This window comes from Arachis ipaensis, chromosome B7 (assembly GCF_059453495.1).
Source record: "Arachis ipaensis isolate K30076 ecotype BB chromosome B7, ASM5945349v1, whole genome shotgun sequence".
Lineage (NCBI taxonomy): Eukaryota > Viridiplantae > Streptophyta > Magnoliopsida > Fabales > Fabaceae > Arachis > Arachis ipaensis.
The window spans coordinates 20380631-20452719 of record NC_142442.1 but is presented as its reverse complement, the minus strand read 5'-3'; the positions used below and the strand labels follow the sequence as shown (position 1 = coordinate 20452719).

Here is a 72089-nt window from a genome sequence, read left to right as displayed (position 1 = left end):
ATACTCATTCTAGCTTAATTCATGTAGAACAGAAGTGTTTGTCAGGCACGCGTTCATAAGGGGGAAGGATGATGAGCGTCACACATAATCATCACCTTCATCACGTTCTTGGGTGCGAATGGATATCTTAGAAGAGAAATAAGAAGAATTGAATAGAAAACAGTAGTACTTTGCATTAATCTTTGAGGAACAGCAGAGCTCCACACCTTAATCTATGGAGTGTAGAAACTCTACCGTTAAAAATACATAAGTGAAAGGTCCAGGCATGGCCGAGAGGCCAGCCCCTCTGATCTAAGAACCAGGCGTCCAAAGATGTCTAATACAATAGTAAGAGGTCCTATTTATAATAAACTAGTCACTAGGGTTTACATGCGTAAGTAATTGATGCATAAATCCACTTCCTGGGCCCACTTGGTGTGTGTTTGGGCTGAGCCTGAGTGTTGCACGTGCAGAGGCCATTTGTGGAGTTGAACGCCAGTTTCTGTGCCAGTTTGGGCGTTCAACTCTGGTTTTGGATCCTTTTCTGGCGCTGGACGCCAGATTTGGGTAGAAAGCTGGCGTTGAACGCCAGTTTACGTCGTCAATTCTTGGCCAAAGTATGGACTATTATATATTGCTGGAAAGCCCTGGATGTCTACTTTCCAACGCAATTGGAAGCGCGCCATTTCGAGTTCTGTAGCTCCAGAAAATCCACTTTGAGTGCAGGGAGGTCAGAATCCAACAGCATCAGCAGTCCTTTTTCAACCTCTGAATCTGATTTCTGCTCAAGTCCCTCAATTTCAGCCAGAAAATACCTGAAATCACAGAAAAATACACAAACTCATAGTAAAGTCCAGAAATGTGAATTTAACACAAAATCTATTAAAAACATCCCTAAAAGTAACTAGATCCTACTAAAAACATACTAAAAACAATGCCAAAAAGCGTATAAATTATCCGCTCATCAGTTACTAACCCTGTAAATCTGCAAAACGTAAATTTGTGTGAACAGATCCATAGTCTAACCCTAAGCCTGCACGATTAGGAGCTGGAGTACATACAATGCATGCGGTAGCAGATGGCTGTCTACTATGAGTAGATGCATGCAGGGCCAATGATGTTGGAGGCGACTCCTCCTCATCTGCAATTGTACCAGTCTAGACACCAGCATCCACAACGTCGCTGCATCAAAACCAGCATCGAGACTATTAGAAGGAGGAGGACGACGACGACGACGATTATAACTTATAAGGACTCATAGGGTTTAGTGGTTTCTTTTGTAGTTTCATATTATCATCCGTTATTTGATTGACGATATTACTTTATTCTGTTTTTAGCATTTGTTATTTTGGATTATATTATTTTTTTATCACAGATTTCGTGGAGTTTAGGGATATCTAGGGATGACAATGGATTCTTTTGGGGGCGTAGACCCCTCTTCCAACCCCGTTCTCATTTAGTAAAATGTCCCCTATCCCTGACCCATACCCATTTCCGTCACGGGTCTCTGTTCATTTCTTCTTGTGGGGAGGCAAAAATCCGTAGCTATCTATGAATATTAAGTTTTAATTTTTTTTCAAAAGAATTAAGAGCCATAATAAGATCTAAAAATTTAACATAATAACAGCGCATAAATTTTTAACATATAAATTTAAATAAAATAAATTAGAGTTAGTTACATAACTTATATATATAAAGACATTTAAGTAAATTTTTTTCGGGTCTTTGTGGGGCGGATACTTCAATCTCCATCACCTTCTTCGTTTATTTGCAGGAGAGAGTTTCCATTGCTATGAAATTTTGAGAGTTTTCGTTAGCCTTTTCGTCGTAAATAATTTCCACAAAGTGACAATAATGAAAAAAAAAATGCCACAAGAGATTCCCGCAGATAACGAAAAAGTCATTAATTAACTTTTACTTATTGTATCCTCCATTTAATATAGAAAAAGAAACTTAGAAGAGTAAAAAATTAATTGAGAGAGTTTCTAGATATATTTTTGTCATTTTATTGTTTATACTTTTAATAATATTTAATAATTGTCCCAATACTTATACAAAATTAAAGAGACACTTAAAATTTTAAAATAATTATTTCTTGTTCCCCAATCCCTTATCAAATTTATTATCGATTTAATTATTTTGCTAGTTCTTATAATTTTATTGAATTTTTAATTAAGTATTTATACTTTTTTTTTCTTTTCAGTTGAATCTCTATGTGATATTAGATTTTATAATTAAATTTCTATTAATAGTAAACATTAAAAAATGTCTATGTAATGTAAAATAACTGATTTACCCATATCCTCTTCCAATAAAAAGCAAAAAAACCATGGTACTCTCTTCTTAGATAGGGTTCACTTCCCCTACAACCCCCTCCACTTTCTCTACCAACAAGCTCTCTTTTTGCTATAGTAAATTTTTTTCATAATCAACATAATTTCATATACAAATTTTTTAATCGTAGCATAATCAATTAATTACAAACAAAAAACACATAATTATAACTCATCATCGTAATATGTTAGCACAAATTTTTTTTTTGCATAATCAGTGAGCAAAAGCAGAACTAATTCAAAAGCAGAAGTAAAAACAAAATGAATCAAAATAAGAAACAAAAGGAAGCAGAATCAAAAGCACCATGATGAGCGAAAAATTAATGTGCTCGAATATTGGCAAATGCACCAAATCTTTCAAGTATACCACGGTGAGTGAATATCATTTCCACGAGGATTAATGGATTGAGATAAGCAACGTCTAATTGAATCTCAATTTAAATCAATCAAACATTGGCAAAAGGATTGTGGATTTTGCAGAAAAGAAAGAACACATAAGAAGAGAATTGGGAGAAGGCTTAGAGAATTAAGAAGTAATCAATGAATAAGAATGTTGAAGGCTTTGAAGATATTTGATTCTTAGAAAGAATAGTGCTTGTATTTCTTACTTTAACTCATACAAAAATCTTTTCACAGCAAATCATTTATAATCAAATTTCAATCCCTTAATAATTTAATTTTTCTTAACTTAATTAATTACCAATCCCTTGGTCAACTAATTAGGAGAAGAGATGAATAACTGTTTCGATTTTAAACCACACAATATTCAAAAACTATCCCTAGTTGAATTATATGTCACGTATTCAAGAGTAGTTCTAAATAATTAAAGATTATGAGATGAGTTTCAAACTAAAACCGAAATTAAATTTTCCTAAAAAATAACAAAATCTAAGTCAGAATTAGAATATTTTCTAATACTTCTAACCATTAATGATGAAAAATAAAACTCAATCTTAAAAAAGTAAAAAAATATGAATTAAAATAAAGAAAACACTCACATTATAAATCCATAAACCAAACAAAACTCCTAACCTTCAACAATGGTGGTTTAGTTACTCATGATAATGAAGAAAACTAACGAGAAGAGAAAAAGATATACGTATGGTGATTCTAGATCCCTCCGGATGCCTCTCTCTTGTGAACCTTGTTCACTTATTTATATCCTAAGTTCTATCTAAAATTCAAATTCAAAAACTAAATCTTATCTTATCTTATCTTTAGGAGAAATAAGATAACTACCTACTCAAATTCAAATCAAATCTTAACAATAACTAAAATCAAATTTAGAATTAAATCCTAACAACCAAATCTTTATCTTTCTAGAAGGAATTAATGCCAACTAATCTCTTGAATCTTGAATTTTTCGAATGAGATTAAGGCTTCCCATGATTGCATATTGAAATTGGACCTTGGCAAGTGTTGCATCCTGGGAGTTTGGAGCTTTGGAGCGCTGAAGGTGCTTCTTCAAGTTTGGGCATTGGCCCATTTGTGCCTCCAGGGCCAAGGAATGTTGGGCGTTGGTGAAGGGCTATCGGGCATTGGTGAGTGGGTGTTGGGCGCCGGTGGTTGGACGCTGGACGCCCGTTGTGATGTTTTGGATGCTCAATTTTATTGTTTTGGGTCTGATTGGGACACCTTTGGAGTGTATTTGTATTTTTTTGTTGAAAAAGCTTTAATTCTTGATTACTTTGAGAACAAAAACTCCTAAAAACTCAATAATACTGAAACAACCCCAAATACTTGAATAGTTTTGAAATTCTACTAGAAAAAAATAAGAATTTTGATTAAAATCTAAGAAAACTAATGAAAAGAAAACTAAAAACTACTAAAGATGCCTAGGCATCATACCATAAGCAAGGAGAACCAGTTTAGAACCCAGAGTCAGCTAGCACCGACGATCGAATTTGAGATGGTGAGCAACAAAAGGTGAATCGGAGACGACGGACAACAAACGGGAGGGAGAAGCTTGTTGGCGACCTCCTCCAACGATGATGGCAGCACCGACGTCAGTGCATCACCCTCCACTGCTTCCCTCTTTTGCAACCTCCATTTCTCTCCTTCTCCTTCGCAACATGATTTCTTTTTTGCGGTCTCTCTCATTCTGTCTTTCTCTCTTCCATCATTCTGAATCTCTCTCTCTCCCCTTCCTCTCCCTCCCTCCGTGTCAGTGACAGGAACGAAGAACAACTACTGGTGACTATGACAGTGGCATCCTTTTCCTCTCTTCTTGCTTCTCCTTTCCACCGATGCCACCTTCTCTTCCTACTTTTTCTTCTTCCTCTCTTATTCCTTCTCTTCTCATCCCCTCTCTGTGAGTGTGAGAGAATATTGAGGGTACTTTTATAATTTAGGCTTTTTTGCTTTATGTGTGGTATATCGTTTTGTTTAACAGATATTCTATTAATTCTAATATTTTTGTCACGATAGAAATTTAATTACAAAATTTAATATAGTGGATAAATTCAATTTTAAAAAGTTATTTAAAACCTAATTAAAAATTCGTTGTAATAATACAGACCGACGAAATAATTAAACCTTTATTCTTCAATCTCTTTGTCTCTTCACTTCGACCACCTTAATTACAGGAGCTTTGCATAAAAATGTAGTGTCAACCAAAGTTAACTCTTCAATATCTAGACTCTATATTGATGGTCGTTACATAATATTATCGTCGTAAAAGATATTTATTACATTGGGAATTAAAACCTAAAATTTTATAAAAATATTTTTTGTTATAATTAGTTTTAGATTTTGCTATTATGTGTTTTAAAATAATAGGTTAAGCATATCATACAAAAAATATTTTAATGTTATTTATTATAAAAAATAAGTTTTTAATGTTTTCAATGCATAAAAATAATAAATAATATTAAAATATTTTTTTATTATATGTTTAACTTATGTTCTTAAAACATACGATAATAAAAACTTTTTTTTTTTTTGGGATATTGCAAATAGCTGACAGGACAGCGAAGATCTAGTCCTTGCATGTTGAACTAAAGTTTCCCAAGTAAACAAAACACCCACTCCAAATATAATTGATTTTTTAGTTTGCTATGGTGAGTGATCAATGTTGTGAATTTTATTATATGCAGACACTTTTGAAAGATGTGAATCTAAATTGGATCATGGACGAAACACAAGAAATTATTCCGTGCATTTGTGAAAGGTTCCAACAACAGTGATCAGAGTTGTGGGAAGTGAGAGACTAGATATGAAGCAATAGAAGGCCTAATAATGAAGGAAGAATGATAGTGAAAATTGAAAAATACTTTTCAGATTTAAAACATCTGTCCAAAAATAAAAATGGGGTTGTTATTTTAAAGTAATAAATCTCCATTATTTTTAATTTAATGATGATGATTGAATAGAAATTAGTTATATATATATAACGATATACAATTCTAAATATTACTAAATTTTATTTATTACTACCTTTTAATATTTATTATTTTGAAACGGAAAAATATAGAAAAATTAAAAATATATATATAAGAGTGGCAATTCCAATGATGAGTTGTAGAACATTTTGGAAGATTAATTAAATGAAAAGTAATAAAAGAGAAATCCAAAATGGAGATGTAAGTTGGTTCACCTACCACCAAAGAAATGGACAAATGATAAATGGCACACCTAACTCGAAGCCCAAAATCAAAGCCTTCACACATCCACGCCAACTCCCCCAACTCCAACACTAATTCAACCACACATATTCTAGCGCCCCATATTCAACTACGTCATGCCACATTTCAATTCTACCACATATCGGAAAACAATTTATAATATATATTTTTATGATGGTAATTGGTAAGCGATGGGAATGAATATTTTTTATTTTTTTTAATTAAAAATATAAAGTATCATTGTTAATCTTTTAACATTTTGTTTCTTATAATTTTTTTTCTTGGTCCTCCTCCTACTTATAAATATATGATGAAAAATTATATTTTAATTTTCAAAAGAAAAAAATTTGAGAAGATTTCGTATTTATTTAGATTGATTTTTGTCAAACTGAAATTTAACAAAAATAATTTTATAGAATTGATTTTAGGTATAAGTGAGTTTATGTTAATATGATTTATGTTTGATAATTTTATACCAAAATTGATTTTGATAAAATAAATATTATTTAAATAATATTAGTTAAAATTATTTTTACATAAATAATTATTAAAAAAAATATGATATTAAATTATAATATTATTTTTCTAAGCATATTTAATTTTTTTAATACTTTGTTTGGTGAATCTTTTATATAATATTTTTTAGTATTCTTTTTTAGTGTGTTATTATTATTATTATTATTATTATTATTATTATTATTATTATTATTATTATTATTATTATTATTATTATTTATGGTTAATTTTTTTGTTTAATTTATTCTATTTAATGAGATTAATAAATTATATTATAAAAAAATAAATTAATATACAAGAACCTCAATTATAAAAATATACAATGTTAAACTAAAAAAATTAACAAAAAATAAAAATAATAAATAAAAAAACATATAAAAAATTTATAAATAAAATAATAATATATATAAAAGATAGGATTAGTAGAAGGAAAATAAAAATTTAAAGTTAATTATTGAACAATAATTAATAAACACAAATTAAATTTTGTTGCTTTTTATAAACTTGAATTTAAATATAAAATCACATCTGTGTTTACCAAAAAAAAAAATACCAAACTAAAAATTACAACGTTCAAAAATTTAAACGTAATTTTTATCTTTCAAATACCAAAATAAACACACCCTGAAAGTAACTCATAACTTCCTTTTCCTTCTTTTTTATCAATAAGGATCTTGATATTAATAAAGCACTTTTATTTTTCAGTGTCCACATTAATAAAACACTTATTAAGCTAAATTTTTATTTTTCCTGTCCAATAATTACAATTGTAAGGACAAAAACTAAAAGCAGCAAAAAAGACAAAAAGCATAAGGGTAGCTATATATCAACATTATAATAAAAACTATAGATAATCATGAAAAGATAGTTATTCATTCAAGTGTTTAAATTAAAGGCAATCCAAATTTAAGGTCCGGCTTCTGCAATACTTGTTTAATAGCTTATTCCGTTCAGACCGTGATAGAGTGGCTCTAGAAATACTGTCGAGATGCTGTGATCAGTGCAAAGGCAAACTTTTCAAGTCTGGAGTAGCGTGTTTTGACGTTTTGAAAGACCTTACTTATAAAGTATATTGAAATTTGTATCTTTTGCTTGTCTTCTCGCATTGTCACTAGCGCTTCCTTTATTATGGATAAATAGAGATAAAATGTCTCTTTTGTTTTTAGTTTTGAGAGTATGGGGGATCCGTTAACACTCTTTTTAAAGTGTTAGAAAACTTCTGGCATTCGAGTTCCATTTAAAGTTTATACTCTTTTTTAAGAGTTTGAAAAAAGGGATAGCTTTCTGAGTCGAGACTTCGAGGAAGCATAAAAGGGTGGCGAGTTACCCGATCAATCTTTAGACATCATTGAGACTTGAGGGGCTGCTTATCTCGAGAATGGCCTTACACTTTTTCAGGTTTGCTTCTATTCTCCGTTGGGTAATTACGAGATCTAGGAACTTTCTGACTTCTATTCTAAAGGCGCACTTCGTCGGGTTAAAGGGCATCTGGTGCTTCTTCAAGGTGTCTAGTATGAGTTTGAGATCGTCAATCAGCTCTTCACTTGTTTGTCTCTTGGCTAGCATGTCATTAATATAGACCTCGAGTTTGGACCCAGAGAGGTCCTTAAAGATTTTGGTGACGAGACTTTGGTAGGTGGTCCCTGATAAACTCCAATTTTGTGGTCTATCTTGCGCTTAATTTAGGAGATTTTATCAACATTTTCCCACATTTATTCAATGAAATAGCATGGTTTTATAATTCTCCCTGATTTCGTGCTTAAGAGTGAAAACATGCTTTTTAGGCCTTTAAATTGCTAATTTTGATTCACCTTAATTCCATTCGATGCCTTGATGTATTTGTTGAGTGATCTTAGGTTCATAAAGCAAGTATTGGATAGAAGGAGTGAAGAGAAAAGCATACAACGTGGAGAATGCATGAAGAAATGAGCATTTGGAGAATTAAGGGCCACGCGCACGCGTACGCGTGAGAAGGAGATTTGCAAGCCACGCGCACGCGTCACCCACGCGTACGCATGAGAAGGGATTTTGGCCATCGACGCGCACGCGTGACGTCAGGCACGTGACCCGCTTAAAGTGAATTCGCTGGGGGTGATTTCTGAACTTCCTAGACCCAAATCCAACTCGTTTCTGAGGCTATTTCATGCAAAATTGAGGATTGAGCAAAGGAGGGAGCAATTAGATGTAGAATAGCATCATGTAGTTTAGTTTATAGAGAGAGAAGCTCCCTCTTCTCTCTAGAATTAGGGTTCTTAGGGATATTTACATCTAGATCTAGGTTTTGATCCTTGCTTTCATCTAGTTTTTCTTTATGATTCCTTATTCCTACATCTTAATTCTCTTAGTTTGCAATGTTAATTTCTCTTTTATGCCTCCTTTTATGTTTATGAATGCTCATGTTGGATTTGGATCTCCTTTAATGCAATTTGATGTTGATGTTCTTTTATTGTTGATTTGAGTTATTTTTGTTGTTTCTTTGCAATTAGTAGTTGGTAGATTTACTATTCTTGCACTTTTACTATGTTTTCCTTTTATACCCACCAAGTGTTTGACAAAATACTTGGTTGGGCTTTAGAGTAGATTTTTTAGCATTCTTGGCTTGGAAAGAGAGATTAGGTGATCTTGAGTCATGAATACCCAACTTATGTTGGCGATCTAGAGTTGTTAGGTCTTATTTGATGTTCTCTCGTTGGAAGTTAATATATACCTCTTCCTAGTTTGAGTTGACTAAATAAGATAAGCTCTTGTTTACTATTGTGATATGATTAACTAGTCTTATTTGACGTTCTCTCGTGGGAAGTGATGGTTATACCTCTTCTTAGTTTGAGTTGACAAAATAAGATGAATTAATCATTGCATGACTAGGATAGAAAGCCTATATTCTCAATCCTTGCCATGAATGTCTCTCTTTATTAATTGTTTGCTTTATTATCCTTGCCATTTATTTTCTTGTCCCTTTCACCAAATCAAACCCCCCTTTGTTCACTCATAGCCAATAATTGAGCACTTCATTGCAATTCCTTGTTAGATGACCCGAGGTTTAAATACTTCGATTAAAATTTTATTGGGGTTTGTACTTATGACAACCAATCTTTTAAATTTGATTTGAGGATTGTTAGTTAGTTTGGAGCTATACTTACAACGAAGAAATCCTTTTCTATAAGAAGAATTCTAGACCGACAATAATTCTTGTCTATCAAATTTATGACGCCGTTGCTGGGGAGTTGCAATGTATTATGTTATTGGCTATTGTAAATATTGTGAGTATGCGTGTCTTTTGATTCTGTTAGTTTTTGTTAGTTTAGGACTTTGCTTTCTTTGTTTCTTATTAGTATTTATTTTTATTTTCTCTTGTCACTATGAATTCTCATCCTTTTGGCTATGAGTTTGGTTACAATCATGTTGTAGGGAATGAAAGCTTCAATGAGGAACCACATTATGGGAATAGACATCAAATTAGGGAGGAGCCACATGCGTATGGTCAATCTTCATGGCAACAACATCCTCCAATCTCTCATGGCTACAATCCACCCTATGATGTACCCAATTATGATCCAAACCCTCAACATCGTTATCAACCTCACTCACAAGCCCCCTACCACCATTCACCTCCATATGATCCTAGCTCATACATACCATACCAACCACCATATGAACCATACCTAGAACCACCACATTCCCAACACCAATACTCCCATGAACCACAAATTTCGTACACACCACCTCAAGACTTTCACCAATATAAACCACCTTTCAACTACAATACCATTTCCTCAAAAAATGAACCCTCTCTTCCCAAACCACCTCTCAACCATGCCTTCATGCTAGAACAAAGAGATCTTGAATCTCGTATCCTAAAGCAACAAGAGGAGGATGACAAGAAGCTCAAGGAGCTACAAGCCGTGATTGCTACCTTGGCAGAAGTTGTTAGCAACATGGTATCCTCCCACTTAAGCCTACACGATCAAAGCACTCCCATTGTTGAATATGGAGAAGCAACCAAAGAGCTTAGTGAGGGAGTGAACTTGAAGCTCCAAGGTGAAGAAGAGGAGTTGAAGCAAGAAGTGCAACAAGAGGAGGAGGTAGAGATTATCGGACAAGAGGAAGTAGTGGTTGAAGATTTAGGAGATGTTGAGTGCAAAGAGGAATCAAAAATTGAAGAGGGGCAGGCACCAAGTTCCCCTATCTATGATGAGTCCGCATCAACATATGATCCTTTTGAATTTGAGGAATCCTTCCCCATTGGACTTGGAATTGATGAGGGGGTAGACTTCACCAAACCTCCTATTTATGATTTGAGTGATGGGAAAGAGCTAGAAGACATTGGTGAAGAAGGATGTGAACTTGAGGAAACTTGGCAAGAGGAGGAGCATAAAGAACCTTGCCAAGTGGCGGAAGCCTCTAGAAGAGGATGGACGGGAGTGGAACGTGCCTTGTCAAGTTCATTGGGAACTCCTCCACCTAGGTTGGCATCTAATCCTTCATTTGAGTGGGTAAAGCTCATTACTCTTACCTTTATTTTCCCACTTGAATTTGGTTTGCTTGAGACAGATGGCCAACTTAGGGCGCTTTGTGGAATTAAGCGTAAGAGGAGGATGTTTAGTGGTTGACACCCCACCATGCTAACATCTTTTCATTTTTCTCTTTTGTACATATTGGTAAATTAGTTTAATTTCATGCTTTGTTTAGTTAGTTGAGTTTATTTGGGAGTTTAGTAGGTTAAATAAGGTTTTATAGTGTTTTGGTAGCTATTTGGAGGTTTGGAATGCTTGGTTTGGTGCAAGAACTTGGAAAAAATTTGAAAAGCAGAGCACCATGCCACGCGTACGCCTCACCCACGCGTACACGTGGATCCCAAATTCTCACCTCCCATACAAAAACCCGAGAGTTGTGCAGAGTTTTGGGCTGGATTTGCGCCTTTAGCACAAAACCCACCCACGCGTACGCGTGACCTACGCGTACGCGTCGCCTCTCTGAATAACCCACCACGCGTAATCGTGACCTACGCGTATGTGTCGTGCCCACCTTCTTTTCCTCTCTTCTTTCCATTTCTTTCCTTCTTCTCTCTTCTCTTCTTTCTTTCCCTCCTTTAACCATCATCCAACACTAACATACACTATCAACCATTAGTTAGTTTGTTAGTTATTTAGTTAGTTTAATTTTTGTTTAATTTTTTGTTTCTCATTACAAGTGTTGGATCATTAATTTTGTTTACTGTTTATTGCTGCTTAGATTAACTGATGCTATTTTAGCATAATTGTTTTGATTGTCATTGTTAGAGTCCCTTGTTGAGGTTATATTTAGTTACTTGGTTTTGAATTTTCATGTTGAACCTTTTTGAATACCAAGTACATGTTACATTGCCTTCAAGCTTCTAAATCTTTTGAACTGCATGTTTTGGCCACCATGCATTCATTATCCATTGTTAGGAAATAGTATATTATCAATGCATTTTTTTAGGTGGTGCTTGTTGATAATTGATCTTTAATTACATCATCTATTTCATGCATTGAGATTTGTGGGATTGTGAAATTGGATCGAAAGCTTACCTAGTGACATATTTTTGAGCTTTGTAAAAGCTTTGTGGACCATGCTTGCTATGTGATTGATCTTCACTTCTATCCTCTTTTCCCTAAGTTCCATAGCACCCATGTGTTCCACTCCTATGTCGCTAAGGTGTTGCAACAACTTCATTATGTGTCACTGATTGATGTATAAGTTCATATTCCATTTTGTTCATTAAGGTTACTTACACATCAACCAATGTCCATGCATTATCCAATTTCACAATGGCCTGATTAAATGCTTGAGTGCTTTTATGCTTCTCCACTACTTCTTTGGTTATCTTAACCTACAAGTCTTCTAGAGTATCTCAAGCACACTAGAATGAGTGAAGTGCACACCTCTTCTGTATAACTGTGGCATAGCTTTTAATTACCAGGGTGTGAATTCTAAACCGTATGCAATTTAGGACCCACACACCAATTTTCCTTAATGTCACACTAATTCACTCACTTAATTCTAGTGATCATTACCTCACTCCAACAATCTATGCTTCCTTGCTTGTTCATTCACTTGTCTTCTTATATCCTGTTTCCTATTTTCAGGATGATCTGTCATAAGCAAAAATGGAAGCAGAAAAAGAACACACAGCACCGGTTGACCTACCAGCTGAAGGTAGCAACTCAGAAAGTCGCCGTACCCCCTTACTCATCTTTGGATGCACTGAAGACGGTGCAAAATTTTAAGTATGGGGAGGTCGTCCGACCGATCGGCGTTTTGGGTGACAAATTTTTAATCCTAACACTTTTGCATTTCATTTTTAGGTATTTTTAGTTACATTTTCTTAACTTGCATATGTATATATTAAGCTTAGCCAAAATCATGATATTTTCTAAGGATTTTATCTATAGGGCATCCCAATTTATTGAAAAGAAAAAAATTTGAAAACTTGCTTGAATTACATATATTGTGGAACAGGATTTTTGAGCTAAGAACACAAGCAAGTGAGTTTTGAGCCTAATTGCGTGGTTACATCATATAACCACTCATTTTCCTTCTTGTGTGATTATTCTCTTTCTATGATTGTAATCTTTGATTTGTTTGATTCTATATGTCCATTATTTTGTGTATACATGCATTTTATGATTGAGACCATTGTTTCAAATAGCTCACTTACCCAAATAGCCTTACCTTTTTGTCAACCAATTTTGAGCTTATGCTTAACCCATTTGTTCTTAATTTTAGCACATTACAAGCCATAAAGCGAAAAACAATAAATGTCCCTTGTTTGGATCTTTGATTAGCTTAGGCTAGTGAGTGTGTTTATCATTCAAGATTGAGAGAATTGGGAACATTGACTGGGATAAAAGAATGCTTTTGTACTTTTGTCAAAATTTTGGGAATTGGGTACATACTCATGCATTAAATGTATAAACCATGTGCGTTGATGTTATTATATTATTTCAGTTTGAAAAAAAATGAGAAAAACAAGAAAAAGAAAAAAATATAGAAAAAGAAAAGAAAGAAAAAGAATGGCAATAAAAACGGGACAAAATGCCCCAAAGTGAAGTTCAATAAAAATTAATGCATATGGAATGTGAATTAAAGAGAATGCATGAGTGTGTAAAAAAGTGAAGAATGGGTAGTTAGGTTAGCTTTAAATTGTATAGGTTGTCATAGGTTAGGTGAGAAGTTTAGGTTGATCAAAGATTCAAATTTAAATCTCACTTAACCAAATACAACTCTACTTTGACCCTAACCCCATTACAACCTATGGGAAGTCCTCATGATATTTGTATGTATGCATAAAATAATTGTTGATTGTTAGATGAAAAACAAATCTTGAAAAGCATGATTAGGGGAGAATTGAGTGAATCAACGCTAAACACTTGAGTGACTAGAGCGGATACACATCCGGTGAGGGTTCGATTGCTCAATTACATGTTTTTACCCATGATCATCTTTCTTGCAAGTTTATAAAATCTTCCTAATAAGTTAATTCAATTGTGGGTTTCATGTGGTTGTTAATACCACTAGCCCTTGTACTTATACATGTATTCTTGAGAATTGATTTGTTTTGACTAAGTAGTTGCATTCATGTAGGTAGTTGTCTATAGGTAGTTTACATTGAATAAATGTGGATACCCTTTGTTTCTTTCTTCATTAAGTATGAGGACATGCTTGGTTTAAGTGTGGGGAGGTCTGATAAACCCCAATTTTGTGGTTTATCTTGTGCTTAATTTAGGGGATTTTATCACCCTTTTTCAACATTTATTCAATGAAATAGCATGGTTTTATAATTCTACCTGATTTTGTGCTTAAGAGTGAAAACATATTTTTTAGGCCTTTAAATTGCTAATTTTGATTCACCTTAAATCCATTCGATGCCTTGATGTGTTTGTTGAGTGATCTCAGGTTCATAAGGCAAGTATTGGATGGAAGGAGTGAAGAGAAAAGCATACAAAGTGGAGAATGCATGAAGAAATGAGCATTTGGAGAATTAAGGGCCACGCACACGCGTCATCCACGCATACGCGTGAGAAGGAGATTTGCAAGCCACGCGTACATGTGACGTCAGGCACGTGACCCACTTAAAGTGAATTCGTTGGGGGCAATTTCTGAGCTTCTCAGGCCCAAATCCAACTCGTTTCTGAGGATATTTCATGCAAAATTGAGGATTGAGCAAAGGGGGGGGGGAGCAATTAGTTGTATGATAGCATCATATAATTTAGTTTCTAGAGAGAGAAGCTCCCTCTTCTCTCTAGAATTAGGGTTCTTAGGGATATTTGCATCTAGATCTAGGTTTTGATCCTTGCTTTCATCTAGTTTTTCTTTATGATTCCTTGTTCCTACATCTTAATTCTCTTAGTTTGCATTGTTAATTTCTCTTTTATGCCTCCTTTTATGTTTATGAATGCTCATGTTGGATTTGGATCTCCTTTAATGCAATTTGATGTTGATGTTCTTTTATTGTTGATTTGAGTTGTTTTTGTTGTTTCTTTGCAATTAGTAGTTGGTAGATTTACTATTCTTGCACTTTTACTATGTTTTCCTTTTATACCCACCAAGTGTTTGACAAAATTCTTGGTTGGGCTTTAGAGTAGATTTTTTAGCATTCTTGGCTTGGAAAGAGAAATTAGGTGATCTTGAGTCATGAATACCCAACTTATGTTGGCGATCTAGAGTTGTTAAGTCTTATTTGACATTCTCTCGTTGGAAGTTAATATATACCTCTTCCTAGTTTGAGTTGACTAAATAAGATAAGCTCTTGTTTATTATTGTGATATGATTAACTAGTCTTATTTGACGTTCTCTCGTGGGAAGTGATGGTTATACCTCTTCTTAGTTTGAGTTGACAAAATAAGATGAATTAATCATTGCATGACTAGGATAGAAAGTCTATATTCTCAATCCTTGCCATGAATGTCTCTCTTTATTAATTTTTTGCTTTATTATCCTTGCTATTTATTTTCTTGTCCCTTTCACCAAATCAACCCCCCCTTTGTTCACTCATAGCCAATAATTGAGCACTTCATTGCATTTCCTTGTGAGACGACCCGAGGTTTAAATACTTTGGTTAAAATTTCATTGGGGTTTGTACTTGTGACAACCAATCTTTTAAATTTGATTTGAGGATTGTTAATTGGTTTGGAGCTATACTTACAACGAAGAAATCCTTTTCTATAAGAGAAATTCTAGACTGACAATAATTCTTGCCTATCAGTCCCGGCGTTCTTTAACCCGAAGGGCATGACTGTGTAGAAGTACGTACCGTCGAGGGTTACAAACACGGTTTTCTGCTTGTCTGATTAGTGCATGGGTATCTAGTTGTACCTAGAATAGGTGTCCATGAAGTTGAGGTATTGGTGTCCTGAGGCAGTGTCTACTAGTCTATCAATGTTTGGCAGGGATAGGCGTCCTTTGGACAAGCTTGTTTAAGTCTGTGTAATCGACGCACATTCTCCATTTAACCTTTGCTTTTTATACTAGCACAACGTTGTCCAACTAGGTTGTGTAGGGGAGTTTCCGAATGAAGCCTGCTTCGAGTAGGTTTTTGACTTGCCTTTCTGACTTTGACTGTTCAGTCGACAGAAATTTTTCTTCTCCTCTTTGCTACCGGATTGGATTTGGGATCTACGGCCAAACGGTGAGACATTAAGTTAGGGCCTATGTCCGGCATGTCAGCCAGAGTGAATGCGAACAGGTCCTTATTTTACTTCAGGAGTTCGACAAGGTCGCTTTTTAGATTAAAGGGTAGATTTTTGTTGACGAATGTGAAGTCGTCTTTGGTCTGCCCTATCTGCAGTTTTTCCATGTCCTTCTCTGGTTATGGTCTGGGATGATCGTCCTGTCATGCATCCAGATCGGCAAGGAAGATCCCTGCCGTGTCTCTATACCTTTTTCGGAGGGTTAGGTTGGTGTTGTCGCATTTAAGTGCGACTTTCCGGTTCCCGTGTATCGTTCCTATGGTACCATTGTCGGCTTAGAACTTCATGATTAGAAACTTGGTGAATATGATGGTGGATACGTCATTAATCATTTTCCTTCCGAGAAGGATGTTATAGGTTGTGGGGTCTTTTAGGACCACAAACATGGAGAGTACGGTTTTTCTTTGGCACCCAGCTCCAATGGTGACCAGTAGGACGATGGATCTGTCTGGTTTGAGAAAGTTATCTCCGATCCCAGTTACTCCGTTGCGGTGACTTTGCAGATTCTTGTTTCAGAGGCCTAGCTTGTCGAAGGCACCTCTAAAAAGGATGTTGGAGTCGGCCCCCGTGTCTACTAGTATCCGTTTTACCGCTCCAGTTTCGACTCTTTCTGAGATGACAAATGGGGCGTCCTTCACTGAGGTGCCGTGTTGGTAGTCATCGAGGGAGAATGTGATTGCTGCTGGGAGCAAAGAGGTTAGTGTTTCGTTTTTCACGGCTAGCACCCTGAGGTCCTTTTTCAGTGCCGATTTGGATTTTTCTGGCACGTCTTTCCCTGTGATCACATTTACTATTATGCTTGGGCCGGTTTTTGGGCTTTCCTGGTGTACTTGCCTCACCATCCTAAGATTGTGGCCTTTCCGTTCCGGTGATCTTTCTATTTCGGCTTTTCTGGATTCTTGGATAATTTCGGTAATCATAGGGAGCTTGCCATTTCGGATGACTTGTTGAAGGGCGTATTTTAGATCAAAGCAGTCCTAAATCTTATGTTTGTATCCTCTATAATAGTCATAGTACAAGCTTTTGTTACCGCCTGTTCATTCCTTCAGCTATCGCGCCTTTGGGAGAATCCCGCACTCCACTATTTGGGAGAATCCCATGCATGAGTGTGTGGAAAAAAAAAGTGAATAATGGGTAGTTGGGTTTGCATTAGAATTCTATAGGTTGTTATATGATTAGGTAAGAGTTTAAGTTAATTAAATATTCAAATTCTAGCTCACTTAACCATATACATCCTTACCTTGACTCTAGCCCCATTATAACCCTTGAAATGTCCTCATGATACTTGTATGTATACGTTGAATAATTGTTGATTGTTAGATGAGAAACAAGTCTTAGAAAGCAAGATTAGAAGAGAATTGAGTGAATCAACCCTATACACTTGAGTGATTAGAGAGCATCACATCTAGTGAGGGGTTCGATTGCTCAATTTTATGTTTTCACCTGTTATTATCTCTTATCTTGCAAGTTATTATGCTCCTTTAAGAACTCAAATTGATTCATGGGAATTGAATTGAATGATATCTTGGTTAAGCCCTTGATTGTTTATATGTTTTCTTGGAAATTGATTTGTTTTGACCAAGTAGATAGATACATATAGGTAGATAGATAGAATAGATATAGATAGTTTTCTTTCAATAAATTTTGAACACCCTTTGATCTTATCTTTCTTGATGTTTAGCATAAGAACCTGCTATTTTTAAAGTGTGGGGAGGTTGATAAATTCATATTTTATGGTATTTATCTGCTTTAAATTAGTAGAATTCGTTGACTTTTTTCACGTTTATTCATGGAAATAGAATAGTTTTGTGAATTTCTCCTAATTGTGCTTAATGATTAAAAACATAATTTTTAGGCTTTTAAATTGCTAAATTTAATTTACTTTAATTCCATTTGATACCTTGATGTATTTGTTAAGTGATTTCAGGTTTAGAAGGCAATGATGGCTTGAAGAAGTGAAGAAAAAGCATGCAAAAATAGAGAATCCATGAAGAAATGAAGATTGGAGTTCCTTATGGCCATGTGTACGCATGAATTTCAACTTACGCGTACGCATGAATCTCAAGTTGCGCATATGCATGGTAGATGCGTACACATGACTATCAGCACATGATTTACTTAAGTAAACATGTGGGTCACGATTTCAGAACTTTCTTGGGCCTAATCCAACTCATTTCTGAAGTATTTGATATTGAATTCAAAAAGGATCAAGGGGAGAGAAGTTAGAATAGTTTAGAGCATGTTTTAGGTTAGATTTCTAGAGAGATAAGCTCCCTCTTCTCTCTAGAATTTAAGGTTCTTAGGTTAATTTCTCTTTAGATTTAGGTTTTAATTCTTGTTTTAGTTTAATTCTGTTTATAGTTTCTTGTTCTAGTATCTTAATTTTTCTAGTTTCTCTTGTTAATTTCTCTATTTTGCTACTTTTTAGTTTATGAACAATTGTCATTTTCCAATTTCTTTTAATGCAATTGATGTTTTATTTTTTCTTGATGCTTGTTTGAGTTATTGTTATTAGTTTCTCGAATTTGGTAGCTTTAGATTTTATTATTATTGCAATTTAATATGCTTTTCTTTTTTTCCTTCCAAGTGTTTGATAAAATAATTGGTTTAACTTTAGAGTAGATTTTTGCATTCTTGGCTTGTAATTGAGAAATTAGGTGATCTTCAGTCATTTTATGTCCAATTTGGATTGGTAATCTAGAGTAGTTAGTTAATCTTGTCTCCATTGACTCTAATCGTTTGCTAATTCAATTATTAAATTGATGAGGACTTATGGATTAGGGTTAACTATGCCTATTTGACCTTCTCTCGATGTTAGAGATGACCAAGTAGAATTACTCTTGATAATTGTTATATTATGATTAATGACAAGGATAGAAAATCTTGATTTTCAATCCTAGCCAAGATGTCTTTTTAGCATTTATTAGCTTTACCTTCTTATCATTTAATTTCTTGCCTTTTTGCTTTCAAACCCCTTATTCTTATAACTGATAATACACACACCTTACTGCAACTCCTTTGAGAGATGACCTAAGATCTAATACTCTCGATTTTTATTGGTTTACATTTGTGACAAACAAAAATTAAACTCTGATAAGGATCATTTGTTGGTTTGGAACTATGCTTGTAACGAGATTTGAGTTTTATAACTTGTGAAAATTCCGAACTGGTGATTGGTCCATGTCAAGTTTTTGGTGCCATTACTGGAGAGTTGCAATGTGTGCTTGTTATTGGTTATTATTCATATGTGAATATTGTGAATAGATCGTTTTTTATTGTTTGCTTGCTTTTGCTAGTTTTAGCAATTTGTTTTTCTTTGTTTCTTATTAGCTTTTGTTTTTATTTTCTCTTTTCATTATGAATTCTCACCATTTTGGCTATGAGTTTGGTTGTAATTATGTTGCAGAAAATAGGTGCTTCAATGATAGATCGCATTATGGATCGGGAAATCAATTGAGAGAGGAGTCACATACTTATAGACAATCTTCATGGCAACAACCTCAGCTCCATTATGAATGCAATCTGCCCTGTAATGCATACCAATCCAATGGATACGGTGGATCATCTTGTGGTTATCAACCTCAACCACCATATACCTATAAACTACCTCCTTAACATTATTCTTAACCACCTTACTCACAAGTCACATCTTATCACCAAACACCGCCATATGATCCTAATCTATATCCACCACCATATCACCAACCATATGCACCTCAAGAACAACCATATGAGCCATACAACCCATATTTAGAATCACCACCATTTCAACACCAATACTTTTAAGAACCACCAATTTCATATACACTACCTCAATACCTTTACTAATATGAACTACCTTCCAAATGTGACACCTTTCTCCCAAACAATGAACCCTCTTTTTCACCTCAATACGAAGTTCTCCAACCCTTGATTCAAGAACAACAAGAGCTTTGAGCTTTTCTCCAAGAGCAAGAAGAATTCCAAAAGATGAAAGAAAAATTCGTGGATACCTTAGCTGAAGTAGTGAACCGCTTAGTCCTACTACACTCATGCAATCAAGGCATTACCGTTGATGAATATGGAGAATCAATTGAAGAATATAGTGAGAAGGAGAGCTTGGAACCTCAAGGGAAAGAAGAGGAGTTGAAGCATGAATCACAACAAGAGGAAGGAGTTGAGATAATTGAACCAAAAGAATTGGTTGAAGAGATAAGAGAAGTTGAGCAAAAGACAAGTTCCATTGTTGAAGATGATCTCACACCAGCTAACAGTTTCATGGAGTTCTTTGAACCTTCTTCCGTTGAATTTGAAATGGATGTTAGCGTGGATCTTACGCAACCGTCGAGATATGACTTGAGTGATAAGGAAGAGTTAGAAGAAGTTGGTGAGGAAGAAGCTGAACATGAGGAATCTTGTCAAGAGAAATTGCTTTGTCTAGACCATTGGAGACCTCTCTTTCTAGGTCACTATCCATTCATTTATTTTAAGTGGGTAAAACTCTTATCCTTAAGCTTTACTATCCTACTTGAATATGGTTTGCTTGAAACGGATGGTCAGCTTAGAGCTCTTTGTGAATTCAAGAGAAAAAGAGAGATGGTTAGTGGTTTGAAACATCATTCTTGGTTCATTAAGGTTAAATCTTCGAAGCTTGGTTTCCATGGTTGGTGTAATGCTCAATCGAGTGGATTTTGGGGGATGTTTGGGTGCTTAAGCGAGAGTTCTGAGTGCTTGACACCCAGTTAGAATCAAGAGAATTAACTAAAAAACAGGTGTAAGAACAAGGTTTAGGATCTCGGCATACAACGTGATCATCAATTTTGGGAGCTCTTGACTTGTGTAGAACTTCATCAAGGTTTGATGCACTTGATTGAAAATTCTAGCAATCACTTGAAGACCAAGCATTAGTGGAAGTTTTAGGATGAGTTCAAGTATAAGCCAACATGAAAAGAGCTCACCAAAATGTCCAACTGAAGGACTTTAACTAAAAGTATTAGGTGGGAGACACCCCACCATGGTAAATTCTTTCCATTATCTCTTTTGTATATATTGGAGAATAAGTTGAATTTCCATTTTTAGTTAGGTTTGTTTAGTTTAATTGGTAGTTTAGCTTGTTTAATAAGATTTGATATTGCTTTGACATCTTAGTTGGGTATTTGAGATGCTTGGTCTGGTAAAAAAGTGAAAAAAGTTTTGAAAAAATAAGCCCGTGCGTATGCATGCCTAACGCGTATGTGCAGACACCAAATTTTTGACAAAGTCATGTGCACAACGATTTCTCGCATACACGACATAAGGGGGCAGTGGCAATGGCCCGCGTTGCGTATATCTTCTCGCGAACGCACCATTATCAAGTCATGCATACACATGATACATGCGTACGCACAACCTTCATTTTGCCCTAGTCATGCGTAGGCATAGGAGATGCGTACGCATGAATTCAAAATGCCACCCCTTTTGTGCGAGTTCCCAATTCGCACACGCATAACATAACCCTCTTCCATCTTCTTCTTTGTCTTCCCAATTCTCTCCCAACCACCATACCACCATCACCCAACCTCCATTTCCGACCAGCACCGCCGGCAACCAATAGTGCACACCGCCGTCACCACCTTTCTCTCCCTTTCTTCCATCTCTCTTTCTTCTTCTTCTATGTGAACAAGCCAAGCCCCCTATTTCCATATCTTCTAGCAAGCTCATTGCCACCAGCATCGCCTCCATTGGTCAGCCACCATTGTTGCTGCACCACCCAAATTTTTTTTTTCCCTTTCCTTTGTTCAGTTTTCTGCATTTTCAGGTTTTTACCATTACCTTTTTAAATTCTGTTAGTTTAATTGTTAGTTAGTTTTGTTAGATTAGAATTAGTTAGATTGTATGTTTTAGTGGATTTCTAGGTTGTTAGGTAGGTTGAACGTAGTATGTAGTGGATTTATGTCTGTTTATTTTGTTACTATGATTGTGTTTGGTTTGGAATTTTTTTTGCTATTTGCTTGAATGATTGATGGTTTCATCGTTCCTTTGCTGATTATGTTGAACTTTGTGCTTTACTCAATTTCATATAATTGTTTGAATTCCCATGAATTAAGTATGGAATTGCTAAATTCATTTGGAAAATGGTTGATTGAGTAAAATGCTATGTTAAATTGTTGAACCATATGGGTTACTTGTTGATTTTGGTTGATTTATGCTGCTGAATTGGCTTATGTCTTTCATGGTTCATTTTTCGTAATTAATGTCAATTGAGCTGATGTATTATGTTGAAATTGTTTGACATCATGTTGAACATTTTCATGAAAATGTGCTAAACTCAATTGACCAATTACTAAGCTCATTTGATTCCTATTCTGCTGTTATGCTGCCTGAATGTTGTTGCGCATGTTACATTGCCGAATTTGGTACAATAAGGTTTTTATTGACGGTTTTCTGTATCAAGAAGACCTTGCATACCATGTGGTTTTAAAAAAATTACCTCAAAGAGCTTTTCACTGAACAATTTTAGTCCACACCTTGACTTCAATGCTTGTTTCCATTTTGATTTACTTTTATGTATTGAAAGAGAGTCGAATTGGTTTTTAATTGACCAAAAATTGGTTGAAGTTTCCCTTACCAAATTTTGCAAGTTTGATAGATCCATGTCTTATGTAACTCAACCACTTTATTTTCTTTATGCATTTACTTGGTTTGAGTTATCTTAGGCATGAAATTCACCCTTTTGACACCAAGCTTATGAATTTAGTATTGGAAAGCATTTTGGTGTTTAAATATCTATACTTGCTTTGTTCAACATTATTTTTGCTTATTTCATCACCAACTGCTTAAGCTTATGCCTAATGAGATGTGAACCTTATTTGTTGAATATATGCACACACATACCTTTAAACCAGTCATTTTAGAATAAAGCATATTCTGTGAAGTTGAATGTGAGCTTGCCTGTTTTGCATTTTTTGAAAATATTTCCGAGTTTAGGACCATGTTTGCTATGTACGTAACCGCTAACTTTTCTTTTCAACTAATTCTTTTCTTTCTCTAAATGCATAGCAACAATGTTTTCTTACTTTCTTTTTGTTAAATAGACAAGTTAACAAAATTTAATTGACTTTGATTGATTGGAGAGTGATTTCTACTTGATTTTACTTTGTAATTTCACTTCCACTTTCAATCAATTCTGTTTTCTCCTTTTACTTCACATCTGCTTGATTATTGACATCATTTTTTGTCTTATTCTTGCTTGCTCATATAATTCTGCTTAGTATGCCTTTAGAATACATTTTATATACCTATTTTCTCTGCTCTTTTTTAGGATGACAGATAAAAAAGAAAAGGATAAAGAAAAGGCCACTGGCCCAAGTACGAGGAAGAGAACTCAACAGACTGCTAAAATAGCGGATAAGCCACTCTCTGAGAGACAGATCAGTGAGAGGGACAGAATTAATTAGAGCACACCTCCCACTAAACCATGTAAGTTCACCAACCTTTACTCGTAGCTGAATTTCCCAGATTTTTAGAGGAGCAGCTTCCATGTCGAGAAGAAGCTCCAGATCTCTGCTGATATACAAAGGTTTACTGAGTATCGGATCAATCAGCAGGGATGGATATTCTTAGATCGGGAATTGATAGGAGTGAATGCGTCATGGATCCATGAGTTTTACTACAACTATTACAGAGCAATCCTTGACGCAGTTCTCCTTCGCAGTAAGCAGATCTTGGTTACAGAAGAGGTCATTGAAGATGTCCTCTATTTCCCGTCTCGAGCTACTAAGAAGGATGAATTTCAGAAGGCATATGAGGACCGACTCACTATGGACTTTGACTGGGATGCAGTCCTGAGAGTGATTGCACATCCAGACAGCTAGTGGATATATGGTACTTAGAAACCGATCCCGAGAGCCATCGCCATCAAGTGTCTTACTATTGAGGCTTGGTTATGGCATAAGATCCTATCCAATTACGTGATGCCAAGTACTCATGAGACAGATTTTACCGTAGACATGGCAATACTAATCTGGTGCGTCTTGGAGTTGGAGGGTAAACAACTGTACCTTCTAAGGCTCATTAGAAAATACATGGGCCGGACGCATCACATCGGCAACCTAGGATTCTCATGTCTGATTATTTAGCTAGGTCTGAGAGCTGAAGTAGTTTGGAAAGATGTAGATGAGAGACCGACACTCGCCGATAGCAAAAAGATTATTCCACATGGCGACTGGTTCAACGATCTGCCATTCACCTAACGCTGAGGCCGCAGTAGGGCAACAACATCTGGGGCAGGTACTTCATCAGTCAAGCAGAAACACCACTGACATCAGTAACATTACCATCATCATCACAGCTCATATAACCAAAATACTTATCAGTGTTGATAATAAATAAATTATTTTTAAAATAATTTTTTGGCAGAATTTTAATTTTTCATAAATAGAAAGATTTTCTAAATATATAAAATTAAAAATACATCTGGCTCCATCAAATATAAATTTCCCTATAAAATAATCTATTTTATTAGTAATATAGATCAGATATAGAAGACTTTGTTCACCAAAAATATAGATAGAGACTTTTTTTTAAACTATATTGCTATCTACTATAAAATTAAACGTAGCGGCATATATAGATTTGGTAAGAATATACTATAATTTTAGAAAATATTATTATAAAGAATCAGGAGCAGATTTAATTATTAAAGAGGATCGTTAATATAAAAATTATTAAAAAAATAATTTTTATAATATTTAAATAAAAGGATCAAATTATTTTTAAAGAGATAAATATATTTTTAATAATTTTTTATTTCTTTTTTTATAAATATATTTTTTTATTTTTTATTATATTTAAATTTTTATTTATACATCTTTATTTATCACAATAATTTATTGTTAATAAATTTTTTAATCTTCAATTCACTATTATTAGTAAGTCTTTTTATTTGTGTTTTTTTTATTTGTTTATCTTTCGTAAAAAATTACTTCTCTTGATTCTTGTATGTAATTAACAATAATTATTGGTTTATCGTAAACATTTGTTTAATGTTTTTCTAATTTTGAATTAAAATTGTGTAATTCAAAAATAAAAATTAATAAAACAAAACAAAAGAATTTAAAAATAAAATACTTTCTATAAAATTTTTAATTGATATAATTTCATTACAAGTCAAAGATTTAATGAATAATTGTGTATTATCTAAAGTTAAACAACTCTGAAATTTTTATACTACTATTCCTTATACTTCTATACAAATAGATGATGTTAGTACACTAAATTTATTCGAGAGAAGTTGATGTTGAGTTGAGTAAATCTTAGTTCAAATTTTTCATGTTTAATATCATCTCTTTTTAGTTTGACATCACCTTGCTCAGATTCAGCTACCTGAAAAATTTTGGAGTTCACTACAAAAAACATAATGTTGGCATATCTTGACAATGTATACAGATTTGCATAATTTTAAAAAAATAAATATAATGTTATTAATAAAATATTTGCAACAATTAAAATTTAGAGTTTTACTAAAGTTACAGAAAATACTACTTACTACTAAAGTTTATTAGCATTTCTCATTAAGTAGTTAACTTTAAATTAGGGTTAAGTTCAATTTTGGTCCCTAATGTAGGGGTCGAAAATCGGAATCGTTCCTAACTTTTTTTTTGCTACAAAATGATCCCTAAATTTCAGTTTGTTTTAAAATCGTACTTTTTACCAATTTTATTTTTTTATTACCAAATTACCCCTCATTAAAAAAATTATAAAATAAAATAAATATAAAATAAATAAATAAAAGAAGAAAGAAAGGGATACGATGAGGGGGTGGGGAGAGAAAGAAAGCAGGGGGCGCGAGAAAAAGGGGGGAGGGGGAGGGGGATGGGGAGGGAAGGGGGACCGCCGCACCACCGCACCGCTGCCCGCCGCCTTGCCGCCCTCCGGCACCGCATCGCACCACCGCACCACCACCACCACCTCCTCCTCCTCCTCCTCCTCCTCCTCCTCCTCCTCCTCGCTGCTGCCACTGGTCTTCATTACCGCCGTCGCTCTTCGCTCCGCCGCCGCTCTTCGCTCCGCCGCCGCTCTTCGCTGCCGCCGCCGCTCTGCTCCTCGGGAAAAGGGGGAAGGGAACGCGAAGGGAGAAGAGAGGGGGTTTCGGGAAGAAGAGGGGGAAGGGGAAGGGTCCTCGCTGCCGCCACCGGTCTTCACGGACGCCACCGCTCTTCGCTCGGTCGCCGGGGTCGCTGCTTCTCACCGGTTTCTGGTTTCTTATGATTTCTTCTGGTTCTGCTGCTTCTGCATGCTTATGATTATCAATCTGGTTTCTGTGTTGTTGTTGTTCTTTTGATTCCATTATCCATTGAGTTCTAAATTATGGGTTTTCGTTTTTCTGATTTTGGGTTCTGAGTTTTGAAGATGACGATGATTTTGAGTTCTGGATTTTTGTTCTTCTATTATTGTTGTTCTTCTATTTCTTGCTGTTTTTATTGTTGTTTGTTTGAGTTCAGATGATGATTTTTTCTGAGTTCTGAGTTTTGATGATGATGATTTTTCTGAGTTCTGAGTTCTGATTTGGCTTGAATTTGGAATTTTGATGCTGCTTAGATCCATTGTTGTTCTTCTGGGTTTGTGCATCTGCTTCTGGTTTCTGGTTAATGTTGAGGAAGAAGATGGGTGTTGAGGAAGAAGAGGGGAGGGAGGAGTATTTTCGTCCATCGGACGATTTTAAAACAAAATAAAACTTTGGGGACCATTTTGTAGCAAAAAAAAAAGTTGGGGACGAAACAAATTTTTAACCCCTACGTTAGGGACTAAAATCGAACTTAACCCCTTCAAATTATGACTACCAACTCTTTACATTTAAGACCAAGAGTGTTGCTTTAAATCTCTGAACTAGTTTTGTAGTTAGCATATTTTGCTCATAGCATGTTTTACAAATGGCTGAGCTTAAATTTTGGTTTAGAATATCCAAGAATTTTCTAACTTATTAACATAACAGCTAGGTATTATAGACAAAGATAATTAAGATGAAAATAAAACAATTCATAGATAAGTGTGAAGAGTTATTTGATGATGAGCATAATAGGATTCTATTAAACTCAAAAATAAAATAATTAGGCTAATAATAGAAGCATATACTATAATTGATCATTCAATAATATGTAAATAAAAATAATCTTTGAAACATAAAATAAACTTGAATTACAATTGAAGCAGCCATAATTATCTAGTGCATAGGAATATCCATTAGACTGCATAAAGCAATTTGAAAATTTTTTTATGTTAAAAGATTTTTCATTTTCTGAATTTTAAAAACCAAACTATGAAGTTATAATCTACTATACATATAAGACAAAGTACAAAACTATATAAACTTCATGAGTAAGACACTTTTTTCTAATTGAAGTAAGAGATTATTGATACAAAGAAAAGCAAAATACAGAACACATTGAAAATTTTAAATTCTCCTAACTTAACACAAGATATAAGGGATTTTTCGAAACACTAGCTAAATTTTGCTTTGGCTTGAGTTAAGTGTCTATTTCAATTTGTAACCAAAGGCAAACAGGTAATGTACTCAACAAAACAAATTACTTATTTTTTAAATAGTAAAATAAAATTAAAATAGAGGTCTTTGGTGATATTCTCTTTATTCATCATGGACAAACAAATAAATTTAGGTACCTCCATTCATATCAAATAAATGAAAAAGCATATAATCCATTAAATCCCAAGACATACATAAAAAAAAAGTTAGTAATTTTGACAAAAATTGCATAGTACACCTAAAAAAATGGATTATGGAGAATTCAGAGATGGAGAGGAACTCATCGCAAGAGTCCCAGCAGTGACAAAGGCAAAACATAGTCACCTAAATGTGACAAAAATATCTGTATACAAGAAGATGAAGTTGACAAAAATTAAGAAGATATGTCGAAAAAAAAAAGTACAGTAATAATAGAGATGATAAAGGAGGAGAAAATACGGAATAAAGAATAAGAAGAGGAGAAAAAATAATAAGATAATTTTATTATTTTAAATATTATTTATTGATTTTTTAATATAATATTTATTTAATTTTTTTAATAATTTTGATATGATTGGTCTTTTCTGTTAATTAAAATCTCTTGATGATTCTTTGACACTAATTTTCTCATAATTTTAGCTGAGACATAAGCATGCAAAGACATAAGAAAAGAATAAATAGCCAATCTAAATCAATCTACACCAAAATAACCATAATAACCATTTTCAATCATGCTATGTGATTATACATTCAATATGGCAATCACGTTAAAGTTTAACAGAATTCAATAACTAAAAAAAAGTTACTATTATGTTATATTTTACCATATTTTATAATTAATATATGGATTACATTATAGTATATATACATGAGACTAGTCGATTATTTTCAATCAAAACCCCACATCCAATTGTTCTAGATAGCTAGATTTATTATATTCTTTGATAGACACAAATCCATGGCATTTGCAAAGAGCATTAGTGTTGTAGTGGTATTCTTTTTACTATTGGTAACAGCAATGGCCCAAAGATGTAAGGTTAGAGCACCTCCTCGGGTGAGTAGTGAAACACATACTGAAGCAGATGCATTGAAGCACACTTTTCTGCTTTTTAATATTAATCATTTTAGATGTTTGTTATTCTTTTACCTTTTTTAAAACTTAATTTTAGTTGTTTCTCTATACCGAAATTTTTACAATACCGTCATATACTACAACAAAAATCAGTTGGTAATTTTTTAACGGTAATAACACGATAGCTACTATATATCTTATTTAATTTATGTTTTTGTTGTTATTATTATACATTATAATGACAATTATATAATTTTTGCGGCTATTAAAAAGGTCTTTACTAGCAATTATATAATTGCTACTAAAATCTTTTAACGACAAAGTATAAAACGGTTAATAGCTAATTGCCGATAAATATATTAGCGATTATTTTTATTATCGCTAAAAATAAATAAATAGCCACTAAAAATAATTTTTTTAGTAACCATAAAATTAAGGATGTCTCTTAAATTAAGGGTGTCATTATCCATTGTTTATATATGATTCAAAATCAACCACTTGTCTTAATCGTTTAAACTTTTCAAGTTTTTATTTTAAATTCTTTACGTATAATTCCAAGATGTTCGATGTTACTTAACTGATATTTTAGAGAAATATGTTATTGAGTTTAACTGTTGCATGTTGTTATATTGTTCTCTAATTTAATATGAGTGCAAAATATTTATGAGAATTGAGTAGATGATTTGTAAATATTTGTGCTGTTATGCTAAACATAATCTTATCTTAACTTATTGGGTAGAGTGAGTTTGTCTAAAATTATATAGCAAATCTAAAAGTCTAAAAAATATGGTTGTACATCTTTCTTTATTCCATCATTATGGCTGTAATTACTAACATATACATTAAATAACATGTGACAAAATCCAAAAATAATTTACACAATTGACAAAAATTAATATCATTCTCTCCAAAATAATGTGAATTTAATTTTTACGGCTGATATAAAAAACTTTTTAATGGATAATATATAAGTATTTTTATAAGTTTAGGTGTATTTTGATCATAATGATTGATGATTTGTCTATTTTTATTAAACGTGAGAGAAATAATTGAATAAATTGTCTTCTTTAGTCTATACCCTTTAATACATGATTGTGTACTTTTAAATAAGATTTTATTCAAAGAATAACACAATTAAAAATTATTTAATTTTGCAGGATTTTAATGATGATGCTTCTAGTGTACCTATTGATAGTGTTGTTCCTGATGCTCCAGATCAGCCATTTACGTACTCTGTTACAGGCCAGGCTTCTTCAATGGCATTTAATTTCCCAGTTCAACTATGGCTTTTATTCTCCATTTTTTATATGTTTTTGTTCTTAGCAATTTAATTAAAGAGTTATTTATTTGATGTTCTTATATTTTTGGTGTGTTATTCAAGAGATAGGGTTGTAGTACAATTTAGCTTTAGGAGAAAATGTTGTTTTTAATTCTAATCTTAGTTTAGAACATTAACATATTATGATATGTAATTGAAGGTTATATATTGAGTGAACTATTAATTTGGTCTTTTGACTATTTTTTAGAAGGTGAATTTTACCCTATTCTCTTTAAAATAAAGGATAAATTACCCGATATATACAGTGATTATCAATAAATTACCTTTCCACCAGAATTTACCACTATGTCAAGAATTTGAAGAATCAAACAGCATTAGACTTAGCTGAAGTTCATGATTTGCCAACGATTACAGAAACATTATTTAAAGTGAAAGCAAAACGTGGTGCATCAGTTGATGATGATTCCAACCGTGAAGACAAACTAAAATTTAATTCACTTCGGTCACTTGTTTTTATACTAATGGATCGCAATAGAATGCAAATAAGGTAACATCAACGCAACGCTGTCATGGTAGTTGCTACTCTCATCGTGACCACAATTTATCGAACTGTTCTGAGTCCCCCAGGTGGACTCACTCAGGGCGGTAGCGACAATGGTCCAAATAGTAATAATCTTGTAAACGCTACTTCATCCCTCAATTCTACTTCAGTAGGAAAATCTGTCTTGTCAGGCAATGTTTTCGGTACTATGTGTAAAGATTTTTAAAAATGAAATATTGTTATCAAATTTTAAGAGAAACATAGCGTCAATTGAAAAGAAAAGAGAAGATAACGTGAATCTTGAAGTTCTAATGGAAGGATAATTTACCGATAATCATTGATAATCATTGTATATGTCACGAGGGGTAATTTACCCTTTATTTTAAGGAGGGTATGGTAGACTTCACCTTTTTAGAATGATAATGCGACTCTTGAAAATAAAAATGATTTATTTTGGTCTCTGTTCTTTACTTTTGTAACACAATGTGGTTTTTGTGGATGTTTTTTCATCAACTCTGAACGCTGCCGTATCAGGTTTAGAAATGGACGGGGTCTAATTGTCTCTAAATTCAAATTAGTTAAGGGTTTATTTCTCTCTATTTTTTAAATAATATTTTTTTATTCATTATATTAATATTCTTTTTTCAATAAATTATTGAATATATGGTATAATAAATACAAACTAATTAAAAAATTATTCAAATTTAAAAATATCATTTATTAAGAAACTAAATAAATAATTTTTAAATATAATTTTTAAATATATATAAATAATAAATATTAAAATTTGGTTAATACATTAATAATAATAACCCTATGATATATTATTAGTATTATGATCTAGATACTTTTTACCATAAAATAAAAATTAATGAACACATTATTTGATATATAGTAAAATTTTTTTTAGTAATAACAAATTTAATTTTTTTATCTCTTTAAACTAAATTAATAATTCTATTTGATATCTTTGAACTAATATATATATATATATATATATATTATAGAGACCATTTATAAACTCAACAAACTCAAAGTATCAATAATATTTTGAGTAAAATATATGTAAATTTAATTAAATTTTAGTATACATAAAATTTTAGTTAATCCACATTATTCTTATATTGATAAATTTTCATCAATTTATAACCTTATGAGAATATGTATTATTAATAGATTAATAATATTATTGATGATACAAATAGAATTATGGTTTAATTACTGTGTTAGTCCCTATCGTTTCGTGAAATTTTCAATTAGGTCCTTATAATTTTTTTCTTTTTAATTGGGTCCCTGCACTAATTTTTTTTTTCAATTAAGTCCCTCTTAGTAGTAATTGGCTTAATTTTATAGGGACCCAACTAAAAAAAGAGAATTGGTATAGGGACCTAAATAAAAGGAAAAAAAAAGTGTAGGGACCCAATTAAAAAAAATTTTGTGCAAGGACTCAATTAAAAGGAAAAAAAGTATAGGGACCTAATTGAAAATTTCGCGAAACTATAGGGACCAACAGAGTAATTAAACCTAGAATTATTAACTTAGTTTAAAGAGAGAAAAAAAATTAAATTTGTTATTACTCAAAAATTTTTTACTATATATCAAATAATGTGTTCATTAATTTTTATTTTATTGTAAAAATTATCTAGATCATAATACTAATAGTATATCATAGGATTATTATTATTAATGTATTAACCGTATTTTAATATTTATTATTTATATATTTAAAAATTATATTTGAGAATTATTTATTTAGTTTCATAATAAATAATATTTTTTAATTTGAATAATTTATTAATTAGTTTGTACTTATTATACCATATATTCAATAATTTATTGAAAAAAGAATATTAATATAATGAATAAAAAAATAATTTGAAAAAGATATTGCTTAAAGAATAAGGATAAATAAACCCCTAATCAATTTGAATTTAGAGACAATTAGACTCCTATCCATTTCTGAACCGGACACGTTTCGTTTAGAGTTGTTAGAAAAACACCCACAAAAACCGCGTTGTGTCACGGAAGTAGAGGATAAAGATCAAAGTGGATCGTCTTTGTCTTAAGAAGTCGCATTGTCATTCTAAAAAATGGACCAATAGTTTCACTCTCATATATTCCCGAATTATTTTTTAGATGTTAATGTATAAAAGGATAAATTAATACATTTTAAAAAATTGTTATTATTCCGTTTTAAATTGATTAGTCTATAAAAACACAAATTTTTTATAACAAACTAAAACATAAAATTTTAATTTATATTCTTATTAATTTTATTTTTTATATATTTTACTTGAGTGCAAATAATAAAATTTCTTTTTGATCTTTGTTCTTTTTTAATTTAGACAATTAACACTTTAATTATTGAAAAATGATAACTCGCTCTCTATCCTTCTTTTTTTCTTAGATGTATAAACATTTTTATAAGAATCTTCGACAAAAGATAACAGAAAATGCTTATATGTGATATTAACTTGTATGATATGACTTTTACCTATTTTATATACAAATGATAATAATTTGATTGAGACTGTTTGCATATATACAATCATCAAAATGACATTGCAAAGAGATTATGACTATTTGATTGGAACATCATTTGAATGATTATTAAAGAGTTAAATAGTCCTAATCAAATGGTTATTATTTACGTAGAACTAATAAAGATTAAATCACACAAATTATATCACATGTAAGTATTTTTTATCATTTTTTTATAAAAAGTTTCATAGAATTCATGCATCTAATGAAAAAAAAATAAAAAACAGATTATCATTTTTTAATTATTAAAATACAAATTTTTTAAATTGTAAAAGGATAAGAGCCGAAAAAAAAGTTTATTTTATATTTTTATTGACATTTAAATTTCAATGTTAAAAAAATAGAAATTATGTAGTGTAACTATTCATATTATATTTTTCTTCCTCAATTTTATTGGCAAAATTAAGGTAGAGATATACGTTTTTAATTTCGCTCTTATTATCTGCGAAATTGTATTTTTCTTTTTTTTTTTTTACAAAGTCAATCTGCAAAATTGAAGAATTTGCCAAAATTGAGACATAGTGCACAAAAATATAATTCCTTCTACTGTAAAACCCCAGATTTTTGAAAATTAAACAATTAGCTATTTATGAGCTAATATATTATATTGAGATGTAATTTTTGAGAAAATTATTTTTAACAAAAATAATTAAATAAAATTTTAATGATTATTGAAGTTTAATTTAATTATTATTTATTTTATTACATTTATTATTATTATTATTATTATTATTATTATTATTATTATTATTATTCCCATCGGCCGAAAGCCTTTAAGGAAATGAAAGAATAAAAAAAAAAAAAAAATGGAATGTGTTACTTGCTAAGCTTTATATGCATGTGTGTATATATATATATATATATATATATATATATATATATATATAATCAATGACACATAAGTCTTCCATGTGTCACCTTAACACTAATTATCCATTTTTCTTTCATTAACCATTCCTTCTCCAAGCAATACTGAATCATTTTCTTTGGGAAAATGAAGAGAATGTCGTGAGTGAGAGAGAACGAGAGAACAATGGCACCGTGAACATTCAGTCTCAATTTCTTGCGATATGTAACTCCAATTAAAAATCTAATCCGATAAAAGTGTTCGTATCCTTCTTCTCTACGTGTTGGCGTTACTTTTGTTCGGTGGAAGTCGACGGTGACGTAGCTCCCCTAACCCTTGAGTTCGGTTAACTGGAGTTCTAGGAAGCACAGACGATTTCTGACGCTTTCTCCTTCGGCAACTCGGTCAGAAAGTTTCTCCAGAGCTTTCGATAATTTTGATTTCATACGAAGGTAGGGGGTTTAACTTAAACGATTTTAATTTAAGAATGCCCATAAAGTTTATTGAGTAATTGCAAATAGTTTTAATTGTTGTGGTTAGTTGATTGGCTATATGGATGTTGAATTGTGGGCTGTGGATTGATTGAATATGTATTCGATTTCTTGATTGAAAAAAAATTGAAAATGGTTCAGTTGGGACCCGAAAAAGGGTGGCTAACCCCGAATTTTAGGGGAAGTGCTGCCGAAATTTTATAAAATCTGAGGTTTTATTTAAAAAGTTATTTTAAAAGATTTGGTTTTGGAAAATTAAATTATTTAAAATATATTTAGTTAAGAAAAGATTTATTCTATTTTAAAGTTTGATTTATTAAGAAAAATATAATGTTTTAAACCCAATCTTTTAAGGAGAGATTTTGTTTTAAGTAAAGATTTGAGCTCGGTTTATTAAGAAAAGGAATCTCTGCCACAGGAGAGCAGAGAACAAGGATTTAAAAAATATATTAATTAATGAAGTGTCTGCCACAGGAGAGCAGATGTGACATTGTTTGGGGCTTAGTGCCAAATGTAAAGTGGGGACGCCCACACACTGAGAACTGTTTTCCAGATGTACGCTTATTGATTTGGAAAGTCACACTGTATGCGGCCTGGCCGTACGACTTATAAGCACACTGTATGCATCTGGAAAGCCATACCTGGGACTTGTGCCTGGGTAATGTCGGGAGCGGGTAGGCAACCGACACATGAGCTCATGGCCTGCGTTAGGGATAGACATGCATCATATTGATTGCGCATTTACATTTGATTGCGCTTGCCTGTTTTATTACTTTGTGATTGTATTGTTTGTCTTGTTGTGACTTGCTTGTACATTGAATTGAATCTCTTGCTTGCACTATTTATTTGTGAGTGTATTAAAGTGATTACGAGTTGACATTTGACTGAGATTAACTATGTGGCTGAGAGGCAGAAAATGTGACTAGTTTTATATTTAAAATTTGTTTTGAGTTTAGAAATTTAAAGAAAAGTAATTATTTATCTAAAGTAGAAATAAAAGTATTTCCAAAGGGTTAACAAAATAGTTTTATTGAGTAAAGTTAATTATTTACATTAAATTCATTACTTTTACGGCATTCCCATTCCCTACTGAGAACGTGTGGTTTGTTCTCACCCCAAAATCTTCCACCCTTTCAGTGACACAGGTTCGAAGATTCAGTTAGAAGATGCAGACGACTAGTAGATTTACTTGTGATTCCTGTTATTTTTATAGAGTTCCCTCGCCCTTGTTGCTTTAGGTTTTATTTTATTCAGAGGGATAGGTATTGTATTTGAGTTTTATATTGAATTCTTTTGTATAGTATTTATTATTATTAATAATTGTGTGATTTGAATTACTACAAAATAATTTTCTGATATTTTCTTATAAACTGAAACGCGATATCGACCTAAAGGCTCAATATTAAATAGTAAATAAGGAGAACAGGTTAGTAACTCCTTATCTTTGGTACGATCATGACGTGCTAAAGGTTAGGGTGTTACATTATGGTATCAGAGCAGTTCGTTCCCGTTAGAGCCTTGGGAATGGACTGACTATGCTTTACTGCATACTCTGAGTGTTTGTCATGCAGTAGGACTTGTCCCACTGACAAGAGTTTGAGTTTCAAATGCATGATTGTCTATTGATTAATGCTGTTAGTCAACCGTTGCATCTCTCATGGTATTAGGTTTGGCCAACTTAATACTAATGATTCATGTATATGGAAACACTAATGGATTATCATAGACGAGATAGAAGTAATAGGTAACGTGAATCGTGGGTTTTGGGAACGTTAGAAGTTAAGTTTAGGGGTTAGCTCCGTTTCAACGCATAATCCTTATTCGTGCTAATGTGAATCTCTTCCTTGGTTGTTTGCCGTAAGACTTTTTGTTTCAAATTTCTTTCATCAGATATGGTTTCTTTCACATTTGCAAACTGAACATGCCACATCTCTCTATTTCTTTTCTTCGATTTTTTTTGAAAATGGAGTTGATATGAATCTTTTCTGTTTTATATCAATTTTCGAGGACGAAAATTTTTTATAAGTGGGGTAGGATGTAAAACCCCAGATTTTTGAAAATTAAACAATTAGCTATTTATGAGCTAATATATTATATTGAGATGTAATTTTTGAGAAAATTATTTTTAACAAAAATAATTAAATAAAATTTTAATGATTATTGAAGTTTAATTTAATTATTATTTATTTTATTACATTTATTATTATTATTATTATTATTATTATTATTATTATTATTATTATTATTCCCATCGGCCGAAAGCCTTTAAGGAAATGAAAGAATAAAAAAAAAAAAAAATGGAATGTGTTACTTGCTAAGCTTTATATGCATGTGTGTATATATATATATATATATATATATATATATATAATCAATGACACATAAGTCTTCCATGTGTCACCTTAACACTAATTATCCATTTTTCTTTCATTAACCATTCCTTCTCCAAGCAATACTGAATCATTTTCTTTGGGAAAATGAAGAGAATGTCGTGAGTGAGAGAGAACGAGAGAACAATGGCACCGTGAACATTCAGTCTCAATTTCTTGCGATATGTAACTCCAATTAAAAATCTAATCCGATAAAAGTGTTCGTATCCTTCTTCTCTACGTGTTGGCGTTACTTTTGTTCGGTGGAAGTCGACGGTGACGTAGCTCCCCTAACCCTTGAGTTCGGTTAACTGGAGTTCTAGGAAGCACAGACGATTTCTGACGCTTTCTCCTTCGGCAACTCGGTCAGAAAGTTTCTCCAGAGCTTTCGATAATTTTGATTTCATACGAAGGTAGGGGGTTTAACTTAAACGATTTTAATTTAAGAATGCCCATAAAGTTTATTGAGTAATTGCAAATAGTTTTAATTGTTGTGGTTAGTTGATTGGCTATATGGATGTTGAATTGTGGGCTGTGGATTGATTGAATATGTATTCGATTTCTTGATTGAAAAAAAATTGAAAATGGTTCAGTTGGGACCCGAAAAAGGGTGGCTAACCCCGAATTTTAGGGGAAGTGCTGCCGAAATTTTATAAAATCTGAGGTTTTATTTAAAAAGTTATTTTAAAAGATTTGGTTTTGGAAAATTAAATTATTTAAAATATATTTAGTTAAGAAAAGATTTATTCTATTTTAAAGTTTGATTTATTAAGAAAAATATAATGTTTTAAACCCAATCTTTTAAGGAGAGATTTTGTTTTAAGTAAAGATTTGAGCTCGGTTTATTAAGAAAAGGAATCTCTGCCACAGGAGAGCAGAGAACAAGGATTTAAAAAATATATTAATTAATGAAGTGTCTGCCACAGGAGAGCAGATGTGACATTGTTTGGGCCTTAGTGCCAAATGTAAAGTGGGGACGCCCACACACTGAGAACTGTTTTCCAGATGTACGCTTATTGATTTGGAAAGTCACACTGTATGCGGCCTGGCCGTACGACTTATAAGCACACTGTATGCATCTGGAAAGCCATACCTGGGACTTGTGCCTGGGTAATGTCGGGAGCGGGTAGGCAACCGACACATGAGCTCATGGCCTGCGTTAGGGATAGACATGCATCATATTGATTGCGCATTTACATTTGATTGCGCTTGCCTGTTTTATTACTTTGTGATTGTATTGTTTGTCTTGTTGTGACTTGCTTGTACATTGAATTGAATCTCTTGCTTGCACTATTTATTTGTGAGTGTATTAAAGTGATTACGAGTTGACATTTGACTGAGATTAACTATGTGGCTGAGAGGCAGAAAATGTGACTAGTTTTATATTTAAAATTTGTTTTGAGTTTAGAAATTTAAAGAAAAGTAATTATTTATCTAAAGTAGAAATAAAAGTATTTCCAAAGGGTTAACAAAATAGTTTTATTGAGTAAAGTTAATTATTTACATTAAATTCATTACTTTTACGGCATTCCCATTCCCTACTGAGAACGTGTGGTTTGTTCTCACCCCAAAATCTTCCACCCTTTCAGTGACACAGGTTCGAAGATTCAGTTAGAAGATGCAGACGACTAGTAGATTTACTTGTGATTCCTGTTATTTTTATAGAGTTCCCTCGCCCTTGTTGCTTTAGGTTTTATTTTATTCAGAGGGATAGGTATTGTATTTGAGTTTTATATTGAATTCTTTTGTATAGTATTTATTATTATTAATAATTGTGTGATTTGAATTACTACAAAATAATTTTCTGATATTTTCTTATAAACTGAAACGCGATATCGACCTAAAGGCTCAATATTAAATAGTAAATAAGGAGAACAGGTTAGTAACTCCTTATCTTTGGTACGATCATGACGTGCTAAAGGTTAGGGTGTTACATCTACTATCACTGAGTATCACTTAAATTAAAAAATATGAAATTTTTTATTTAAATGAAAAGCCTCAAAATTTGGTTGTTGTTGAAATCCTAAAGAATTTGTGTCTTGCTATTTTCCAAGACTGTTTGTTGGGGAAAAAGATAAAAACAAAATAAATTAAGATATCGGTTAGTAAAAGCTATATTAATACCACTAGAAGTTAATATTTTAGTACATTTCTATTAATCATAGATAATATTCTTTTTTTTTGTTTATTATTATTATTATTATTATTATTATTATTATTATTATTATTATTATTATTATTCAAAAAAAAAAAAAGGGCTAACTTCTTCTAAGATAGGTAACATTATATTTGCTACCTCTCAATTTATAAAATAATATACTAAATCAGTATAAATATGACTACTCAAAAAATATCATGTATAATATCACTTCAAAAGGTGCTAGTTTAATTTCAATTTTCACCTGTATCTAGTAAATTAGGAAAACTAAAGGAAAATCAACTGCAATCACACCTCCAAAGACTTCTACTCCAAAAAAAAAAAAATTAAAATATTTCTTCAAAAATCTTTTGCTTAATTTCGACTTATTTGGTTTAACTTAGGGATTTGATTAAGCAACAATCGCTCATCATTCTTGGGGATTCAAACTTTACCTTGACACAGAAATTTTAAAAATTAAATCCTGTTGTTCCACGTCCACCTATCAAAATGTTTACAAGCTAACAAGAAATTAATTACTATATTCGACAATAATATTCCAACAGTGAACCAAAAACTTTTGGCTCATTTTTTTGGATATGCACGCGTTGTGCATGGGTACGGAGGTGGGTGGTACTAGACATGAATGTGTGATAATTTTTCCTGAGTACGGAGGTGGGTGGTGCTAGACATGAATGTGTGATAATTTTTCCTGAACCATAAAGTGAAGAAATTAGACTGTCCGATTTCTTTGTTAAAAAAATTATGAACACAAATAGGATGATCCGATTTCATTATTAAATTTTTTTTAATTGTTTAAAATACAAATCGGACAGTCCGATTTGTGTAATGCATTTTTTTAATTTTTTAAACACAAATCGGAGGGTCCGATACAAATCGAAGGGTCCAATTTGCTCTTGACACCACAACTGCGTAAAACACTCATACACTCCATAATTGTGTTCTACACCATTCCTCCTTCCATATCTAAATTAAAAAGTGTTCTGGTTCAAAATTTAGAGTATGAAATCCAAAAGAATAAAATAAAAATTAGAGAAAAGCAAACAATCAAACCTAAAATCTGGTGGTGATGGGTTTGAATATATTGGATGAAATGTTTTAAATTTTATTATCATTAATATAGTTTTTTAAAAAGAAAAAAGAAGGGGGCGGGGGAGGGCTCAATTTAACACCCAAAATTATAATGTAGTCTCTCTCTTTTTAACATAGAGCTTAGCAATCAACACAATCCAAAAGAAAACTAAGCATTTAACAAGTGTAAAGAGTGGAACTTCTCATTTTTTTTTCTCTTAATTATTTGGTAAAATATATTCTCTCACCGTTCAATATCTTTTCTAACATATTTTCTCTTGATCCCACTTAAAGAGTATTAGGTGAAAGATCACATTTTACCAAACAATTGAGAAAAAAATTAAAAGGATCCATTCCCCAAATTTTCGATCTCTTCTAAATGCCCTCAAAAGGAAGGTGGTTCATCCTCCACACTCCACAGCTTCATCTTCAAGAACCTGATGACACTTAGCTCCAACTCATATATATCTACTTTAGAAGCCAAAGTGTAAAATCAACCATGAAACCATGGCTACCCCCTATTATAGTACACCATGACCTTGACTTATACAACATCAGAACCTTAAAAAACCATACCAAGGCATCCCAAATACAGGAGAAATTGAAGAGTAAAAGGAAATATACAAGATCATACTAAGAAGATATAGTTTTAACTAGGAAGCCAAAATTGGAACCCTCTTGTGTCCTACAAAATGCTTCTTTAGCATGTTATAACCATTTCTGTAGTGCTCAAGTGAGAAGCATAGCTGCCTTATCACCTCGCGCTTCTCTTCCGCTCCTTCTAAGATCACTGTTCTTTGCCTCTCAACCTCATCCTCTAGCTGTTTAGCTTTTGATTTCAGTTCTTCCACTTGTCTATGTGCCTCTTCCATTCCAGCAATCAATTTAACATGTTCCATGTGAAGTTGGTTCAAATGGTTGTTCATTTGTTCAATCCTTCCATCTCTTGATTTTACCTCTTCCTTGAGTGAACCAACTTCTACATTTAGGGTCTCTCTCTCTGATTTCATAGCATCAAGGCTTACATTGAGATCCTTTATGTTTTTTTCTTTCTCTTCAATGTCTGCCTTTAAAAGCTCAATTTCGCCCTTCAGTGCTGCCTCCTTTTCTAATTTTTCAGTCTGGATCCTTCTTATGTCATCTTCAAAAGCTCGGCCACGACTTTCCCATTCTCTGATTTGTTCTTTTATGTGAGCACTTTCCTCCAACACACTGGACATTTCAGCCTTCATCTGAGCTTTCTCCGGGAAGATTTTCTCCTCCGCATCAGATACAGCTGTTTTCAAATCCCTGATCTCATGATCTCGGTCTGATAGACTAGTCTTCAACCTCGCAAGTCTTTCTTGGAGTTTGGTGCTCTCTCTTTTTTCGCTGTTAAACTTGGATTTCCATGCAGCAATGTCCTTGCGAGCCAAGTCAAGCTGCTCCTGCAGTTGCTTGATTCTTTCAGAGGATTTATTGGACTCAAAATTCAGGGAAGCAATTTGCTTTTCCGAAGCCTCGAGTTTTTCCTTGGTGATTCTTAACTCTTTCCCAAGTGATTCAACCTCACCATTAGACTCAAATGACTCCTTATTCAGACCCTGGAAACTTCCTTGAACCTCTTCTTCCTTAATGGTTTCCCTTCCTGTCTTGATGTATTCTTCAGTTGATGACAATTCTACACCAGCCTCCAAATTTTCAGAATCCAAAGGTATGTATTTTCTAAGCTCAATCTTCAGTTTAGTGATTTCTTCTTCTGAAAGTCTTAACTTTTCATTCACAGTCAGCAGCTCTTGTTCATATGCATTAATTTTGGAATAAGCATCTTCAATGTTCTCATTTCTTAGCCCTCTAGATGAACCCTCTACATGTTCCTCCTCTTGCATCCACAACTTTTCTCTTACCCCACGAAGCTCGCTTTCCAATTCCAATATTCTTCTATTGATCCCTGGATCGCTGCCATTGAAACTTGAATAATTGTTAACTGATGAATCATCGGATTCCTCCTCAGAATCTGTCAGTGTAGATGAGTCATCTACATCTTTCTGGTATGCATCAGAACCATTTCCACCAGAGCCAAGAAAGTATTCAAACCCTGCTGCACGGTTTTTAGACTTTCGGCGGCTCCCCTTCATTGGAGAGGGCCAAGTAGAGGATGGCTCAGAGCCAGAGTCTGAAATACCTGATCCTTGAGATTGGAGATCAGAGGGTATATTCTTCCGCAATTCTACTGTGACATGGTCGTAACGCTCGGCCAGAGCCCGATAGCCACGGTAGAACTCCTCAACCAGAGCAACCAACTCTGGCCTCTTCTGATAGTACATCTCAGCCTTTTTGGCAAAGGAATCTGCATCTTGTTCAATCAGCTTCAACATTTGCTTCACATTCCTATCCATCTCTGAGGATAAAGAATGTTTTGTCAATTTCTTGAAGAACATTGCAATTTAAATATGATTATGACATATAATAACAGTGAGATTCAAATTACTAAAGATCAAGAAGGGATAAATTCCGACACCTGTTAAAGGAACAAAACAGAATTTTTTGCATGCATTTAGCATTCTAGCTTAATTAGGAGAACACAAGTTCTAGTAAGGAAGACAAAAGCAAGTAGAAATCATCTAGAAAGATCTAAGAAACTAAAAAGAAAGCTATTGCATTCCCAGAAAAAAATAAAAGTAAAAAAGATTCTGGAGATTTTTGTGCTAGTTAAAAAGTTTCAGCATCCCTATATTTTCACATATTAGAGTTTCATTAGGCATGCATGCCAAGAAAATCAGAAGGTACATCCTTGATATCAAATAGGAATTAAAAGAATGCAAAGCAATTCAGTATAAAATAATTGCATTGCAATTTCAGCTAGGTACCTTCAAGATTTTCAAAAAGCCACTTTGAATTCTTGGGACTGATGTGGCTATCCCACCACCATGAATGTGACTTCCTTGATTCCAACCTCTTCATTTGCTTGTTAGTATGAGCCTAAAGAATTAGCCAAATTAGATCAAATTTTAATGTGGGAAATGACATGAGCCCTTTAATTTATCTGAAATATTCATGCACAGATACACATTAACCTGTATAAGTCAAAGCAAATAAAATAATAAATTTTTATTTCCATCACTTACCCCTGAAGCCATTTGCCAGAGCAAGTGCTAGCTGGTGATGAGTCTCTCACACTGATATAGTAAACTACTAATAAAAATCTGCAATTAAAAAGTTATAATAATGATTAGTTAGTATTGAATTGGCAGAAGATGACATCAAATGATGATTTAAACACGAGACTTTAATATTTTTTTTTTTTTAAATTAATGTGACAACCAAATGTTATCATGATACTGGGGCAGCATTACAGCAAGGTTTGGATGAAGCAAGATTCATGAACACCCTCTGACAGACACCCTGTGGGCCCATTAATTGGGCCTCATTGGGCCTATACCCCACCATATCCGGCCCAAATAAGAAAGAACGAGACAAGCAGTAAAAGTATAAAACAAGGAGGGAAGAAGAAGAACAAAAAAATAAAGGTGGGAAGAAGAAGAAAAAACTAGAATAAGAAACCCAAGACGCGCGGGGAGAAATTTAAAAATCAAATTAAAAATAATAAAATACAAATATTTAATTAACCTATATTGATATTCGGAAATAAATAAATAAATAAATAGAAAGAGGGTCAAATTGTTGACCATAGGTTATCTTTCAAATCTGAGAAAAATGGACAGCTGGCAGTGCCGTGAGTCCCGCAATCCCCACCGCGTCGAGCTGTGCAATTAATTACCTCAAACGTGGAATGGTAGTTGCACAGAAATGGGAATTGAAAAAAGTAAGAAACTATTTTATTTTCTTTCTAAAAAAGAACGATAAAAAAATATTAATATTTAATTTAATTTGGGATGGAGGATGGTTCAGTGATTTGGAATTTGGCGAAGAAGAATACAAAAGCGTGTCGTAAATTGTTAGGTAGGAAAATAAAAGAGCATGAAAGAGAAAACAAAATTTGCGGTGGATGATGACGAATATATACAAGGACAAAAAAAAAATATCTACTAGAAAAGAAACATAGTTTTAAATTTTTGTCAGAAACATTATTAGAGTGTTGCGGTGAAGGGCGAACTCATCATCAAAGCGTAACCGCCTCATAGTGGCCGTGAACCATTTTCCGGGTAATTTCTGTTTTTTGTTGTTAATTGTAGTAACAGCAACGCAATCCTATAATCTCTGATTAAATATCAATTCATAGATATTACCAATACAACTTTCATAATAATAATAATAATAATAGAAGAGAATATACCAGAAACTGAAATAAGAGAGAGAGAGAGAGAGAGAGATAAAGTGAGGGGAGCTTACTTTGGATGGTGCAGAGATATCTGAAGCTGAGAGTGTGGTGTTGCTCTGAAATAAAGGAATGGATCTGAGAGTGGAAAAAGTGGAATTAGAATAGGATAATGAAATGGGTTGGGAAAGAGTAATATTTGAATTGAAGTGTGAGGGGAGAGAGAGTGGGGACTCAAATGAAAAAAGAAAAAGCCAAGTGACGAGGGAAGTTGTGTTCCTATTTAATGGCCACTATGTTATGTTACCACATGTTCCTCATTCGGATATTCCCCATCCCTCTCCTCTTCTCTATTTCTCCTCATTAGGTCTATTAAAATTTTTAAAATAGCCTTTTGAATTTATAATTTAAAAAAAATAAATAAGTCATTAATCTTTTAGTTTGTAAATATTTAATTTTTTAAAAATATATTTAAATTTTTTATTTTTTTTAAATATTGACATATCAATTTTTAGATCTAATTTGTGTCATTTTAAAAAATTTTTTGCGTGTACATTCGTATATCGGTCAGATAAGTACAATAGAAATCATATTTGATTTTTTATTGAATTTCACATACCTAAGTAAATAGAAGAATCGATGTATCCAGATTTTGAAAAGATAAAAAACTTGAATGTATTTTCAAATTCTCAAAAACTTAAATATTCATAAGCCAAAAGGTCAAGAACTTATTTATTATTTTCTCCTATAAATTTTGTCATTTTAATCTCATAAATTTAAAATTCACTATATTAATACACTAAATATAGTTTTGAGTATTATATTGATCTCTAGCGTTATATTTATTTAGAGACACGAAATTCTAAGATAAAGATATAGAGACAATTATATTTAATAAATGAAACATAAACGAGATATTGTGCTTAAAAAAATTAAATTATTATATCTTCTATATTCATTTTGATAGAAAAAATACATAGTTATTTTTTATTATTTTTATTAATTTTTTATAATTATATTTTTTTATTTTATTGAAAAAATATAAAAATAAATTAAATTTTTATAATTTGTTCTAATTTATCACCAAACAAAATATAATAAAATTAATTTTTATATTTTTATTATTTATATTTTATTTTCAGTGTCTTATATTATTTTCAGAACCAAACATAGCTTAAATTTCTTTTAGCACTAAATCAGCAAATAAAATGCTGAACTAATTTTAAATTATCACTAATAAACAGCAGCATTTTATTTTGACATTTAAACAAATAGACAAAAAAAATATTTATATGATGTGTAAATTTTTTATCTCTTCTTATTTTTAAAAATGAAATAGCGTTATTTATTTTTAATGTGACAAGTTAAAACTAATTCAACATTTTATTCGTTGACTCAATACTAAAAATAATCTAAAGATTAATATAATAAATTTTAAATATAAAAGATTAAAATTGTAAAAGTAATAAATATCTGGATTTCCCTTTTCAATGTCTTCTGAATATATATTCTTTTCAATTTTTTAACTAAATATTATTACATATACTTACAAAATAACAGACATTAAATATTGAAAAGAAAGGAAACGAGGTTATTTGGGTAATTCCGATAAATATATTAGGTTGCTGTGTTTAGAGTTTATAGTATCTGATTACAAGTGTTTAAAAAAATTGAAGAGAAAATTTGGGTACTAAACAGAAATGTTTTTCTTTATAATATGAATAAATGTGTTCGGATATAAGTATATGCATTTTTCTTTTCAAATGGTAAGTCTTATCCATATTTTTTTTTATCTAATATATATAATCTATTATATATTATGGAGATATCTACTTCTATTTCTACTATACATAATGGAAGAGTGTGTATACAAACTTTCTGTTTTAAAATAAACTTTATTATATATAATATACAACAAAACATTTGTTAACTCAAATAGTTGTACATATGAAATTGTAGTAATCCTAAAATAATTGTTTTTGAAATATTTTATCATTCATTTTATATTAAACACAATAATAAATCTTTTAAGAAATTTTCATCATTTTTAATGGAAAAAAAATTAGTAAGAACTTAATAATTTTTTTATCAAATATAAGAACTTAATTATAAATTTTAAATAATAAAAGATTAATTACAAATTTAATTAAACTTGTTACGATGGGTAACCGGAGATTAGTGGGCCAGATGACGTTGGTTGACCCAAACGTATGAGGGAGGTGGCCAGCTGGTGCACCTGAAACTCGGTGTTCCTCCGTTCGACTTGCGCGTCTGGGAGAATGGGGGGTGGTACCTGCAATGACACTCCAATGCCTAAGTTAGCAAGAGTGTGAGCAAGTTGAGAATGTATTGGGCTTAGTGATACCTGAGGGATGTCAGGGTATTTATGGAGGTGAACCAATAACCACCGCTGAAGTAGTGCCACCTTTTTAGGTGGATAACCGTTCCCATATCTTAGGGAGGTTAAGATATGGCTCTATGAAGTGGTTAGAGAGTTTCTAGGGGCGGTTACTCATTCGAATGAGTGTTATCTGCCAGCTAACCCTCGTATCCGACTTCTTTGGAGTAGGTCGTGTTCAGTACCGACTTCTGGGGATGAAGGCCGGTACTGGGGGAGGGCCAACCCCTTTGGGTTGGGCTTCTTTGCGTGGATCCTGTGTCCTATTTATTGGGCCAGGGTATGAACAGTGCCCCTACTCGAGCCCAATTTATTTTTAAGAGTTGGGTTCGAGTATTCAACTCGGGGTCGTAGCCGATTTGTGAGAGGACCGATGTGATGGTTTGAAAACCGACGTGATTTTTCGTGACCTTTTGGTTCTGACAGTTACGTCTAATCAAGCGTCGTGTCCGTTAGGGGTGTGCGTAGGGATTTAATAGCCTTGGTAACGGTGCATCCTTATTAATGATTGCCCCGATTTTACCGTTATGCCCCTAACGTTCTTATAAATATTTTCCCTCTCTTTCGTTGTTTCGTTTCTGCGATCTTTCAAATTTTCCTTGCCTTCGTTCGTGCTGCGTTCTTGCGTCTTCAAAGGCTTTTTGCTTCCAACCCTTATTTCCGGATAAAGGTTAGTTCTTTAATATGCCTTTGTAGATAAATTTGATTTGTAGACTTTAGTTTCGCATCCTCCTCCCTTTAGAGACCGTGTTGGTGACATTTCTTTTCCCCTTGTAGGTTTGTTACCCCCCTTTTTTATAAAAAGAAATGGCTTCTGTAGATGCTCTCTCTCACTGGGTTGATGTCACGGTCTTAGGGGAGGAGCCCTCAGTCGATTCTGAGTTCATTACCAACCTTCGCACTCATCACAGAATTTGTACTTCTGAGGATGACGAACCAAAATATGAATTGGTAGTCCCGGGTCCTGAAGACCGGGTTTGTTTTGGAAGAGTCGATGAGGCGGCCCCTCATTTTTTCTTTATGTACGAGTGCATGATCACCCGTTTGGGTGTTTTTCTTCCTTTTTCGAATTTTGAGATATCTGTTTTGCGTCACTGTCGAGTCGCTCCCACCCAGCTTCACCCCAACTCTTGGGGTTTTTTGAAAATTTATCAATTTGTCAGCCAGGCTTTAGAGTTCCCGACTTCTTTAAAGATTTTCTTCCATCTTTTCCATATGACAAAACCCTTCAGTGGGCTAAACAATAAACAACAGTGGGTGTCGTTCCGAGCCATACAAGGTCGGAGACTTTTTACCCTTTTTGACGAGTCCTTTCATGACTTCAAGAACTACTTTTTCAAAGTGCAAGCTGTAGAGGGTCACCACCCCTTTTTCCTGGATGATCATTCTTCTCCCCGATTTCCTTTATATTGGCTGGAGGCCTCCCCTTGCGAGAAATATGGTCTGGATGATTTAACTGAGGTAGAAGCAGCCATTGTGGGGTTCCTCCGAGAAGCGTGGGGGAGGGCCCCATACTTGGATACTAAAAAATTTCTCCAGGGGTCGCCGTCCTTTGTCCAGTCACAATTAGGTAGCTTTTTGCGTTTCTTGCTTGTTTCCGACTTGCAATTTCTTTTACCGACTTTGTCTGATTTCGGCTACCAATTTGTTTTTTGTAGAGATGGCAAAGAAAAACGCTCAAGAGTCTTACCAGAGGGTTCAGGAAGCCAAGGCAAAGTCTCGAGCCAGGTCTGGAGGTGTTAGGATGGTTGTCTCTCCTCCTCCTCCTCCTCGGAACGTTGGGACTCCTTCTCAGCCTATCGTAATTTCTTCCTCTGCTTCCTCTCTGCCACCCCCTTCCGTCCGACCTACTCCCGAACCAGAGCCAAAGAAGCGCAAGACCTTAGAGTCTGGCGCTTCTGGTGAGGCGGACGCTCTTGCGTTCGTCCGAAAGAACATCTATCCTCATGCTCGTATGAGTATGGATGATGTTTCTGTTCGGCACTACCTCACTACTGTGGTTGAGGAGAGTCTCAAGACGGCGGGGGTTTGTGGCAAACTCTTGGATATATTTGAGAAGACTCCCATCAGCTCTTTAGGGACGACCTCGAGGGTCGAGGAGCTGGAGGGTAGGCTCCGTATATATCAGGAGCATGAGAAGGAGTTGGAGGGGAAAGTCGCCAAACTGGAGGGGGAGAGGAACAGCCTCCGAGAGAAGGGGCAGAAGTTGCAAGCCCAATGCAACATGGAGGTGGAGTTGAGGAAGGCAGCGCAAGCCAGCTACAATAGTTTATTTGCTGATCTTGTGTCTGTAAAGAACGACTTACTGAACGCTCGGAAGGCCTACACCGAGTTGGAGGACTCTATTGCGGATGGTGCTGATGAAGCCTGGAGGATTTTCAAGGAACAGGTCGGGGTTATTGCTCCTGACTTGGACCTTTCTCCTTTGGACCCTGATAAGGTTGTTATTGATGGTGCCATCGTGGATCCTCCTGTCCCCATAGTGGAATCTGAGTCTGATTTAAAGACTCGGGGGCAGAGGATCGTAGAGTCCCCTCCTCGCTCTAAGGACGCTCCGAGTTCTTCTACCGTTCCTCCGACTTCCTCTTCAACTCCTACCCCTGGCGTTCCCCCTGATCCTGCTGGTGGTGATCTAAAAAAGTGATTTTTGGCTATCGGGGCCCGGCTTGTGGGCCCCTCTTTTTTGAACTCTTTATATTTATTTGTTTGGTGTTTTGAACAATTTTGGCCTTTTAAGGCCGTAAACAAAACAGTGATGCCCCCTTTTAATAGGGGTTTAATTTAGCGTTAAATAAATGCCTTTTTTGGATAAGGGTTTTGAGTTACCTTATGCGCGCATGCTTTTCGTGGTTTATTTGACTCTTTGATCTTTTGTGGAGAAAACCTTTTCTTTGGGACCTGCTTGCTTTTCTGAATTCCCTTGATTCTCAAAGCAGCCTTTTTTCTTAGTTTTTCCTTATCTCTTTTGGTATTCCTAGTACTCAATTTTGTTTTATTGAGTTTTTCGTGACTTAGGCTACTTTTGCGATTCACTTTAATTGTACTCGGTTTCGCATTCCGCCCTGTGAGTCGGACCGATCCCGAGTTTATCATGATCGACTTCTATAGCCTCTTTACACCGACTTGTACCTCGTCGTTTTATCCTGATGACCATCTAGGTCGGTTCATGGGATTTTTACGTTTTGTCGAGCTTAAATCGGCGCGTTTCGTAGAAAGAAAATTTAAAAGGGAATTTTGAAAGAGATTTTTAAAATGGAAGAGTTCTTTATTAATTGAGGAGGTACCTTATTGCTACTAAGGGCTTTTGCTAATTTATTTCCCTTAGCCCCTACTGTGATGCCTCGTTAAAAACCCTTCTTCAGAAAAAACCCTTTGATTCTGGGAAAAAATCATGAAGCTGGGAAAAGAGTACATCAGGGAGTAGGGTTTGCTTTTAACTGTAGTACCTTTTCATATTACAAGCATGCCATGACCTTGGTAACTCGGTGCCGCCTAAGTCGGTCACCTTATAATAGCCTTTTCCTAAGACCTCCTTGATTTTGTATGGTCCTTTCCAATTGGCGGCGAGCTTTCCCTCCCCAGGTTTGTTGACCCCAATGTCGTTTCTGATTAAGACTAAGTCATCTGGGGTGAAACTCCTTCGAATGACTTTCTTGTAGTCATCCTTTGTTTCAATGCTGCTTCTCTTATCTGAGCTTCTTCTCGGACTTCAGGGAGCAAGTCGAGTTCTTCTTTATGTCCCTGTATATTCCTGATCTCATCGTGGAAAATCACTCTTGGGCTTTGCTCATTGACCTCTATTGGGATCATGGCTTCTACGCCATAGACTAGTCGGAAGGGTGTTTCTCCAGTGGCGGATTGGGGAGTTGTTTTGTAAGCCCATAGTACTTGTTGGAGCTCTTCAGCCCAAGCCCCTTTCGCGTCTTGTAACCTTTTCTTCAGTCCTGCCAGAATGACTTTGTTGGCTGCTTCGGCTTGCCCATTGGCTTGTGGGTGTTCCACCGAGGTGAACTGGTGTTTAATTTTCATACTGGCTACCAGGCTTCTAAAGGTGGAGTCGGTGAACTGGGTTCCGTTATCTGTGGTAATGGAATAAGGTATCCCATACCTTGTGATTATATTTTTGTAGAGGAACCTCCGACTCCTCTGTGCAGTGATGGTGGCCAGTGGTTCTGCTTCTATCCACTTTGTGAAGTAATCTATTCCCACTATTAGGTATTTAACTTGTCCTGGCGCTTGGGGAAAAGGACCTAACAAATCCATTCCCCATTTTGCAAAGGGCCATGGAGAAGTGATACTAATGAGCTCTTCTGGGGGAGCCACGTGGAAATTTGCATGCATTTGGCATGGCTGGCACTTTTTCACAAATTCTGTGGCATCTTTCTGTAAGGTTGGCCAGTAAAATCCAGCTCGGATTACTTTCCTGGCCAATGACCTGGCTCCGAGATGGTTCCCGCAGATTCCGCTATGTACCTCCTCCAACACCTCGGTGGTTTTTAAGGTCGGTACACACTTTAACAATGGTGTTGATATCCCCCTTCTGTAGAGAACATTTTTCACCAAAGTATAATGTTGTGCTTCCCTTCGGATTTTCTGGGCTTCTTTTTCCTCCTTAGGGAGGATGTCGAATTTTAGGTATTCGACTAAGGGGTTCATCCATCCGAGGTTTAATCCGACCACTTCAAAGACTTCTAGTGTGTCTTCTGTTTTTACCACTGAGGGTTCCTGGAGGGTCTCTTGAATCAAGCTTCTGTTATTTCCTCCGGGCTTGGTACTTGCTAGCTTGGATAGGGCGTCTGCTCTGCTGTTTAGATCCCGAGTTATGTGCTTCACCTCGGTTTCTGCAAAGCGCCCCAAGAGCTCCGAGGCTTTCTCCAAGTACCTTTTCATAGTTGGGTCTTTTGCCTGGTACTCCCCACTTATTTGAGAGGTCACCACCTGGGAGTCGCTGTATACCATCACTTTCGTAGCACCGACTTCTTCAGCCAGCGTCAATCCTGCGATCAAGGCTTCGTATTCTGCCTGATTATTTGAAGCTGGGAATTCGAACTTGAGGGAAACTTCTATCTGGGTTCCCCTTTCATCTACCAATATTATGCCTGCGCCGCTTCCTGTTTTATTGGAGGATCCATCCACGTAGAGTTCCCAGGTAGTCGGTTTGTTCTCTTGATCCCCTGCATATTCAGCAACGAAGTCGGCGAGGCACTGGGCTTTAATCGCCGTCCGAGTTTCATACTTTAAGTCGAACTCGGAGAGCTCTATTGCCCATTGTACCATTCTTCCTGCAATATCCGTTTTTTGGAGGATCTGCTTCATGGGTTGGTTCGTGCGGACTCTTATTGTGTGAGCCTGAAAGTAAGGCCGTAGCCTTCGAGAGGCTATTACTAAGGAGTAGGCAAACTTTTCTAATTTGTGGTACCTTAGCTCAGGGCCCTGTAGAACTTTACTGATGAAGTAGATTGGGTGTTGCCTGACCTCCTCTTCTCTTATCAAGGCTGCTGAGACAGCCCTGTCTGCCACGGAGAGGTATAGGATGAGGTCTTTTCCGGCTATAGGTCGGGTCAAGATAGGAGGCTGGCTCAAAAACTTTTTGAACTCCTGGAACGCCTCCTCGCATTCGGGGGTCCACTCAAACTGGTGCCCCTTTTTTAGTAGGGAGAATAGTGGAAGGGATCTTAATGCTGATCCTGCCAGAAATCTGGAGAGAGCTGTTAGTCGGCCATTCAGCTGTTGGACTTCTCTCAAACAAGTCGGGCTTTTCATCTCTAGGATAGCTCTACACTTGTCGGGATTGGCTTCGATCCCTCTTTGTGTTAGCATGAATCCTAGAAATTTTCCTGCCTCCACTGCGAAGGCGCACTTTGCAGGGTTTAGTCTCATCCTGTGCAACCTTATGGTATCAAAGACTTGTGAGAGGTCGGATAGGAGGTCCACTTCTTCCTTGGTTTTTACCAGCATATCGTCGACATAGGCTTCCATTAAGCTCCCTAAGTGGGGGGCAAACACCTTATTCATCAGCCTCTGGTATGTGGCCCCTGCATTTTTCAATCCAAATGGCATGACCACGTAGCAATAGTTGGCTCTGGGCGTGATGAATGATGTTTTTTCCTGGTCTGGTTCGTACATCGGGATTTGGTTATATCCTGAGTAGGCGTCCATGAATGACAGGTATTGATACCCCGAGCTAGAGTCCACTAGGGCGTCAATGCTTGGTAGTGGATAGGGGTCCTTGGGACATGCCTTATTTAAGTCGGTGTAGTCGACGCACATTCTCCATTTACCATTTTGTTTTTTGACTAGCACTACATTGGCTAGCCATGTTGGGTATTTGACTTCTCTGATGAAGCCGGCTTCTAGGAGCACCTGCACTTGTTCTTCTACTACTAGGGCTCGCTCTGGGCCGAGCTTGCGTCTTCTTTGCTGTACAGGTCGAGACCCTGAGTTGACCGAGAGCTTGTGAGACATTAGCTCGGGATCTATCCCAAGCATGTCGGAGGCCTTCCAGGCGAAGAGATCGGAGTTATCTCTTAGGAGCCTAGTCAACCCTTGTCTTAGGGTTTCCCCTAGGTTGGCTCCTATGTGAGTGTTTTTTCCTTCCTCTTCGCCGACCTGAATTTCCTCAGTTTTTCCCCCGGGCTGTGGTCGTAGCTCTTCTTTAACCCTTGCTCCCCCGAGTTCTATTGTGTGGACTTCTCTGCCTTTTCCTCTCAGGTTTAGGCTTTCATTGTAGCACTTCCTTGCCAGCTTCTGATCTCCCCTCACCGTCGCTATTCCCGACGAGGTCGGGAACTTCATGCATAGGTGGGGCGTCGATACCACCGCTCCAAGTCGGTTAAGGGTAGCCCTGCCGATTAAAGCATTATAAGCCGACCCCACATCGATGACTATGAAGTCTATGCTCAGAGTCTTTGACTTTTCCCCCTTTCCAAAGGTGGTGTGGAGGGGTAAAAATCTTAGTGGCTTTATCGGCGTGTCACCTAATCCGTATAAGGTGTCGGGGTAGGCTCTTAACTCTTTCTCATCTAAACCTAGCTTGTCGAAAGCGGGCTTAAAGAGGATGTCTGCTGAGCTTCCTTGGTCTACTAGGGTTCTGTGTAGATGGGCATTTGCCAGGATCATAGTAATTACCACTGGGTCATCGTGCCCAGGGATTACTCCTCGCCCGTCTTCCTTTGTGAATGAAATGGTCGGAAGATCGGGGGACCCCTCTTCGACCTGGTAGACTCTCTTGAGGTGTCTTTTTCGGGAGGATTTTGTGAGTCCCCCTCCCGCAAATCCTCCTGAGATCATATGGATATGTCTCTCCGGAGTTTGTGGCGGTGGATCTCTTCTATCCGCATCTTCTCGCTTTCTTTTTCCATGACCATCCGACCTTTCTATGAGATATCTGTCAAGCCGACCTTCTCTGGCTAGCTTTTCTATCACATTTTTAAGGTCGTAACAGTCGTTTGTGGAGTGTCCATATATCTTATGGTACTCGCAGTAATCACTGCGGCTCCCCCCTTTTTTATTCTTGATGGGTCTGGGGGGAGGCAGCCTTTCAGTATTGCAAATTTCTCTGTATACGTCTACTACAGGAACTTTCAATGGAGTATAAGAGTGATATTTTCTTGGCCTATCAAGGCCGAGCTCTTCCTTCTTCTTCGCTTCCCTCTCCCTTTCTTTCGTTGAGGGAGGGGGTCCGATTCGCAAACTCGGGTCTCTTAGCCTAGCGTTTTCTTCCATATTGATGTACTTTTCAGCTCTTTCCTGTACATCATTTAAAGAGGTGGGGTGTCTTTTTGATATGGACTGTGAGAAGAGACCTTCTCTAAGACCATTGACTAGCCCCATGATGACCGCTTCGGTGGGCAGGTCTTGAATCTCCAAACATGCTTTGTTGAATCTTTCCATATAGGCCCGTAAGGACTCCCCGACCTCCTATTTTATTCCCAGGAGGCTTGGTGCATGTTTTACTTTGTCCTTCTGGATGGAGAACCTCATCAAGAATTTTCTTGAGAGGTCTTCAAAACTGGTAATTGACCTCGGAGGGAGACTGTCGAACCACTTCATCGCTGCTTTGGACAAGGTTGTCGGGAAAGCTTTGCATCGCGTAGCGTCTGAAGCGTCGGTCAGATACATCCGACTTTTAAAGTTGCTCAGATGATGCTTTGGATCGGTGGTTTCATCGTAGAGGTCCATATCGGGGCTTCTAAAGTTTCTCGGAACTTTTGCCCTCATTATGTCCTCGCTAAACGGATCTTTCTCTCCTATGGGAGAATCTTCTCTATCGCCTTGGGAATTCCGACCCTTGAGGGAGGATTCTAACTTTAAGAGTTTTCTTTCTAACTCTTTTCGTCGCTCCATCTCCTCTTTTAGGTTCTTTTCAGCTTCCCTTTGTCGTTCCCGCTCCTGCTCTAGCTGCTCGAGGCGGCTGTGAATTAGCCCCATAAGCTCACTAGCGAGAGGGGGTCCTTCTTTTTCTGACTCGCGCCCCTCCGAAGAGTTTGCCTTCGGATTTTTGATTCCGGAAGTACCTTCCTTATTTTGATCATTAGCTTCCTGGTGGAGGTTCTGATCTGCTTCATTGTTTCCGGTGTTCAAATTCTCTTGATCAGAATCTGTCTCCACATGACCTTCTTCAGGGGATCTTTCCGCCATCACTGGTCAATCTCTCGGGTCCCCGGCAACGGCGCCAATGTTACGATGGGTAACCGGAGATTAGTGGGCCGGATGACGTTGGTTGACCCAAACGTGTGAGGGAGGTGGCCAGCTGGTGCACCTGAAACTCGGTGTTCCTCCGTTCGACTTGCGCGTCTGGGAGAATGGGGGGTGGTACCTGCAATGACACTCCAATGCCTAAGTTAGCAAGAGTGTGAGCAAGTTGAGAATGTATTGGGCTTAGTGATACCTGAGGGATGTCAGGGTATTTATGGAGGTGAACCAATAACCACCGCTGAAGTAGTGCCACCTTTTTAGGTGGATAACCGTTCCCATATCTTAGGGAGGTTAAGATATGGCTCTATGAAGTGGTTAGAGAGTTTCTAGGGGCGGTTACTCATTCGAATGAGTGTTATCTGCCAGCTAACCCTCGTATCCGACTTCTTTGGAGTAGGTCGTGTTCAGTACCGACTTCTGGGGATGAAGGCCGGTACTGGGGGAGGGCCAACCCCTTTGGGTTGGGCTTCTTTGCGTGGATCCTGGGTCCTATTTATTGGGTCAGGGTATGAACAAAACTATAAAGACCGATAAATTTTTATTAAATTACTATATATACTAACATTTTATCTACTATTATATTTCCAAAAAAATAAATAAATAATTATTTAAACTTATTATTTGTGTATATTAATTATTTTATATTATGTTAATTAAGTGTTATATCTAAAACACTTAATTAACATGATATGTTTAGAAAAGATCATAAATAATAATAAAAATGTTGATAATACTATTCATAAACCAAAAAAAAATTATAAAAATGTTAGTGTTGATAATTAATTTTTTTTAATTAATAAAAAAACACGTATTGGTTGTTGAAAGAGTACTATGTCAGAATAACGCTTGAAGGAATAAAATTATTGTTTTAGATTAATATAATTTGTGTTTTCTCATCTACAAAAAAAAAAAGATTTTTATTTTCAAAAATGGCCTACATATATAAGACTAAAGTTAAGATTCACTGTTTATTGATTATCATCCAGGGTGAATTACTAAAAATATATACGAACAATTCTATTGTTGAAAAAAATATACTTAAATTTTATGTTATAGAAAAAAATATTTTTAAATAATTTTAAAATATGATAAAAAATTTAACATTAAATATGTATTTTTAAAAAAATATTTTAGAGACTAAATTTTATTGCAGTTTTTTATAAAAATAATTAGAAAAGTGAGATATTTTTATCTTTAAAATTTGGTCATTTTTCGTTAAATATATATTTTTTTATTTCTTTGTCAACAACTAATAATATTTTAAAAAAATAAAAAAATATATAATTAACAAAAAATCATCAAATTTTAAGAATAAAAATATCTCATTTTTTTAATTTTATTTGTAAAAAATTACATCAAAATTTAATTTCTAAAATATTTTTTGAGAAATATATATTTAATGTTAAATTTTTTATCGCATTTTAAATTATTTAAGAGTATTTTTATTAATAGAAAAATTCAGATACATTTTCATTTACGATAAAATTATTCGAATATATTTTTAATAATTTACCTGTCTTCTATAAAATGTATTTGCTGATTTGCTCTTTATTGATTTAAGCATACCTGTTTCCCTACTCAAATTATCAAATCATTTTCACATTACCGGCCTCTATTATTTCTTCTTTGTTTTTTTAATCAATATCTCCATCATCATCACCATGATTATGTTTCTTTAATCTGTCTAACCGCGTTGAATGTTTAAATATATATAATTAAGGGCATGCAATCTGCAAAATGAGAATATGAGATATTGATACTGGCGATGAATTGCCGTTCGCTCCAATGTGTTATTATTTTTTAGACTCGTTCTCACGTGGGCAAAATAGACTTTTTAATTTGCTTTCCCATTATGATTTTGGTGAGTTATCTTTTTCATTTATCAGGATCAAAGCAATCCGGTATAAATGGAGTAGTATATAATACTTAACAGAGAAAGAAAATAAATAAAATAATAAAGTCTAATTAATGAGTAGTATAAATTTTCTGGATACTTCACGCGTGCTTGATGCTCCATTCTAAGACAGCTTAGCCCCCAAAAAAAAAAAAAAAGATAAGATGTCCTTTGATCATCCTTTTCTATTTTTCTAATATTAGGTGCCAGTAATTGTCTTCATTAATTTTTTAGAAAATTTTAAGGTGCTTACCTTATAAAAAAGCATGTCATGCTATGTGTCAAGATATAAGAGCTACTGAGATTAAATTTTTTTAAGAAAAAATTACTCTGTAAAGTTTTTATATTGATCGTAATTGTTAAATTTTATAATGAAATTTAATTTGACAAGGTTAATTAATAATAAAGACAAGATTTATATTAGCTAACAACAATATCAAAATTAATCCCTTACAAATTAAAATGAAGCAACAAAATTAATTTAAAAACGTGTATAAATAATTATAACAAAAAAAATAATAATATATTTTATGTTCATAATAAAGTGAGTTATAATTTACATTTACGTTTCAAGTTTTAAAAAGTTAATGAAAATAAAAAATAACTTTTTTATTATTTTTATGTTGTTGTGTTGGATTTTGGGAGTACAGTAGAACAATGAAGTTATTTATTAATGGTGAATTAGTGATTTACAATAATAATTGTTTGTTATAAATAAAAGTGTATTAATAAAGATGTGAATATAATAGACAATTAAAAAAGATATATTTATTAAAAAAATAAATAAATAAATAAATTAAAGATATGCTTATCTTTTTAAAAATTATTTAGTTTTATTAAATATTACAAAAATTATTTCTTTTTAATAATTTTAATATTAAAAATATTTTTTAATAATTAAATATCTCTAATAATAATTCAGGGTAATTTTTCCTTTTTAAAATAAAAAAAGTAGAGCACCATTTTGTAGTCACTGAACAAAAGTAACAATCAATTAACTCATGTCCGTCTACATGATTTTTTTTTTTTTTGGTATTGTTACCTGCATGGCTCTATTCTACTAGAATAAAATAAATTATTATTTTTATTTAAATAAAAAATAAAAATAATTTTAATCATAAAAATATAAATTTATTTAATATTATTTAAAATTAAATTAATTTACTAAAATTATACAAATTAAAAGATTCAATAAAATAATTTATTAAATTATTTTCATAATTTTATCAAATTAATTTAATGTTTAATAAATATAAAATTAATTTATATTTTTTATGAAATTAAATTTCAATTTTTAAAAATATTTATTAATTTATTAAATAATAATTTATCTTTATCATTGGGATGCGGATTCACGCATTTCCCAGCGAGAGCAAGTGCATCTACTGGAATTTGGAAATTTTTTTAATAAGATATGATAATGGTATTTATTCGTTTCTATTATATTATTAAATTTGATTCTATTATATTAAATTATAATAAAATTTATTTTATTATTATATTATATATTTTTCGTTTCACTGTCAAAATTTCTAATATTCGTTGTCTATTATAATAATAAAAGTTGATAAATTTTTATTATCATGATAAATTATTATTTTAATAAAATTTGTAAGTATTTTAATTCATAAAGACTATACATTAATTTTATATTCCTAATATATTAATTTGATAAAATTATTATAATTGTTCAGAGAGTTACCTGAAACTGTTAGATTGGTCTCGGATGAGATCTGTTGTGGCGGCCGGAGCTGATACGTTCGACTTGTTGGAGGCGGAGGTGGTGCTGATGTAACTAATCCTTTGTCATCGGAGGGTGGTGGTACCTACAAGAAACTCCAATGCTTAAGTTAGCATGGGCTTTAAGCAGATTTTTTGTAGAATCAGAGTATGAGTTATACCTGGGTACTCCAGTGTATTTATAATGGTGTGGAGTGATCTTCTCTTGAGATAAGATAGTTATCTTATCTTATCTTTGAGTGAAGTCATCTTTATCTTTAAGGGAACCGCCCTTATCTTTCTAGGTTTGGGCTTCCTTTAGATTTGGGTCGTGTTGCTCTGTTTGGGCCTACTTGGGCCTCCGTAGCGATTTGGCCGAACTATTTTATGAAGAGGTCGGGTAATCCTGATCCGAAGAGGTCGGTCGACTTGTCTTTAACCAGCTCGGGTCATACAGCTCGACCCAAGGCATGAACAGCACCCCTGCTTGAGTGCGGTCTTCCTTTTGAGGTCGTGTCTTTTTAGACCTCGACCTCTTTTTGAAAAAGCCGAGCTCAAGCACTCTTTGTTGATCCCGTTGTAGAGCTCCTATTAATGATTTGAATGTAGAGCGTCTTTCTCACTCCTTTTAATTGCGACGCGCATTTTTGTGTTCGCATTATTCTGATTTTGAAGAAGTTTTGGTTTTGCTTGAATTCATGTTTGATGTTTGGAAAGTTTGGATCTTTTTCTGAATTTGTTGCATCTGATCATTGCTGTACTGTGTGCTGTGAGGGTTTCTTCGTTTTTCTGTTAGAGAAGGATTTTGATCTTTTTTCTATTTATCGCTTGAAGTAGTGAACTGTTTTGTGAAAAGGTTGTATCTTTCAGGACTTGATGTTGTTGGTTTGCTGATAGATTGAAAAGATGGTAACTTTGATGTCTCTTTGTGATTTGTAGCTTTTCTCTTCGAAGTGTCGCTATTGAAGGAGGGTTGTTTTCTTGTTTGATAGATGTCGAAACGTAGACTTTAGATTTTTCATGAATCCTTATTCTGTTATTGCCTCCAAAGGATGTCCCTGGACCTTGGTGTGAGTCCTGGGGTTTCCTTTTGTTGCTGTTCCTGCCTTCTAACATTTGTATGCTTTAGTTTGAGTTATATCCATTTTTGTCCGAGCTGTTCTCTTGATTTGTCCGAACTGTTGATTAGTAACCAATTTTCCTTTTTCTTACTGTAGGACTAGTTGACTGATGAGCGGATATTTTATACGCTTTTTGGGGATAATTTCATATAGTTTTGAGTATGTTTTAGTTAGTTTTTAGATTATTTCCAGTAGTTTTTAGGAAAAATTCATATTTCTGGACTTTACTATGAGTTGTGTTTTTCTGTAATTTCAGGTATTTTTCTGGCTGAAATTGAAGGAGCTGAGCAAAAATCTGATTCAGGCTGAAAAAGGACTGCTGATGCTGTTGGATTCTGACCTCCCTGCACTCAAAGTGGATTTTCTGGAGCTACAGAACTCGAAATGGCGTGCTTCCAATTGCGTTGGAAAGTAGACATCCAGGGCTTTCCAGCAATTTATAATAGTCCATACTTTGCACAAGAATAGACGACGTAAACTGGTGTTTAACGCCAGTTCTCTGCCCAATTCTGGCGTCCAGCGCCAGAAAAGGATAAAAAACTGGAGTTGAACGCCCAAACTGGCATAAAAACTGGCGTTCAACTCCACAAATGGCCTCTGCACGTGAATTGCTTAAAGTCTCAGCCCCAGCACACACCAAGTGGGCCCCAGCACACCAAGTGGGCCCCAGAAGTGGATCTCTGCATCATCCATCATAGTCCACTCATATTTTGTAACCCTAGGCTACTGGTTTAGTATTTAAACAACTTTTAGAGACTTATTTTGGATCTCATGACATTTCAGATCTAAACTTTGTATTCTCTGACGGCATGAGTCTCTAAACCCCATTGTTGGGGGTGAGGAGCTCTGCTGTGTCTCGATGAATTAATGCAAGTATTTCTGTTTTCTATTCAAACACGCTTGTTCCTATCTAAGATGTTCATTCGCGCTTAACTGTGATGAAGGTGATGATCAGTGACATTCATCACCTTCCTCAACCCATGAACGTGTGCCTGACAACCACCTCCGTTCTATATCCGATTGAATGAGTATCTCTGAGATCTCTTAATCAGAATCTCCGTGGTATAAGCTAGAACTGATGGCGGCATTCATGAGAATCCGGAAAGTCTAAACCTTGTCTGTGGTATTCCGAGTAGGATTCAAGGATTGAATGACTGTGACGAGCTTCAAACTCGCGAAGGCTGGGCGTTAGTGACAGACGCAAAAGGATAGTAAATCCTATTCCAACCAGATCGAGAACCAACCGGTGATTAGCCGTGCTGTGACAGAGTGCGTGAGCATAGTTTTCACTGGAAGGATGGAAGGTAGCCATTGACAACGGTGATCCACCAACACACAGCTTGCCATAGGAGGACGTGCGTGCGTGAACAAGAAGACAGAGGAAAGCAGAGATTCAGAAGACAAAGCATCTCCAAAACTCCAACATATTCTCCATTACTGCACAACAAGTAATTTTTAATTTATGCTCTACTGGTTATTCACAATTCAACTGATAAACATAATTGACTTCCTGACTAAGATTTACAAGATAACCATAGATTGCTTCAAACCAACAATCTCCGTGGGATTCGACCCTTACTCACGTAAGGTATTACTTGGACGACCCAGTGCACTTGCTGGTTAGTGGTACGCGTTGTGAAAAGTGTAATTCATAATTCGTGCACCAAGTTTTTGGCGCCGTTGCCGGGGATTGTTCGTGTTTGAACAACTGACGGATTATTTTGTTGCTTAGATTAGGAAAAATCTTTCTTTTTTTTTGGTTTAGAGTCTTTTACTATTTATCCCTTGTTAAAATACTTTAAACTTATAGCTCAGTTATTTAGAACGTGGTGTTTATGTTCATGATAATTGGCTATCATATTTTTTAAAACCTTTTTCAAAAATAATTTTTCTATTAAATCCTGTGCCAAACTTTAAGTTTGGTGTTTTCAAAAATAATCTTTCTTAAAATTTTTGAAGGTCCCATAACTCATTTGGCTAGAGCGTTAATCTGTGTTCTTGGTAATTGGGTTAGAATCTTTTATACTCTTTTCAAAACCTTCTTTTTCAAAAATATTTTTTTTATTATTTTATTAAATCTTGTGCCAAACTTTAAGTTTGGTGTTTTCTTGTTGATTTCCCTTTGATTTTCGAAAATTTTGGTTTGGTTTTCTAAAAAATTTTAAGTTTGGTGTTCTTTCTTCATGTTCTTGTGTTCTTGTGAGTCTTCAAAGTGTTCTTGAGTTTCCTTGTGTCTTGATCTTAAAATTTTTAAGTTTGGTGTTCCTTGGTGTTTTTCCTCCAAAATTTTCAAAAACAAGGAGCATTAGATCTAAAAATTTTAAATCTTGTACTATCTTATTGTTTTTCTCTCTCCTCACTAAATTCAAAAATATCTTTTCAAAATATCTCTTCTAACTTCCTAACTTCTTATCTTTTCAAAATTTGTTTCAACTAACTAACTAACTTTTTGTTTGTTTCTTAACTTTTTCAAAACTACCTAACTAACTCTCTCTCTCTAATTTTCGAAAATATCTTCCCTCTTTTTCAAAAATTTCCTTTTTTTTAACTAATTATTTTTAATTTTTTTTTACGAAAAAAAAAAATTTATTATTTCAAAATTCAAATTCTTTTTAGTTATTTTATTTTATTTAAGTATTTACTTCTTATAAAATAAAATAAATAAAAAGATAAATCAGTCCAAGTTATATCCATATATCCATCATGGACATAAGTGGAGATGGACAGTCCAGGAGGACTTTGGGGTCATATTCTAACCCCTCTACTGCTTCGTATGGGAGTAGCATATGCATACCCTCCATTGGAGTTAGTAGCTTTGAGTTGAATCCTCAGCTCATTATCATGGTGCAGCAAAGTTGCCAGTATTCCGGTCTTCCACAGGAAGAACCTACAGAGTTTCTGGCACAATTTTTACAAATTGCTGACACAGTACATGATAAGGAAATAGATCAGGATGTCTACAGACTATTACTGTTTCCATTTGCTGTAAAAGATCAAGCTAAGAGGTGGTTAAATAACCAACCTAAGGCCAGCATAAGAACATGGAAACAGCTGACAGAAAAATTCCTGAATCAATATTTCCCTCCAAAAAGGATGACACAGCTAAGGCTGGACATCCAAGGCTTTAAACAAGGAGATAATGAATCTCTTTATGATGCCTGGGAGAGATACAGAGAGATGCTACGAAAATGCCCCTCTGAAATGTTCTCAGAGTGGGTTCAGTTAGACATCTTCTACTATGGGCTTGCAGAAGGAGCTCAGATGTCTTTAGATTACTCAGCTGGTGGATCTATCCATATGAGAAAGACAATTGAAGAAGCTCAAGAGCTCATTGATACAGTTGCCAAGAATCAGCATCTGTATCTAAGCAGCAACCCTTCCATGAATGAAGAGGTTAAAACAGTAACTGCTGAATTCAGTACTGTAAAACAAGCTGCTGAATTCAATCAGCAATTAGATTTTCTAACAAAGCAGCTAGCTGAATTCAAAGACAGGTTACAGGAGACAAGGATAGCTAATATACATATGGAAGAACAGTTTAAGCAAACAAAGCAGCAGCTATCAAAGCAAATAGCAGAAGAATGCCAAGCAGTTCAATTAAGAAGTGGGAAAACATTAAATACCCCACCTCAAGGCATCAAAAATTCAAGAAATGAGCAACCCACCAAAGATTCCCCTGAGGACAGTAAGAGCCCAGGGAAAAATAATTCTGGCACTAAAACACCAGAAAATGGGTGGAAGGCTGGCGCTGAACACCCAGACCATGCCCAAAACTGGCGTTCAGCGCCAGAAACAAGGCAGGATTGGCGTTCAACGCTAGAAATGGGCAAGAATCTGGCGTTGAACGCCCAACAGGGGCACATTTCTGGCGTTCAGGCGCCAGGAACAGACAGTGAGCTGGCGTCTAACGTCACTCCAGCTTCTGACTCTGGCATTCAATTGCCAGTGAGGGATCAGACACACACAAGTGCTGACAACAACTCCTCTAAAAAGGCTTCTTTAACCACTAAGGTTGAGGAATATAAAGCCAAGATACCTTATCCTCAAAAACTCCGGAAAGAGGAGCAGGATAAGCAATTTGCTCGCTTTGCAGATTATCTAAGGACTCTTGAAATAAAGATTCCATTTGCAGAGGCACTTGAGCAAATACCTTCTTATGCCAAGTTCATGAAAGAGATCTTGAGTCATAAAAAGGAGTGGAGAGAAACAGAAAGAGTTCTCCTCACTGAAGAATGCAGTGCAGTCATTCTGAAAAGCTTTCCTGAAAAGCTTAAAGACCCTGGGAGTTTTCTGATACCATGCATATTAGAAGGTGATTGCACCAAGACAGCTTTATGCGATCTTGGGGCAAGCATCAACCTAATACCTGCATCCACTATCAGGAAGCTTGGCTTAACTGAAGAAGTTAAACCAACCCGGATATGTCTCCAACTTGCTGATGGTTTCACTAAATACCCATCAGGCGTGATTGAGGACATGATTGTCAGAGTTGGGCCATTCGCCTTTCCCACTGACTTTGTTGTGCTGGAAATGGAGGAGCACAAGAGTGCCACTCTCATTCTAGGAAGAACCTTCCTAGCAACTGGACGATCCTTCATTGATGTCCAACAGGGGGAAATAACCCTGAGAGTCAACGATGACGAGTTCAAGTTGAACGCTGTCAAAGCCATGCAGCATCCAGACACATCAACAGACTGCATGAAAGTTGACCTTATTGACTCTTTGGTAGAAGAGATCAACATGGCTGAGAGTCTCGAATCAGAGTTGGAAGACATCTTTAAAGATGTTCAGCCTGATTTGGAGGATTCAGGGGACATGAAAGAGCCTTTGAACTTTCTTCTGAAAGAGGAAAAACCTCCTAAACCAGAGCTCAAGCCACTGCCACCATCCTTGAAATATGCATTTCTAGGAGAAGGTGACACTTTTCCAGTGATCATAAGCTCTGCTTTAAATTCACAGGAAGAGGAAGCACTTATTCAAGTGCTAAGGACACACAAGACAGCTCTTGGGTGGTCCATAGGTGACCTTAAGGGCATAAGCCCAGCTAGATGCATGCACAAAATCCTATTGAAGGATAATGCCAAACCAGTGGTTCAACCACAGAGGAGGCTAAATCCAGCCATGAAGGAAGTGGTACAGAAAGAGGTCACCAAATTACTAGAGGCTGGGATTATTTATCCCATTTCTGATAGCCCATTGGTGAGCCCTGTTCAAGTCGTCCCAAAAAAGGGAGGCATGACAGTGATTCATAATGAAAAAAATGAACTGGTTCCTACAAGAACAGTTACAGGGTGGCGCATGTGTATTGACTACAGAAGGCTCAATACAGCCACCAGAAAGGATCATTTTCCTTTACCATTCATAGACCAGATGCTAGAGAGACTAGCAGGTCATGATTATTACTGCTTTTTGGATGGCTACTCAGGCTATAACCAGATTGCAGTAGATCCCCAGGATCAAGAGAAAACAGCATTCACATGTCCATCCGGAGTGTTTGCTTATAGAAGGATGCCCTTTGGGCTATGCAATGCACCTGCAACCTTCCAGAGATGCATGCTCTCTATTTTCTCTGATATGGTGGAAAAATTTCTGGAAGTCTTCATGGATGACTTCTCAGTATATGGAGACTCATTCAGCTCCTGTCTTGATCACCTGAAACTTGTTCTGAGAAGATGCCAAGAAACCAACCTAGTTTTAAACTGGGAAAAGTGTCACTTCATGGTGACTGAAGGAATTGTTCTTGGGCATAAAATATCAAACAAGGGAATAGAGGTGGATCAAGCAAAAATAGAGGTAATTGAAAAATTACCACCACCTGCCAATGTTAAGGCAATCAGAAGCTTTCTGGGGCATGCAGGATTCTATAGGAGGTTTATAAAGGATTTTTCAAAAATCGCAAAACCTCTAAGCAATCTGCTAGCTGCTGACACGCCATTTGTGTTTGACACAGCATGCCTGCAGGCGTTTGAAACGCTGAAAGCTAAGCTGGTCACAGCACCAGTCATTTCTGCACCAGACTGGACATTGCCATTTGAGTTAATGTGTGATGCCAGTGATCATGCCATTGGTGCAGTATTGGGACAGAGGCATGACAAGCTTCTGCATGTCATTTATTATGCCAGTCGCGTTCTAAATGATGCCCAGAAAAATTACACAACCACAGAAAAAGAACTACTTGCAGTGGTTTACGCCATTGACAAATTCAGATCATACTTAGTAGGATCAAAAGTGATTGTGTATACTGACCATGCTGCTCTTAAATATCTACTCACAAAGCAGGATTCAAAACCCAGGCTCATCAGATGGGTATTGCTTCTGCAAGAGTTTGATATAGAAATAAGAGACAGAAAAGGGACAGAGAACCAAGTGGCTGATCATCTGTCCCGGATAGAGCCAGTGGAAGGGACGTCCCGCCCCTTTCTTGAGATCTCTGAGACGTTCCCTGATGAGCATCTATTTGCCATTCAGGAAGCACCATGGTTTGCCGATATTGCAAACTATAAAGCTGCAAGGTTCATACCCAAGGAGTACAATAGAATACAAAAAAAGAAACTAATTACTGATGCAAAGTACTACTTGTGGGATGAGCCCTATCTCTTTAAGAGATGTGCAGACGGAATTATCCGTAGGTGTGTCCCCAGAGAGGAAGCACAGAGAATCCTATGGCATTGCCATGGATCTCAATATGGAGGCCATTTCAGAGGTGAGCGAATAGCCACCAAGGTCCTCCAATGTGGCTTCTATTGGCCCACACTCTATAAAGATTCCCGAGAGTTTGTACGTAATTGTGACAGTTGCCAAAGAGCTGGTAATCTGCCTCATGGTTACGCCATGCCTCAACAAGGAATCTTGGAAATAGAGTTGTTTGATGTATGGGGAATTGACTTCATGGGACCCTTCCCACCATCATACTCAAACACTTATATTCTGGTGGCAGTTGACTATGTATCAAAATGGGTTGAGGCTATTGCCACACCCACCAATGATACTAAAACAGTGCTGAAGTTCCTCCAGAAACATATCTTTAGCAGGTTTGGTGTCCCTAGAGTGTTAATCAGTGATGGGGGCACTCACTTCTGCAATAAACAGCTTTACTCTGCCATGGTTCGGTATGGAATTCGCCACAAAGTGGCCACTCCATATCATCCACAAACCAACGGGCAAGCTGAAGTCTCTAACAGAGAATTAAAGAGAATCCTGGAACGGACAGTAAATACCCGTAGAAAGGATTGGGCACAGAGCTTGGATGATGCTCTGTGGGCTTACAGAACAGCATTCAAGACCCCTATAGGGACCTCTCCATACCAACTCGTGTATGGTAAGGCATGCCACTTGCCCGTGGAACTGGAACATAAGGCCTACTGGGCAACCAGATTCCTAAACTTAGATGCCAAATTAGCAGGAGAAAAACGATTGCTCCAGCTAAATGAGCTAGAAGAATTCAGATTCACAGCTTTCGAAAATGCCAAGCTTTATAAAGAAAAATAAAAAAAATGGCATGACAGAAAGCTGTCATCTAGAATCTTTGAACCGGTGGAGGGGACCATACGTGATTAACTCTAGACTCAGGCTATTCCCCGGGAAACTGAAATCCCGGTGGAGGGGACCATACGTGATTACAAGTGTGTCACCATATGGTTATGTGGAGCTTCAAGATATTGATTCTGATAAGAAGTTCATTGTCAATGGACAGAGGATCAAGCATTATCTTGAAGGAAACACTGAGCAAGAATGCTCAAGGCTGAAGCTAGATTAAAAGCTCAGCAAGGTCCAGCTAAAGACAATAAAGAAGCGCTTGCTGGGAGGCAACCCAGTCATGGGGCAACAATCCTCTAAGCATTTTGCCCTATTTCTATCTTTATTTTTTATATAGAGTTCGTTGACAACAAGGTAAATAATCATTTACAGAAGACATCGGCACACAAAACAGAGTAAAAGAGCTCAATGGCAAGAAAACGCCAGTAAAGGGGCATTTTGGGCGTTCAGCGCCCAAAATGGGCATCCACTGGGCGCTGAACGCCAGTAATGGCAGCATTTGGGCGTTCAACGCCAGAAATGGCCACCCACTGGGCGTTGAACGCCAGGAATGGCAGCAACTGGGCGCTGAACGCCCAGGAGATCAGCATTTGGGCGCTGAACGCCCAAAACAGGCAGTGTTTGGGCGTTCAAACGCCAGGAGGACAGGGAGGAGCCAAATCCAGTAATCCCACACGTATTTCCATTTTAATTTCAAATTTTATGCTTCAATGCATGATTTTTACATGAACATATCAAGAACCCTGATTTCTAAAATCCTTAATTTCTAAAAATCCATCTTTCCAAATTCAATCCAACTCTTTTCAAAATCTTTTCTGAAAACAAATCTATCTTTTTCACTCAAAAATCTTTTCAACTAATCCATATCTTTTTCAAATATCCATATTATCTTTTTCAAAATTCAGAGTTATCTTTTTCAAAAATCTATCATATCTTTTCAAAATTAAACTCTATCTTCTATCTTATCTTTTTCAACTCAATCTTTTTATCTTATCTCTTCCAATTTTTCGAAAATCCACCCCCACCCCTTTAAATTGGGTTCGGCCTCCCCCCTCCTCCATCAACAAGTGCACCTCGATCTCCTTCTATCCCTCTCCTTTCTTTTCTTTTGCTTGAGGACAAGCAAACCTCTAAGTTTGGTGTGTTTATCCGAGATCACTAAGATCATGGCTCCCAAAGGAAAACAATCCACTCCAAGAGGCAAGAAAGAGAGCGTTCCAAAACCACTTTGGAATCAAGGGAAGTTCTTATCTAAAGAACATTCAGACCATTATCTTAAAGTAATGGGTCTGAGATCAGTGATCCCGGTGAGATTCGATCTGAAAGAAGATGAATATCCGGAGATCCAGGAGCAAATTCGAATCAGGAACTGGGAAGTCCTAGCTAATTCTGAAATGAAAGTAGGAAGGAACATGGTCCAGGAGTTCTATGCTAATATGTGGCAGACTGACAAGCAAAGACTATCTGGAACAGCCTGCTACGAATTTCGGACCATGGTCAGGGGAAAGATTGTTCATACCACCCCTGACAAGATCAGAGAGATATTAAAGCTACCACAGCTAAAGGATGATCCAGACTCCTTTAACAGGAGGATGATGAGAGCAGACATTGGCCTGGATAAGATTCTAGAGGACATCTGTATCCCTGGAGCCAGGTGGACCACCAACACAAAGGGCGTCCCAAATCAACTCAAGAGGGAGGATCTCAAACCAATTGCTAGAGGATGGCTGGACTTCATTGGGCGTTCTCTGTTGCCCACCAGCAACCGTTCTGAAGTCACAGTTAAAAGAGCAGTGATGATTCATTGCATCATGATGGGAAAGGAAGTGGAGGTTCATCAACTGATTTCAACATAGCTCTATAAGATTGCTAACAAAAATTCAAGAGAGGCCAGGTTGGCTTATCCAAGCGTGATTTCTCTGCTCTGCAAGGACGCTGGAGTCAAGATGGGAATAACTGAATATATCCTAATTGAAAAGTCAATCACCAAAGCATCAATGGAGAGACAACAAGCACAGGAGGAACATATCAAGAAGAGAGCACAGGAATTCCTCCCAGAGATTCCTCAAGCGGAATATTGGGAATATCTTGAGACGTCTGTCACCAAGATACAGGAAGCTATGGAGCAAATAATAAAACAACAGAAGGAACACGGTCAAATACTGACCCATATGCTTAAAGAACAAGAGGAGCAGGGACGTGACTTAAGGGAACTGAAGCGCCAAAAGTCTTCTGTGATACCAAGCCTCCCAAGGATCAGAGGAACTCCCATACCCCCAGAATAAAGGTTGTTAATTTCCAATTTCTGCCTTAACTCTGTGACAGTGTCCTTATAAAAAGTTTACCTTAGAAGTCATATAGTAGTAATTAGTATCTATTTTGATTTTATCTCCAATTAAGCTATAGTTTATTTTTCTCATCATCATTAAACATGAATAAAATAGTAGATCTTTTGAATAAGAAGCAATAAAATTTCGAGTTTAAATAAAACAAATTCTAATTGGTTAAATGTGGTGGCAATGCTTTCTGTCTTCTGAATGAATGCTTGAACAATGCATATGTCTTTTGAATTTGTTGTTTAAGACTGTTAAATATGTTGGCTCTTGAAAGAATAATGAACACGAGACATGTTATTGATAATCTGAAAAATCATAAAAATGATTCTTGAAGCAAGAAAAAGCAGCAAAGAACAAAGCTTGCAGAAAAAAAAAAAAAGCAAGCAGAAAAAGCCAATAACCCTTAAAACCAAAAGGCAAGGGCAATTAAAAAGGATTCCAAGGCTTTGAGCATCAGTGGATAGGAGGGCCTAAAGGACTGAAATCCTGGTCTAGGCAGCTAAACCAAGCTGTCCCTAACCATGTGCTTGTGGCGTGCAGGTGTCAAGTGAAAACTTGAGACTGAGCGGTTAAAGTCAAGGTCCAAAGCAAAAAGAAGAGTGTGCTTAAGAACTCTGGACACCTCTAATTGGGGACTTTAGCAAAGCTGAGTCACAATCTGAAAAGGTTCACCCAGTTATGTGTCTGTGGCATTTATGTATCCGGTAGTAATACTGGAAAACAAAGTGCTTAGGGCCACGGCCAAGACTCATAAAGAAGCTGTGTTCAAGAATCATCACACTGAACTAAGAGAATCAATAACACTATCTGAATTCTGAGTTCCTATAGATGCCAATCACTCTGAGCTTCAATGGATAAAGTGAGATGCCAAAACTGTTCAGAAGCAAAAAGCTACTAGTCCCGCTCATCTAATTAGAATCTGAGCTTCAATCAAAAACTCTGAGATATTATTGCTTCTCAACCTATTATTCTTCTATTTTATTTGTCTAGTTGCTTGAGGACAAGCAACAGTTTAAGTTTGGTGTTGTGATGAGCGGATATTTTTTACGCTTTTTGGGGATAATTTCATATAGTTTTGAGTATGTTTTAGTTAGTTTTTAGATTATTTCCAGTAGTTTTTAGGAAAAATTCATATTTCTGGACTTTACTATGAGTTGTGTGTTTTTCTGTAATTTCAGGTATTTTTCTGGCTGAAATTGAAGGAGCTGAGCAAAAATCTGATTCAGGCTGAAAAAGGACTGCTGATGCTGTTGGATTCTGACCTCCCTGCACTCAAAGTGGATTTTCTGGAGCTACAGAACTCGAAATGGCGTGCTTCCAATTGCTTTGGAAAGTAGACATCCAAGGCTTTCCAGCAATGTATAATAGTCCATACTGGAGTTGAACGCCCAATTCTGGCGTCCAGCGCCAGAAAAGGATCAAAAACTGGAGTTGAACGCCCAAACTGGCATAAAAACTGGCGTTCAACTCCACAAATGGCCTCTGCACGTGAATTGCTTAAAGTCTCAGCCCCAGCACACACCAAGTGGGCCCCAGCACACCAAGTGGGCCCCAGAAGTGGATCTCTGCATCATCCATCATAGTCCACTCATATTTTGTAACCCTAGGCTACTGGTTTAGTATTTAAACAACTTTTAGAGACTTATTTTGGATCTCATGACATTTCAGATCTAAACTTTGTATTCTCTGACGGCATGAGTCTCTAAACCCCATTGTTGGGGGTGAGGAGCTCTGCTGTGTCTCGATGAATTAATGCAAGTATTTCTGTTTTCTATTCAAACACGCTTGTTCCTATCTAAGATGTTCATTCGCGCTTAACTGTGATGAAGGTGATGATCAGTGACATTCATCACCTTCCTCAACCCATGAACGTGTGCCTGACAACCACCTCCGTTCTATATCCGATTGAATGAGTATCTCTGAGATCTCTTAATCAGAATCTCCGTGGTATAAGCTAGAACTGATGGCGGCATTCATGAGAATCCGAAAAGTCTAAACCTTGTCTGTGGTATTCCGAGTAGGATTCAAGGATTGAATGACTGTGACGAGCTTCAAACTCGCGAAGGCTGGGCGTTAGTGACAGACGCAAAAGGATAGTAAATCCTATTCCAACCAGATCGA

General features: G+C 35.4%; 2 protein-coding genes across 2 annotated transcripts; one reads left to right on the top strand and one right to left on the bottom strand.

The window, feature by feature from the left end:
- Positions 1-40102: 40102 nt before the first annotated feature.
- On the bottom strand, positions 40103-44641 carry LOC107606853 (protein NETWORKED 4A). Its single transcript, XM_088492773.1, has 4 exons — positions 44342-44641; positions 43117-43194; positions 42859-42970; positions 40103-42389 (listed from the first exon to the last, which is right to left on the bottom strand). The coding sequence occupies exons 2-4, from the start codon at positions 43126-43128 to the stop codon at positions 40663-40665; spliced, it is 1851 nt and encodes a 616-aa protein (XP_088348899.1). The 5' UTR covers positions 43129-43194; positions 44342-44641; the 3' UTR covers positions 40103-40662.
- Positions 44642-47611: 2970 nt separating this feature from the next.
- On the top strand, positions 47612-49309 carry LOC148550529 (uncharacterized). Its single transcript, XM_088494096.1, has one exon. The coding sequence runs from the start codon at positions 48326-48328 to the stop codon at positions 49307-49309; it is 984 nt and encodes a 327-aa protein (XP_088350222.1). The 5' UTR covers positions 47612-48325.
- The last annotated feature ends 22780 nt before the right edge of the window (positions 49310-72089 follow it).

Excerpts from the sequence above, each read along its gene's own strand:
- LOC148550529 (XM_088494096.1), top strand. The coding sequence starts at position 48,326 with ATGGCAAAGAAAAACGCTCAAGAGTCTTACCAGAGGGTTCAGGAAGCC.
- LOC107606853 (XM_088492773.1), bottom strand. Across the intron at positions 42,390-42,858 it reads GCTTTTTGAAAATCTTGAAG|AGATGGATAGGAATGTGAAG; the intron begins GTACCTAGCTGA and ends CTTTATCCTCAG.